The sequence below is a fragment of the Cupressus sempervirens genome, chromosome 9 (assembly GCF_028749045.1).
Source record: "Cupressus sempervirens isolate cs-2001-9-10 chromosome 9, ASM2874904v1, whole genome shotgun sequence".
Classification (NCBI taxonomy): domain Eukaryota; kingdom Viridiplantae; phylum Streptophyta; class Pinopsida; order Cupressales; family Cupressaceae; genus Cupressus; species Cupressus sempervirens.
Window position 1 is genome coordinate 182,943,867 of NC_143126.1, and position 72,089 is coordinate 183,015,955.

Here is a 72,089-nt window from a genome sequence, read left to right on the forward strand (position 1 = left end):
TGGAGCATAAAAGTATTATTTGATAAAAAAGGATCAAGTATGAAGCAAAAAAGAGATCTATAATCAGAAATTTAATTACATCACAATCAAGTCATTTCATTGTTACTTTCTAACCATTTTAGCAGGATCTAAAATTTCTTAACATAGTTGGTTTAATAGCCATTTGTAAATCTTCTAGCAAGGTGGCAATTCCATTGAATTGTCTCAAGACCTTTTGCAAGGCCACTCCTAATAGGGTGATTAAATCCTCTAACAAGGTCACACCTAAAAATGTGTTTTGTAACCTTTAATTGGGTCGTCTCCTAATAGGGCTCACTTCAAAAGAGTGAAAAATAGTAACTAGTTACATTGGTGGTTTTTACCAAATTGGGTTTTCATGTTAAATCTTAGTGTCTCATGTGTTCATGTTATTTATTTCATGCTTGCAAGTAATTACTTATAACATCTTAAGATCAACTAAATTAATTCACACTCTACATTTACCAAGTTACAACAAATTTTTTATGTTTTTATCAAGTAACAACAGTAATTAGTTTTATTAGTCTGAATTTTAATTGACATCTAAGTGATTTGGGAAATATTTTAGTGGTAATTGATTCACCCTTCCCTTCTTAGTTACTCCTCTTATATTTCCAACAACTAAACTCTTCTATTCCTTTTGGATATCTCATTATTCTCTTCACAACCCTTAAGTGGTTTTCCCTAGGATTAGTAGATAATCTTGCAACTATCCTATAGCTAATGCAATATAAGGTCTACTTTGTACTACATACTGCAATTTTCCAATCATAGACCTGTATAGTGTCTGATTCACCTTAGTAAAATCATCATTCTTTGACAACTTATATCTTGTCACCATAGGTGTAGTTACTAGTTTGGAATCCTCTAGTCCAAATGCGTTCAATATCTCTTTGACATACTTTTACTAAGTGATATATTTACCATACTTCATTTGATATACTTACAATCCCACAAAGAATTTGATCTCTCCAAACATAGACATTTAAAATTCTTGCTCCATCTGATTTGCAAAGTCCTTACACAAAGCATCTTGTCCCCAAAATATGATATCATCAACAAATATTTTAGATAACAATATACCTTTTTCCTTTGTTGTCTTTATGTACAAATTACTATTATCATCAATCCTTTCAAATCCAATCTTTAGAAGATAAGTATGAAGTCTCTCATACCCTGCTCTTGGCGCTTGCTTCAATCCATATAAGGCTTTGTGTAGTTTACATACCATGTTCTTATTGTTATCATCAACAAATCCTTTTGGCTTTTCTTTGTAGACTTCTTCTAATATGTCATTCAAAAATGTAGATTTAAAATCCATCTAATAAACTTTGAAACCTTTGTATGCAACATAAGCAAGTAGAGTTCTTAGTCCTTCCATTCTTGCAACAAGGGAAAATGTCTTGTAGTGCCTCTCCCATTTGACTTTTGTAAGTTGTCCTGATGGATGCAACCTTGCTGATCTTTTGTTGTGATGGGATCATGATTGTGACCCTGAGTGGTCTACACCGTCGAGGTGTTCGGATTTATGTTTATGTATCAGTTTCTTTGATTATGCTTTTGACTAAACTTTGAGATTATGATGCGATTTTTGGTTCACTGAGGTTTGTGCCAGTGGTTACCAAGGGCGATGTGGTATCATGAGGTTGTTCTGTGATTACCTTGAGATGTGTGCAGAGATTGCACTATGTTCTTTTACCATGCTACACTGGACTAGGTTCCTATAGCAGTGTTTAGTCATGATTTTTACTGTGTTTTCTTATGTGTTTTAAATGCCTTTTTAATGCAGAGTAATCAATCATTATTAAATGCATTAATGATTAGAAATGGATTGTCCATGTTGATTTCTTTGGTTATGTGCTGCGGACATTTACCTTGTTATATTTCTGATTAGAGAGATATTTGTTACTCATGTGATGTTTTACATTTGAGATGACCTGAGGGTCAAATGTTACTCTTTGATTCTAGTATCATAGATTTTAGACTACTATGCTGTTCAGTTAATCATATTGCATGATGATGCTATTTTGAGATGACAGTGTGTTTTATGATGATATCTGGTTATCTGGTATTTGGACATACCTCTGATTATGTTATGTGATGGATTTAATGCTATGGTTATTTACTTCATTCCTACGTTGTTATGCTTTATGCGAACGTGAGTGATGTAAATAAATTATTTTAAGATAATTAAATAAATGGTTAAATTAGGTGATTTAATGCATTTATTGCTTCGGCTATGTTATTATATGCAATTGCACTTGATCGTGTTGTTTAGTGTGCAGGATTTATATCCTTGGTAGTGCCACATGGAGTTATTGATTCAGCCGTTCATATTTTACCAATGTCATCCTTATATGGTCCACGTATCCTTTATTAAAATGTTTAATTTAATCCTTTTGGTGATTATTAAATCCGAACTCATTTGCATTATGTGATTAGACCAGTAAGCTTGTCTGTGCATTTAGAGGTTTGCATTGTCGCGAAGTTGTTAAAGAGATTTATGTGTTTTTGGATTTTCGGGCTTTTTAATTGATTTATTTTAATTTCTGGCAGCTTTTCCATAGATGAATTCCTATTTATAGGAATAGCCTGTTTTCATTTGGGTCGATTTGGGGTTTAACTAGATTGGTTGGTTAAATGCCCTAATTGATTATTCATCTGAAAAGTGAATAAGTATCCAAAAAGGAATTTAATTTCGGACTTCTCACTTTTGAATTGGAAAGTTGGAGAGTAAAACCCAAAATCCTCTTCATGAGGATTTACTGTTTTGTTCGTTGTGGGAGCTACGGGTGTGGGATCTTCGTGAGGTTGAGCTCGTTGGATCTAGCTCGGGGAAACCTTGGATTGCCATGATTTTCAGCTACTTCTGCGGGATATTTATTTTATGGTTTAGATTCTCATTTTGCCCTTTTGGCTGTGAGGTAGGGCTTTCCCGTTTTATTGTTTCTGCTCCGTTTCAGCTTCTATTTTTGGTAGCCGTTTGTTTGGAGGCTGAGAACTAGTGTTCTCCTCCATTTCTGTATGTTAGTTCTACCCGGTTGGGCGGGTATGAACATTTCCCTATTTTTTGGGATGAGGGTTTGGGATTTTGCACTGTTATGCTGGCTGTTTTTGCAGACGGTGTTCGATTTTCGTTATTTTTGGATTTTTGAGGTTTTTGAACCCAAAGGCCAAATGGGTTTTAATTTTGAAGTTTTTCAAATTTTTGGGGTTTTTACCTCGTTTTGCATGTCACCCTATTTTCTCAGGTTTTCTTGGCACATTGTGAGTCGTGGACTTGGATGATCCATTTGGATATCAATTAGACCACTATTGCACTTTTTTGTTGTATTGGGATGCGTGTTTTATCCGTACTCCCGACGTTGTGTTCGGTTGAGTGATTTTATACTTATTATGGTTTCCTTTAGACCTTTGCTTTTGTTTCATGAACGCTAGGATTCGTGTAGAATCCACACTCTCGGATTGAGGCTGATTGAGTGAGTTCATGATGTTTGGTCTTGTTACATCATTGGGATTCATGTAGAATCCATACTCTCGAATTGAGGCCGATTGAGTGAGTTCATGATGTTTGGTCTTGTTACATCATTGGGATTCGTGTAGAATCCATACTCTCGGATTGATGTCGATTGAGTGATTTTATGATGTATGGTTTTGTTGGCTTTGGGATTCGTGTAGAATCTGTCCTTCCCGTGTTGCTTTCGGTTGGGTGTTTTCTTTGCATTGTGTTCTCATTCCAGTCCTTGTGTTATGATCTTCGTGATGGTGGTGCGCCACACACAAGTACGTATGCGTACATTTGTTGGGTGACTTGTGAGGCCCAATCTTCTGTGGATTTGCCAAAAGTTATGATCATTGGGGTTGGGATGGGAGTATGCATGCCCACGGGCACTTGTCGTAGGATGAGCATGGGTAGGGTAGGGTAGCATATTGAGGGGGCTTCTATCCTGTAACCTAGTGACTACTTCCCAGTTGGCAGAGGAAGTTTTATATAAGTGATAATTAAATTAAAACTTTGGGTGGTCATAAATACAAGATAATTAAAATGTGTGGGTTGTGGGCCTTCCGTCGTGAAGAGTAGCTGCCCTAGGTTGTGTGCCTTCTGTTCAGAAGAGTAGCTGCCTATACTAGCTTGGGCTTGTCGATGCCAAGTGACTCTCCATGATGTCAGTCCCTACATAGCAGCCTTTTGAGTGTCTGACTAGGACCTGTACTCCTTGCATTTTCTTAGGTTCTTGGTTCAGCCATCATACTGTTTGGCATGAGTGTTAGCCTTGGATGTTGTGCTTTATGTGTGTTTGTGGTTGGATTATTATCTCCATCAGCACGGCAGGTGTGGACCTATGGGTGCCACGTGGTTGGGAGGCGTAGCTACCTTCACCACTACTGGGGAGACGATCTTTTTCCTAGTGCGACCATTGCTGGATGTTTTCACTTGGTACTTCGGGTTCCGGAGTATGCTTTCTTGTGATTTATGCTTTCATTGGAATGCTTGGATATCATGTTTAGATGATGTTAGTTTATTTGACGCATTCCCTTATATGATGTTTAGCATATGATTAGATGCTGTGAATTATTGTATTAAGTATATCTGTTGGTTATTGCTGTTTAGCATGTGATAGGTGATGTTATCTACTGTAGGATTATCTTATGCTTTACTACTAGCATGTTAGATTTCCTTATGCTTATATTGTTGCATGTTTTTAGTAGTGACGTCTCTATTACGACAGTACCGACGATTTGGTCAGTGGCTTGGGATGTTACGCGCAGGGGATGGCTAGGACCCACGATGGTCTTATAATGCTATTGACGGTTGGGAGGAACCGCATACTTAGTTTGGTTGTTTTGTTCCTGAGATGTATTTATGTACATTGCGATGTTGCTTTTGTTCTCTGCAATGTTTATATTCAGTGTGTTCTATGCTGTTATAGTTTAGATGGTTGATGTTCTCCATTTTGTGTTGTTCTTGCACTTGAGTGTTCATTCCTCGAGCCTCTGTGGATCCGGTACTCCCTGGTGTGGAGGTTCTTTGCTCTATTTTGGTCCTTTTTGCTTCTAGGAGTGTTTTCGTGTTTCTATGGGCAACATTTGTTCAGCATGGTGCGACACTTTAAAAAAGTATCGCACGCCCATGCAAACTATGTCGTACGACACTGTAAAGTATCACACAGCTTCTTGAGAAATGTCGTACGACATTGGAAGAGTGTCGCACGCCTTCTTAAGAAATGTCATAGGATGCTGAAAAGTGTCGCATTCCTTCTTGAGAAATGTCGTACCACACTGGAAGAGTGTCGCATGCCTTAAGGAGAAGTATCGCCCTCCCTTAGTAAAAAGTGTCGCACGATTTTTGTGAAAAAATTGCGCGTGCCATCAGCAGGCACTTTTCTTCATGATCCGATCTTTTTGAGAGTGGTTTTGGATACCCTTTTGGGCGTTCTTCGAGCCTATGTTGTTGCATTTTGAATTCAGGAGGTTTCTTTTGAAATTAATTTTTTGGGTTTTTGTTGTAGTCCTTTAGGGTTTAAAATATATCGTTTAAGTATAAGTTGACGTATATTTAATTCCTTATATACTTAAGATATATTTTAATAGATGCGACAAATCATTTGAGATAAGTTTCAGACCTCTCAGAGATAAGTTATGGATTCTAGGAAATTTCAGGGCTTCACAAATCCAGACTTAGCCAATTTTCAGGGCTTCAGGATTTCAGGCTTAGCCAAATTTTGGGATTCTGCATTTTACCCCAGCTTGGTGTTTTCTTGATGAGTGGTCATTTCTTGTGCCCTCATCTTGTTGTTGTCATTGTTGGCTTTGTTTGTGTGTGTCAGTTTGGTAGTGGCATTCGGAGATTCGTTGGTTGTCGGGATTGTGTTGAAGTCTTCCATTGTGATTTTTGTGATCCCTTTATGATGTTTTCATGTGCATTCATACTTGTTAAAAAAAAAATATCTAGGCTTGATTTGAATCCTTGTTTCCAAGGATCTCTGGGCAGGGCATTACATGTCTCACCACAGTCAATTCCTTCTTCTTGTGCATATCCTTTGCAAACTAATCTTGCTTTGTGTCTTGTCACTTCACCATTCTCATCTAGCTTTTTTCTAAATACCCACTTGATGCCAATTACATTCTTTTCTTCTAGTCTAGGAACTAGACTCCATGTTTTGTTCTTCTCCATTTGTTGAATCTCTTCTTCCGTGGCCTTGTACCAGTCATCATCTTCCAATGCATCTTTAATTGTTTTGCACTGCTGCATGCTTAACAAACATGATTCAGTTTTCAATCTATTTCTTATCATTGGTGTATCATATTTTTTGCCAATTATTTGATCAGCAAGATGAGTTGTTTTGACATATTTAGACAATCTTGGCTCATCTCTTGTTTCTACATTTTGTCTTTCAACTTTAGAGTCACTGTGTGCATCTTTTTTAGGCATCTCAACATCTCTTTCATGTATACTAGTCTTAGAATCAAAATTTGCATTTTCTTCATTTCACAACTCACCATCTAAATGAAGCTCAATTCCTGAATGCAACTTAACATTCACAAGATGTGACTTGATAGTTATTGAGACTTTTTGTTGCTTTGTAACTTGATTTGTAGCATCTTCCTCAGTAGGAATTTTTTCATAGAAGTATAGAAATGATTTGTATTCTTCTTGTTCTTTCATAGGTTCAGCCTTATGTACTTTTTTAATTCATCAAAATTCACTTTTGCACTCTCCAAAATTTTTTTAGTGTTAGTATTTAAACAGTTGTAGCATTTTCTTCTTGTGGAGTATCCAAGGAATATACCTTCTTTACTTTTTGCATCAAACCTTCCATTCATGATGCTTTTAAGAACATAATACTTACTTCTAAATACCTTAAAGTATTTCACATTAGGTGGTTATCCATACCATAGTTCAAAAGGTGTTGAATGAGTACCTTTTTTTACTTGCACATGGTTCAAGGTATATACAATAGTTCTTACAGCTTCTCTCTGGTATTTCAAAGCAAGATTTTTCTCCATCAGAAGTGTTCCAACACAATCCATTATAGACCTATTTCTTCTTTCAACAATTTCATTTTGTGGAGGGGTCTTGGGTATAGATGTCTATCTTTTGATTCCTCTGTCATTACAGAACATCTGAAACTCATTTGAAGTGAATTCTCCTCCTTTATTTTATTTCAAGTATTTTAGACTCAAACTTGTTTCTTTTTCAACTCCTTCCAAGTACCACTTAAAAATTAGAAAAACACCAAATTTCTATTTTGGAAACATGATTGTCATCATCCTAGAGTAATCATCAACAAATATCATTATGTACTTATCTCCTTTGTAGCTTTTCACTTCAATTTACACAAATCAGTATGAACAATCTCTAGTATTTCTTTAGAGGCATAAGCTTTACTCTTAAAGCTTGACTTTGACATTTTACCTAGCTAAGATTATTTGCATCTTATATTATCAAGTTTCTTCAACTTAGGCAAACCTCTAACTATTTTCATGTTACTGATTCTAACCACATTATCAAAATTAACATGGCATAATCTCTTGTTCCAAAGCCATATATCATCAAGTTTTGCAATAAGACAAGTAGAATCCTCTATATCTAGATAGAATAGATTACTTCTAGTTTGATCACCTCTTCCAATCAGCTTCCCATTTGTGTCATATATCTTGGTAGTTTATTTTCAAATTCAACCTTGCATCCTAAATTATTCAATTGTGACACACATAACAAGTTATAATTTAATCCTTCAACCTAGTAAGAATTGTTACATAAAATTTTGTTTGTGAGTTTGATAGACCCTTTTTCTTTTATCAGACATGGTTAATCAGTACCAAATGTTACACTATTTCCATCATAACATGTTAAGGTAATGAACTTAGTTTGTTCTCTAGTCATGTGATGTGAGTGTCCACTACCAATGATCCATCTATCATTCTTGTTTACACAAGACACAAGTGTAGTTGCCTCATCTTCATTAGATTTGTCCTTCATTGCAACATATGCGACTTCATTATCATGTTCATCAGAGCCAAGTTCATCAACAATGTATCATGACTTCTTGCCTTTGTCTTTGTAATCTCTACTATCATCTTCTCTTCTATTTTTGTACTTGTTTCTTTCTCAGTAGTCCTTCTTCTGTGTATGTCTTACAACAATATGACCAAATTCATTGCAATTAAAACAAATGATGGGTAACTTACCTTAGAACTTTCCTTTATCTCTATGAAATCTCCTTGCCATTAGTGCTTCCAATTTTTCAATGTCTTCCTCATCTATATTACTATCATTGAGTGCATATTTTATCTTTCTTCTTCTTCTTCTTCTTCTTCTTCTGCTTTACTTCCTCAAAATCTTTCAACAACAACTTAGCTTTGAAATTAGATTCAAGCCTCTTTGGTTTGTAATTGTCAAAGTTAGATAGCTCAAAAGCAGTGAGTCTACCTACCAGAACTTTAAGGGTTAAATCATTTCCTGGGATACATCTCAACTCTTGGATTGTTGAAACTCTAATAGCATAGACATGTAATAATATTCTCAAGACTTTACTTAGCACAATATCATCATCTATATGACTAGTAGCAACTCTTATTGCACTAAAAACTTGCTTTATACTAGCAACATATTGAAAAATATTCTCACCTTCTTCTATTCTCATGTCATCAAACTTGCCTCTAATGCTCTTAGACTTGGGTCTTTGAACATTTTTGTCTCCACCATAGATGGTGGTTAGGGCACCTCACATTTTCTTTGCAGTGTTATAGCCTTTGATATCATCAAATTTGGCATAGGTTAGAGCAGAGGAAATCTCTAACATCACCTAATGGTGTTCCCTTTTATTCTTCATATCTTCAATGGTTAGGGCTCCTACTAGATCAACATGTTCCACTATAATGGTAGATTGTGCATGATCTTCAAGTCCTCTAAGGTCTAGCTTCATCAAAATTTTCCATGCAAGAGAGTTATCTATATTGAGCTTGGGTACTTCTCATTTAGACATCTTGATCTTTGTGCTTCTACTACCCTTAAAACTAGTTCTCTTAAGTAGATGGTTGTAATACCAATTTTTGGAATTCTTTTAGAATAACTAGTTTGGGGGAGGGGGGGTGTGTGGGCAGGGGGGGTGGGGTGTAGGGGGGTGAATCAGTTATTCAAGGTCTAGATGTACAAATAAAACTTTTCTTATCTTAGTGAACCCATAAAACATTCATATTCATGCATGCATCCAAATGAATATGTGAATACTTAAAACTTGTAAGTTACTGCATGAAGCATAACACATTCATCAACAAAATTGACAAAATGATTTAAGACGGAAACCCAATTTGGGAAAATCCACCAGTAACATGCTACTCCTTTTCACTCTTTTGAAGGGATGCCCTATGAAAGGCAAACTCTGTTAAAGCTTACAATACACACTATTAAATGTGACCTAGTTAAGGGATTTCAATCACCCTGTTAAAAGTGAGCCTTGTTAGAGGACTTTAGGCTATTCACTTGGAATGCCACCTTGTTAAAGGATTTTCCAATGATTGTTAGGTCAAACTTAATCTAGAGGATTTACCCTAGACTAATACAATTGTTAGAGAGTATTAGTAGAGCTTTGATTTGATACAACTTACAACTTCACTTGCAAATTATAGATCTTTCTTCAGTCCTCAATTTTTCTTGGCTTTCATACTTTGCAACTCTGATAGCTTGTTCACCCTTCAAGAACTCATCTCCTTAAGCCTTCTTTCTTGGTATGCCATGGCAGACACTTCTCTTGGGTCACTTGATGAAGCAAAATCCTTGATTCCTTCTCCTCCTTAGGTTCTCGCACATGACACCAACCTCTCTAACCTCTTTTCTTTATGACTAGAAATTCTTATATAAAGGAAATTAGAATATTTTCCTGATCATTATCCATTATCTAAATTAGTGTTTTGGATGGATTAGGTAGGATATAATGTATCTACCCCATATCTTGTCTTTTCTAGAAACTTCTCTTAGAATCTATTTGAATTCACCTAAAAATGGTTTACATCAAGTTATGTGCCACTAACTCATCAATCTTATCCCCCTCCTAGTTTAAAACTTCCAAGAAAAAAAACTTGTCACCTTATGTTTGGTGAATCTCTGATCTTTGTCATAATGCAGCAGCTCAACATTATCAATTTTCTGATACTCAACACAGACTACATCACTAGGCATCAACTATAAAATCACTCAACATCAACTAGATTTTACTGGGGCTCAATATCAATTGAAAATTTACTCAGCATCAACTATCTTGCTAGACATCTACTAGAATTTCTTTTCACTCGGTTCCAACTAACTTTCTACTTGGCTTGCACTAACTTTTCTCGACACCTACTATCCACATGGTCAAGCTTTGTAGACAAATTTTATTTAACTTATTCTTCTAAACTTTCTAAGTGTAGCCAACCATTTTGTAACCCTATCACTATCTTAATTGATCCTTGTACTTTATTACATAATCATAAGTTAGCCCTTCCTCTAGGTGGTTTTGTTACATCTTATTGATCAAATCTTTCTTATTAATCAACTAAGTGATAGTACTTGAATCTTGTAAGCAATTGTCTTATCAAAAAATAACAGGTTTGACATTAGTGACAAAAAAAGGGATGGAAACACATAATCTTCTTTAACAATCTTCTTCTTAACAATACTCTTTTCAAATGATCTTTTCAATAAAATATCAACAAGTTGATGGGGAAAGGTAGATTGAGGAAAGTGAGGGGTAATTATAAGATGTTATTTTAGTTAATTGATTTTTATCCACCATCAATATAAGTTGTTTCTAATTGGTCTATTTATTTTATACATTTTCTCATGAGTGGGATGCACTTAATTTTTATATTTCAAATAATATTGATTGGATGATGGTATGGATTTAACAATCTCAACAAAATGGTCACTCATTAACACATAAAGGTTCTTTTTAATTGGTTAAAGAAGCTAATCATAATGAAGATCCCAAAGTTATGTCAATGGTAATTGATCTATCAAATGGTTGAAGAGGTGGAAAGGTATGTATAAGTTAATCTATCATGACCCATTTGTTTAATATCAACACATAGATGGATGCATAATTTTGACATGTTTGGAAAATATTAGGTCAAGCACCACAAAGTTATGTACTAAAATGGTGATAAATTTTGCACAAGAAAGCTAGATGACACTAAGAGAACTTGTGATTCTGGGATAATTCTGGTCTTTGGGGTGACCAATATTTCATCTAGAAATGACATGCATCGTCAACAATATGAAAATAGACACTGTGGAATTTTTGATGATATAACTAAGTGCAACTTTAATTCCTTCAAACTAGTTCTATTCATTGTCAAATGGTACAAGTTACAATTGAATCAAAATGATCCTGATAGAATTGTTATTGAACATGATAATGGATATACAATGATTAATACAAGGTAATTTGAGCCAGTTGGAAATAAGCCCTATATTCTTCCAAGCCAATGTGAGCACGTGTTTTACTTTGGCATTCCACATAAATTTGGTTGGTCATTTTTCATTAGACATGATCCAAGAGGAAGACCGGTAAATTATAATGTGATTGAAGGAGAAAATATTGAAAAAGTGGAAGAGGAAGTAGATGATGATGATGGCAAAGATGAAGAAGGTGATGATGAAGATGATGATGATTATTATGATGATGGTGAAGATGTTCATGATGATGGTGGTAGTAGAGATGATGATGATGGTAGTGGTGGTGACAATGATGATGATGGTGATGGTGACGGTGATGACAATCATGAAAGTGACAATCATGATGATGCCAATGGTCATTTTTACAAATTGGATGATGATGGTGATAATGATGATGAGATGGATGAAGAAGATAATAAATGACATGATCAGTGGAAATGTATTAGGTATTGATTAGGTGTAAATATTTATTATGATGCTTAATTCTTGGTACCGATTACTTATAATATAATTTTTTTGTAGAGGTAACCAATTAAAAAGTTTATAATTATTGTGATGTATGCATATTGTTCATTTTATGTTCTATGTAATTTGTACTATAAGTATCATGTAGTTTGTAACTAACTTAAGAAAAATGATTTACATATGGAGGAAACTAAACCCCTTTGATGAGGATCATACATAATGACATGGATTGAGAGGTCTAAATTTATTACATTCTTGCTTTCTCTTTACCGTCAACATGAAATTTTTGAAAAATTCATCAATATTAGCCTCATTTTATAGAATAATATTTTTCTCCTTCAATTATATCTCTCATTTGGTGGGCTGCATGTACCACCAAATAGGTATCTATCAAATTTTTCTTCCTTGAGTGAGGGAAATGTGGGAAGAGAAGAGGATAGCGAGACATGTAGTGGGTCTACAAAAGAGAGACAAACTAGAGGTCTAAAGGTTAGAAGAAAATTCAATAAATGCATAAAAAATTTCCTTGCTCAAGGTGGATCATGTTCTTATGATGATAAGACAAAAAGCAACATCAAGGCTCCCTTGAGGTACAAACATCTTCAAAAAGAATGGGTACCCAAGGAATTACCTCTAACTAATATTGATTTTTGTGTTAACAAGAGGATATATCACATAGCTCCATCATCATTACATGGTTTGGGCCTATCTTCCATGGATGACATAAAGGCCAATTGTAACAAATTTGTTCAATTGATGAAGTATGTAGGACCTTTTTACAATTACAATAATTAGATGTGGATAGTTCAATTAAAAAAAATTATGCGTAGGTATGCACTGTCAACAAATTATCTACAATGGAAAGAAAATGATCAAAGTAAAAGTCTTGTTTTGTACATTGATGGAAGGCTAAAAGAAACAAGGAATATTGTAGGTGTTATAAATAGTACACATCCTAGGTCAACTTATAAGTGAACCAATTGCATTTTCAAGGTGCGTGAGGAAAATAATATTTTTGTATATGCGATAAAATCAATAAGTTATGGTGAAAAGCTACTAATAGATTACAATTTGAATTACATAGGTACAAAGAAAGCTACTATCATGGGACTTGTAAGTACTATTTATGTAATATTAAAACTAATTACTTCCAATTATAACTCTAATATACAATATGTGTTTTTTTATGTTGACTATTCCTTTCATTATGATGATATATATATATATATATATATATATATATATATATATATATATATATAGTTTTTCATAGGGAAACATGGCTGATCCATCAAATCACAAAGGTAGGGATGTCACTCCCACCCCTTCTTCAATGTAGGTAAACCTTTTGTTTAAAAAATTGTGTAATTATAATCTTAAAAAATGTCATTTTATTATGTTATTTTTGTTAAAGTTTTGGACTTTTTTTTAATTGTTCTACTGATGTTTTTATCACAATTTGATGCTTAGGGAAATGGAAAAGCACATATTCCACAAGAGAAATTAGTTGTTGATATGGTGGCCACAATATTAGGTGATGGTGACATCACATATACTAGTGACCCTATAAGAATGTTTAAAAAGAGTCTCAAAAGCATCAATCTACAAATTCTTGTCCTTGTGATGGATTGAAATCCAACTAAAGAGAAAGAGGTGACTAGAAATGGATTGTGTTAGAGAGCATGTTATCTGGAAGTAAGAAATAATAAATATTTTGGTAGGACAATAGTTCAATAAAACATAATGTTTTATACTAATTTATGGATCATGAACCAAAATATGTATGTGTTGTTACAAATTTTTTTGAGACCTTACTGAGTTGTTCCACTTGATGAGGGTACTAGTGTACCTCCTACAGGTATGTGTCTTCAATGTTCAATCATTAGAAGGGAGATTATTTTCTTCAAGATTATTAATGACAGTTTTATATTACTATTGTCATATTTTTGCAATCTATTTTTAAAAAGACAATACATTGTATATATGTGTGTGTGTGTATATATATGATTATTTTTTAGGTCCTAATGATGTGCATACAAATCCTTCCATGAGGCCAGCCAACACTTTGAGATTATGAACTATAGAATTGACAACAACAAGCATGCAAACATCTACACCTGCTACAACCAGAGCTGGTGAATCCTTGTTTTGCTACATTTTTTTATGTGTTAAATATGATATGATTTTTAGTTTTTTGTTCATTTCATCATAGTAGGATATTGATTAACTTTGTGCATTGACAGGTACAACTTCACATGATGATAGAATAGGTAACAATACTTGTGATAATTTACCAGCATTTCCTATATCAGCCCATGTTATTTCTACTGGGTTGTTGGAGGCATCATTGTTGATGGCCGAGAAAGATATGATTCCCTTAAAATTTCCTAAGCTTCTAGGTACTTTAAAATTATAACTATTTAGAGTGTAATTGTAGCTTACTTATTCATAGCTCATTTTTGACTAATGACCCCATGATGATTTTGTGAGAAATGATCCTTTTTATGATTTAACATTGAAGATATTTGGGGCCACATCACATAAAAGGTACATAACTTCATATAATTGGTTGCTACATTTTTTGTTGATCCATTTTTTATAATATATTCAAGGTACATAGCTTGAACTAATTTTTTTATCTAACAATTTTGTTCTTTGTTAAAAGGTGCAATGAGCAAGGCCCTAAATTAAAAGATCAACTCATAAAATCTCTAGAGGATCTCTTTGGTTAAAATATTTTGAATAGAGTCCAAATTGTTAAAAAATATTCCAAACATCTAAAGTCTAAGAGAGACCAATACAAAAGGGCTCTAAAGATCAAACCAAAGGATGAGCATCCTCTTATGGTTCTAGAGCTGGAGTGGAATGAAATCATTGAAGATACAAAAGAAATAAGACTAAGAGATAAAGGAATTAACCCACCACGCGGAAGAAATAGGTATGTAGTAGTATTAATGTAATTATGCACAAATTAGTGAAATTTATATTTAAATAATATATAACATATTTAAAATTTTACATAAATAGGTTGTAGGACACATCAAAGGCTACATAAACTAGGAAAGATAAGGTTGGTCAATACCATCTTGGTTCTGGTAGATATATGAAAAATCACTCATGACTTGTAAGTAGCACTAAATGAAATTTAATATGATTTTTTTACTATATAATTAAAAATAAGCAATACATTCAATATTGAAAATATTATGCAAAAAACTATAGGGCATTGAATTTAATGGTTTCCAACCACTACACAAATTCTAGATGCGAAAGAGATATAGAAGATTCTAGTGCATTGGTTCAAAAATAGGTAAATAGGCCTAATGAATAATAAAAGTGTTGGTGTAGGGTCAATGAACCGACTTGTGGTGCAAAAAAGGTGACAAGTAGTTTTTTTTTCCTATTTTAAATAGCGTGCATGCACTATAGTGCGTGCGCTATAGCGTGTACACACTATTACCAAAACCAAAAAAGTGTATATGATGGGCTGCAAACCCGCAACCCATCATTTTCATCAGTATTTTCTTCTACTCCTACAGTGAGCAGTGCATACGTGAGTTGGAAACATAACATTTTTACCACCATTTGCCAAAATGCCTCGTTGTCGTCGAAATCCAAGACCACAAGCGCACCGACGACAATGCCGTAAGTGATACAAACCTAACTTTGCATTGTTTGATATGTTTTTCATATTGTTTTGTAGGTTTTTTATATTATTTTGTAGGGTTTTTACAAATTTCACTTAGATTTGTTATTTATTTGGATTTCAATTGATTTTTTATTAGGAAATGTCCATAATCAACCGAAAAATCCACAAGAACGTCAAAACCCTCAAGAACCTCAAAACCAAAACCCTCCTCAAGAAGAAGAACAAATTCCACAACCCAAACCAATTGCAAGAACTCTGCCAGGCACACAAGAAAATATAATAAATGAAATAGTGAGAGGCAAAATTGAATTAGAAAGACTCATTGCTTGGTTGAAAGAATCCAGACAAACCAATCCAATGAGGGCTCAATTGGCATCATCCCTCGAATTCATTAATACCCAGATAGCCTTAGTTAGTGGTCAGTTAGATATTTGGCAAGTTAAGAGGGATGAACAAAAAAGATTTTATGCAAATAAATTGTCATATGAAGATGTTAAAAAAAAAAGAAATACCAAAAGGTAGTATATGTGCATTATTTAGAAAACTTGATGAGCAAAATACTGTTAGAGAGGGTACTAACAGTTCCCCATCCATTGGTGCATATTCGATGCTATTAGAAATAATTATTGGGATAGATGGTGGATGGTTTCTGATGCCTCTCCTTGCAACAATCATGAGGTCCCCATGTATTTTTTGAAGAAATTATATTGTGAGTTTATCCTTGGGGAGATCCCCAATTATTTTGATATATTAGACTCCCAGGGTAGAGGTGAGGGGTTATCATTTGAGAGGCCGGGAGCACGTCGTGACCCTAATGTAGTAGGGGCATTGTGGTCAAGCCACAATGCGAGCATGTGACTATTCCTTCAGTTGTGAAGGAAAATGTAGAGGCCAGCACTCTAGGGACCATTAATGCTTTGATGCAGACCCTCATCCATTCCATGAGCCCATTAGTTGAGAGGGAACCTTTTGTGCATCGTGGTCACATGTGCACTTCATGAAGATCCCTATGCACATTTGGCACTCATGATGGAGATGGTGTAGATCATGGGCTTGTCACGTATCAGTTCCTGAACGACACATTTAGCATTGACATAGGTAAATTACAACTATAATTTACTATTTTGATCACATTTCATATGTATAGTGAACGATTAATTAATTAGCATCTATTGACATTGTTCAAAATTCAAGGTCAGAGTGTTGCTGGGCCTAGCAGTGATCCTCCAGGCCCATTTTTGGTCCCTTCCACGAGTCTTGAGGTATGTATCAATTTAATCATTTTAATTAATACATATATTTATTATGTAATCATATTAAGGATTGACAAAAAAAATTATGCATGTGCATTAGTTCTCCATAGGACCCTCAACCTTTACCACAGACTCAGAGCATAGACATCATATGAGCTTCACACAGGTACAATTGTTTGATGTTAATTTAATTCATTTGATTATATTTATTTTATGTTTCATGTTAGATGTAACATGTATTGTATGACATGCAGCTCATGATGTCGGACACACCTCCTTATCTACGGCAGTCTTTTGATAGTGGAGTGGCCACAGCTGTGGTTAGCTCACAACCATTGATAGAGTTATGAAAGAATTTTCTTTGTTTTAGTTGTTGTTTATAATAGTTAATCTCAAAATTTCTAATGTTAACCTTTTTTTATATATTACTATAGCTTTTATGTTTTTTACACAAGCAGTATGTATGTTAGGCCTACTGATACTCTTTTAATTATGGATCGAAACCTTGTTTTTGTTTTACTATGTGGTAAGGGGTATTTTTTTTAATGGTTATCTACTGATAGTAGGTCAGTTTTTTGTTAAAGGGTCAGCCCCCTAGTTTTGGCTACTTTTAATTCAAAAACTAGGAGTGAAGGTAGAAGTGGCAGTGAAAGAATTAGATAAAGAAGAACTAGGAGCACATATTGAAGTTAGAAGTAGAGAAGAAGTAGGAAAATCAAATAAAGGTATGAGGAATAAGAGTAGGAGATAATGAAATTAAAAGTAAAGATAGGAATAGAAGATTAGTTGTATTCCAAGTTGATTGCAACTAGGAGTAGGACCTACAAGATGGAAGTTATATGTTTTCTATAAATAATAGTCAAGTTTAAAGATATAATTGGTGATTAGATATACTCACCTTGGTCTAGTAGAGTCATAAGTGCAGGAGAATTTGTGTTTTAAACTAATATTATTCATAGGCCAAAGTCAAATGTTGAACTTGATAATAGAACTAGGCATATCCTTAGGATTCAAAGAAACTATAATTTTTGGAATCAAAACCATCAACTCTCCTTCACTATTTCTTTGGGATGAATGGAACTAGCATAACAAAATTCTACATTCTTTCATTCTTGTCGTCCTCCTCCTCTCATACAAAATAAACTTGGATAAGATAACTTACTAGACTTTTGGATTCATGGCCCTTCTCTCTTCTTTTCATACTCTTATAGCCATGCTAGTGGGATAAATCATTGATTATTTTCTTATCTTTTATTTTTGCTCTTTCTTTTCTCAAGTGACCACTTGAGCTTTTGCTATAGCTTTTTCAACACAATTCTTGAGATTGAGACATTTTCTTGAGTGAGGTCTCTTCAACTAGTTGACTTGGAATCTTAGTAAGCTTTAAGATTTTGTTGTTATTTTATGTATCCTTTCAAATGAATGTAATAGTTAATATTCTTAGTTTGGGAGCTTTTGTCCTGCAGCCTGGTGATATTTAATCTCCTTGTAGTTTTCCCAAAATCTTTACCTCTTTCTCTTTTTTTCTTCTACTTTAATGTGTGCATGAGGTGGACACATGCTCCAATAAAGTGGGGACTACATGTATCATTTGAAAAAGCAAGAACACTTATTTGGTATTAATTTTAGCCCCATTTTAATATACATTATGGGTTCCTACATTGATTTCACACTCTCCTAACACTCATTGGACCTTCAAACTATTATTTAAGTCCTATATTGATTCATTTTCTTTAAAAACTCAACGCTACCCTTATCTATAAGTGTGCTTCTCTATTTCAACTTCAATCAAATAATTCCTTTCATTTATTGGACCTTATCTTACCATTTATGACATGTATTTTCTCTCTAAACCCAAAAATAAGTTGTTAGATCAAATTTCACATGCTCTAAATATCTTGGACCCATAATCAAAACTTGGGTTGGAATTGGTGGGTATAAGATGACTTTGGTGATATTTACTTGGGTACAATATTTTTGTTGGTGATATGTGTATTTATAAGTGATTATATTTATTGAATTGTTGTAGGGTCTCATCACGCCTAATCGTCCACGAGAATTTGAGGTGAACTTACAGAGTGACTATTTGTTGGTAGTAAGAAAATAATTGATTTTGTGTGAACATATATTTTATTTCAACGTATAATAAATATTTATTCATATCTACTTTCTTTGTATTAGTTGGAGCTAGAGAAGAGCCCCAACAAGAGGTTGAGTGAGTGTGTCAAGAGGGCCCTACCATCTCCACCATCTCCCTCCACATGATGGAAAAGGACATTGAGAGATTTTTTTCCTTCCCCTCATGGGAAGGAAAAGATGTAATTGATCTATACATGTATATATATAGGCATCAGTGGACATATTCGATACACATTTGATGTATATGACATTCTATATTTGATGTATGACATTACTTGACTTATGACATTATTGGTTAATATATGATATGTTTGTTCATGTTTGTTCATGTATGACATTAAATTAGATATGTTCATGTATGACATTAAATTAGATATGTGCATGTATGAAATTAAATTCAATACCTAATCTATTAAAAACTTTGATAGAATATTGATTAACAATAAACTTTATCATTGTTTAAGCATAAATTAATCATTAGCAATATGTCATCGTCATATGATTTATGATCTTGTTCATGTTTAAATTTTTCCTTCTCTATAATTTGTTTATCAAGTTTAATTCAATACCTAATTAGTTTGAATTTTTGATACAATATTGATTGGCAATAGACTTTATCATGCAATATTTGTGGACCTCCTGGAAATTGGTCACCTAAATGAGAACCTTGAGATTTATTAGGGACTCCATTAAAGAAATCAGTAGTTTGAAGTTACTCTATCCAAAAAAATAGTGCTCTACAAATATTAGAGAGATAGACTTAATATTTAACAAGTGGCCATCCAATGCCAAGTGTTGTGGATGTATCTCCATTCAAAGTTCAATAAGATGTTAAATAATAGACATTTTAGGAGTAAGAATAAGTTATCTAACCTTATTAACATTCTTTTGTATGAGTTCCAAGTAAGGTATCAAGAGTGCTTGAAATTCAAGACTTTGTCTTCTCATCTTGTCCATGCCTTTACTTAAATCAACCTAGATTAACTAAGGTACCTTAGTTAACTTAGAAACACTATTCTTTAAATCCTCATCAATATTTTTTTAACTTTCTTTAAAATATATTGTGTCAAATGTAGTACATCACATAACTATTGGAGTAGGTGGATTATCTCCTTAAGAATATTTTCTAGCTCGGTTGTAATACCACAAAGTTCAACTTGTTGAGCAGTAATGGACTCATTTAGTTTCTCCATAATCTTCTTCTCTATTCTTTTCTCTTCTAATTTTATCAAATTTTCATTAACATCAAAATTAGGTGCATTTACCTATTTTACAAGTAAACTTAATTGATCAATCATTGGAGGTTTGTCATTGGCTAGTGAATCTAGAACAATTTGTAATAAGATGTCCTTTACATCTTATAATACTTGTTTGTACTTCATTTCCTATCTTTCTCTTTTGCATCTTTCTCCTTCACAATTCTCCATAATTTATCATAGCATTAGAATCCAATTTTGTATGATCATAGATTGAAAGTATGATAGCTTCATCTTGTTGGAAATATTCAAGATATGACAAGTTACTGAGAGGGGAGGGGTGAATCAGTAACTTCTAAAATTTCAAACAATAAAACTGTATACTGATATATTCATCATTCATCCAAGTAACCTATTGTAAGCATGAAACAAAATCATTTGCAACACTTGAACACACAGATTTGGTGACCCAGAAACCTTCCAAATAGAAAGTAAAACTGGGGTGGGTATGAAACCCACAAGCTTCGTTACTGCAGTATGAAGTTGGCCGATTAAGGCTTACAATGACCACTTTTGGTGATCTGCCCTGTTAGGAGCACAAAGGATTACTAGATCCACCTTGTTAGAGGATTTCCAAACATACAATAAAGTATGCACTCTGTTAGGAGATTTACAAAAGACTGTTAAGTCTACCTTGTTAAAGGATTTACAAAAACTAATTCACCTGTTAGAATGAAACAGTGGATCTGATTACAACTGATTGCTGATAAGATCCGCTATGCTCTGATTCACCTTGATGTGATAGATAAAACTTTTTTGCTTCAAAACTAGACCTGCTGAATATCTTCACAATTCAGCCCACATACTTTCGCATGCATGTATTTCTTTTGCACTTTCACACTTTCACATTTCCATTCATTACCATTTCCATTACAACTGTGTTTGAATGATACAATACATTGTATATATATACCATCCATATAAACAATACATGCAAGGTCGGCTAAAACAACAAGTGCAAATCTCTATAAAAAGTCGGCCCAAGGTAAAAACTCGGGTTCACTGAACTGACTCGGTGTCCACTGCGTTACTCAGCTTCGTCATGCACTCGGTAGAAGTGAAGGCACGGTTCATACTAAACACTTCGAGTAGTTCTAAACTCGGTAACCACTGGAGACTCGGTAGAAGAGATGTCACTCGGTGAATACTTCTATCTGAACTGTTGCTCGGTGATCAAAGGAAACACTTGATAGAACCTTGTGACTCGGTGATAGTTAGTTTCCTTGATATCCGTCTGAGCTCGGTAAAAATTAATTTCCTTGATAACCTTAGGAGCTCGGTTATCATGAAGTTCTCAGTTACATCTTAGTACATCTTTACTCGGTCAAAACTGATTCCTTTCTTTACCTTGAATACTCGGTAAACACTGGTTGCTTTGTTCACCTTGATCACTCGGTAAACACTGACTTCTTTGTTCACCTTGATTACTCGGTAAACACTGAGGACTAGGTAAAGCTTGGCTTCCGATGAGAGCTCGGTAAGCATTTAGAATCCAATAAGTGTTGTAACTAATGACAAAAAATGTATCATAATGCCAACAATCTCCCCCTTTGGCATTAGTGACAAAAACACTTATGAGACAAAATTTATTTGACATGCTGATGACTGATTCTGAATATACATAGCTTCGTTATATACAACTCCCCCATAGAATAGCTTTGTTATATACAACTCCCCCATAGAATGTACATACATTATTTACATGAGCTGTATATCTCTTCCTTTGTAAATTTTTTCTGAAAACACTTATTCACCCATAGTATACATATCCAACAATAATCTCCCCCTTTTTGACAATAATGCCAAAGAATAAAAAATATATATACTTATATAGAAACACCAAAATGAGAGATGAACTCTGAATGTACCTGGAGAATAAGCTGGAGAGTCTTATCCCAATTCTCTTGCAAAATTTTGCAGGTAGAAAGAGCTATTTGAACTTCAGCCGAAAGTTCAATCACATGATCTGCAATGGAGAAGTTATTATCATGGATTAATGTCTTTGAATGTGCAATATGCTTCTGCATTGAATCCATGATGGGAAGGATCATGTTTTGGATATCTATCAATGTAGATCGGATCCTTGCCTCTTCCCTCAATAGCTCTGCCTGCTTCTCTGACAAAAATTTGATTCTGAGGTGATGAGATGAGCTTGAACTGGGGTCAAGCTTCAATTTCTGTGCACTTACCTTCAGATCTTCATCAATTTTATTTAGTTTTTCTCTTATTCCTTTAGTGTATTCAGTAACATCACAAAGTTTAGCAAAAAGAGATGTTACATTATTAAAAGAATTTTCCATATCTGCCAAAACTGAGGTTAATGCAACCTAATTTATTGCAATGTTCTGGGCAATGTGCCCTAATACCTTATTATCAAATTTCTTTTCTGCACGCTCAATTAGCTTCTCTTGTCCTGAGGCATCTTCATTGAATTTATTAATTGCCTCTTCCAGTTGAATCAAAATGTGTTGAGAGGTATCAAAATCAACACCTATAGCCTCAGTGATTATGTTCTGGGCTTCCTCAATTATCCTATATTCCTTATCCCTTTCTGATCTTAACTGCATCTGAGTAGCCTTTTTCTCAATAAGTTGACTAGCATACCTCATTTCTTCAATGGTAGCATTTTCAAAGTCAATCTTTGGAATTACTATCTCTGTGTCCAAGTCAATGTTTTCAAGAATTTCCTTTCCAGTGATCATAAGTCTTAATGGTTGCTTTTGTTTGACTTCTGAGATGACTAGTTTGACCTTTGGAATAGACACAATAGTAGAGACAGAAGGACTAGCAGTAAAAACTGAGATGTTTGAGGTTTGAGTGCCAATAGAAGTATGTACAGGGTCAAAAATGGTGATACACTCGGTAATATAGTATCTGAGCTCACTGTGCCTGAAGTAGATGGCGACAAAATTGTAGAACAAATTTGAGTTGTCAAAATTTGAGAACTTATAGCAATACCAACTGATGATGATGGAGTTGAGGAGGCTAACTCGGTAGATGAAAAGGGGTGCAGCTTGGTAGTCGAAGAGGGATGCAGCTCGGTAGATGAAGTGGTAGTCACTTCTACTGATGATACCTGGAGCTGAGATATGGCAGGTGTAGATGGTAAATCTGGTGTAGATGAACCTGCTGAAGCTGACTCCAACCTTGATGATGTCACAGGTTTGTCTGGGGAGTGAGGAAGGGATGCAATAGCTGCTGCTGCAATTTTTACCGTATCATCCTCCTTATCTTCCTCTTCAGCTTCTTCCTTTTTGTCTTCTTCCTCTTTTTCTTCCATCATTGCATGCAACTCTCCTGGTGTAACTGTGATGGATGGAGTGCTATTTGATTCATCATTGCTGCTGCCGCTATCATCATCCTTTATTTCTACTGGGTCTACACTGGGCTTATGTAGATGATAGATGTTTTTCCACATGTTTGTAGCATCATTTACAACATGCTCTATATTTTTGATCAAAACCAAACAAGTGTGGAATCTAATCATCATTTTACCTTCATAGGTTTTCAATTCAGATTTTACCTCTGCTCTAGTGAGACTAGGCCAAAGATTCTTTAGGGATTGCTCATATATATCTTTTACTGTCTTGGTGGCTAATTCCCATCTTGGCTGTACTCTCTCCAATAGTTCTTTAGAGATATGAGGAGCAATCTGGTCCGGGGAGTATTTCCATTTTCCCATTTTGTTAAGTATCAGTTCCTCAATTTGCATTTTCTCTGCATCAGTCCTTGTCTCAAATCTCAATGCCTTGAAATTTGCAATGCCAGCTCCTTCTTCCAATGTTTTGAGCCTTTGCTCGAATGTAGGTTCAGGTTTGACCAATACAGGTTCCTGAATACCTTTTCTCATTCTTCGAGTGAATACTGCAGTAGGCTGCTTCTTGGGCTTGGTAATGATTACCTTGCCTTTCTTCTTTGCCGGTTGCTCTTTTTCTGATTCTTTTTCTCCTTCTTTCTCTTCTTCACTTTCTTTATCTTCACCTTTTCCCTCGGTGACCATAAGAGAACTCATTTCAGTTTTTAGTTTGGCCATTTTCCTTTTACCTTTGCTGATGGCCTATGGAATTTTGATTTCTAGTTCAATTCTGGCCTTTGCTTCATCATAAGTACCAAAAATTCATTGCCTTGGGTCTACTGGCTCATTTATCAGTGCTTCAATGATATCTGTGGTTTCATCAATATTTACCTCATATGGAAGAGGTTTCACCCATGCAACTCGGGGTCTAACTTCCTGTATGTATACTTTGTCACAGTCAACCATGAAACAGACATCATCCTTATACTCTTCAACAAGTTTTGGAGGTATTCTGAATCTGTTGTTCATCCTTTCCTTGAAATCTTCAAAATAATTGTCCATTACTTTATCAAAATTCATACCCATATCTACTATGAATTCATTTATTTGATACAAAATTGGAGTATCTTTCCTCCATACAACTGTACCTTTGGATGGAAATAATTTCTGTACATAGAAAAATAAACAAACTAGCAAAGAACCAAATTTACAAGGGTTTGTCTTTGCAGTCCTTATGCTTTCCATGTTTTTATTGAATTGTTTTAATAGTACATCAGCTAGGTCAAACTCCATATTTTTCTTTACAATTTTATATGCCAAATCTACAGCCTTGCAAGGTACACTATTCATCCTGCTGGAACTATACAGTTTGTATGCAATAACATAAATACCAAATTTCAGTTCTATATCTGAAACATTGTTGAGTTTTAAACCTCTGCCATCCCATTCAGCTTGGGTTTTCTTCTGTAACTCATCCCGTCCTAGGGTTTTGGTGGTTTTGGCTTTGCTAAGCATTGGGAGACCCGTGATTTTGTGAATCATCTTCTTGGTTATCAAAACTGGTTGTTCCAACCACAACTGACCATTATGTACTCGGCTCAAGATATACCTCACCCATTTCACTTGGAAACTTCTTGGCAGATGCGGGATATGGGTTAAGCCTTTGGTTTCCAAATGTTTGAACTCAGGTTTTAGGGTTCCATCCATGCATAACTCGGCTAGGGTGCTATCCATATCTAGTGTCCCTATTTCTTGTCCCTATTTCTTGCACAGTACACTTGAAATGAGTACGAATATCATTGATTAGAAGTACCTTTGGAGGAATCTGTGATTGAGCTCCATGCGGGTCGAGTGATTCAGCGATGGTAGGAACAAGCTTGAACATCGGTTCCTTCCATTCCGTTCCCTTTACAAGCATTTCGGATCCTTTCTTCGCCTTGCTGCTGCTGGTGCTTGCAGAAGCCATTGCTGCTCGGTGAGTAAGAAGATTTCATAAGAATACTTCGCTGGAAAATTTCTTCAACTCACTTGAATTCACTTGAAAGCCCTCTTTTTGTAAATCTCGAATTCGCGGTGAAAAATGAGGTTGAAATCTGCCCTTTTGATAAAAAAATCGTCATTAATGTTCAGCACGGAGGTAGCTGCGATCGACAGGCTCTCATCCACTAGCTTGGCTCGAACTTTGCAACTCGGTGACCAAAAGAAAATAGGTTAATCCACCCTTAACTCGGTAAGAGAAGAACCAACCATGCTCGGTAAGTGCAACTTGGTGAAAGAAGCCTTATTGCACCCGACTGAGCTCGGTAAGGTCATGTACCGACCATGATCTTGATGTATCTGAAATACTGATTTGATCATATTTTCATTCTAGGACTGCTTAGGATATTGCTTGTAGATACAGTCCTGGTCTTATCCTGATGAGTCTTAATTGGAAATGGGAGAGTCACTCACTTCTTGAGTGACCATTCCATTACTTGAATTATCTTGCTCGGTAGACTTTGGAATCGATTGCTACTTCATTTGTTTCCGAATATTGTCTACTTTGATTTTCTTCTCATCCTCGACTTTCTTTATGTTCATGCAGTTTTTAGATATATGACCAAGTTCTGTACATGTATAACATCTTACAGTGGTATCCCTTTTTCTTAGGTGATGCCTTGCACAGTTTATGCCAGTATGACCATATTCTCCACAATAATGACATCTGCACCAAGTGTTGTAGTCCCAACCAAATATTGCTTTGACAAGTTGTTCAGCTGGATTAAAAGATTTGAATTTGCATTGTGATGCCTTCTGACCTTGCTTTTGGCATTTGTGACATTTACCTTCAAATTTCGGTTTCCTTTTGCATTCATTGGCTTTGTGTCCATGCTGATTGCAATTGTAGCACTTTCCATTAAATTTTCCTTTTTCATTGCTCCAACATCCGTTAGATGTATGACCTAACTTACCACAGTGGCTGCAAGTAGGTTTTTGATTCTTTTGAGTACCCTGTTTGGAGGATTCACCTTCTTCCTTGTATCCAAGGCCTGCTTTACCATTTTGTTTATGAAAGTTTTCTTCATTTTGCAGATTCAATTGATCCATGTCTTTTTGAGATTTTACCATTCTCTCATTGACTTGTTTTTCAGAGATTAGATCACTTTGTAAGCTTGCATTGATTTGTCTTTCAGTAATTAAGTCATTTCTCAAAATCTCATTCTCAGATCTTAGATTCATAATTTCTTCATTTGCATTAGATAATTGAGTTACAAGATTTTCAAGCTGAGAGGTTTGATTATTCCTTACCTCTAAGTCTTCAGCTGCCTTGTTCCTTTGCTCCAAGATTTCGCATAGCCTGATGGACTGGATTCCTTGTTCCCTTTTGAGCTTTCTTACTTCTTCCTGCAGAGATCCATTCTTTTCTAAGAGTTCTTTGATTGCTTTGTCAGCTTTATCTGAAATATTTGATGGTGAGAGATCTTCAATCTTTTCTTCAACATACTGATGGTCATTCATTTGCTTTGCAAGTTCTTTTCTTCTTTTCAAGGATTGTGAAAGATGCTCTTTTGCTTCATTGAGTTGAGCCATGGCCATTTTCAGATCTAGCTTTTCATTCTCAATAAATTTGTCAAGTCTGAATATCTCCATTGCCCTTGATCTTTGCTCAAGCTGTGAAGCTTTTATCTTGAGAACCTTATAGCTCTGATACCAATAGTTGGAAATATTCAAGATATGAAAAGTTACTGAGAGGGGAGGGGTGAATCAGTAACTTCTAAAATTTCAAACAATAAAATTGTATACTGATATATTCATCATTCATCCAAGTAACCTATTGTAAGCATGAACCAAAATCATTTGCAACACTTGAACACACAGATTTGGTGACCCAGAAACCTTCCAAATAGAAAGTAAAACTGGGGTGGGGATGAAACCCACAAGCTTCATTATTGCAGTATGAAGTTGGCCGGTTAAGGCTTACAATGACCACTTCTGGTGATCTGCCCTGTTAGGAGCACAAAGGATTGCTAGATCCACCTTGTTAGAGGATTTCCAAACATACAATAAAGTATGCACTCTGTTAGGAGATTTACAAAAGACTATTAAGTCTACCTTGTTAAAGGATTTACAAAAACTGATTCACCTGTTAGAATGAAACAGTGGATCTGATTACAACTGATTTCTGATAAGATCCGCTATGCTCTGATTCACCTTGATGTGATAGATAAAACTTTTTTGCTTCAAAACTAGACCTGCTGAATATCTTCACAATTCAGCCCACATACTTTCGCATGCATGTATTTCTTTCGCACTTTCACACTTTCACATTTCCATTCATTACCATTGCCATTACAACTGTGTTTGAATGATACAATACATTGTATATATATACCATCCATATAAACAATACATGCAAGGTTGGCTAAACAATACATGCAAGGTCGGCTAAAACAACAAGTGCAAATCTCTATACAAAGTCGGCCCAAGGTAAAAACTCGGGTTCATTGAACTGACTCGGTGTCCTTCTGATACTCGGCGTCCACTGCGTTACTCGGCATTGTCATGCACTCGGTAGAAGTGAAGGCACGGTTCATACTAAACACTTCGAGTAGTTCTAAACTCGGTAACCACTGGAGACTCGGTAGAAGAGATGTCACTCGGTGAATACTTCTATCTGAACTGTTGCTCAGTGATCAAAGGAAACACTTGATAGAACCTTGTGACTCGGTGATAGTTAGTTTCCTTGATATCCGTCTAAGGTCGGTAAAAATTAATTTCCTTGATAACCTTAGGAGCTCGGTTATCATGAAGTTCTCGGTTACATCTTAGTACATCTTTACTCGGTCAAAACTGATTCCTTTCTTTACCTTGAACACTCGGTAAACACTGGTTGCTTTGTTCACCTTGATCACTCGGTAAACACTGACTTCTTTGTTCACCTTGATTACTCGGTAAACACTGACTTCTTTATTCACCTTGATTAGTCGGTAAACACTAAGAACTAGGTAAAGCTTGGCTTCCGGTGAGAGCTCGGTAAGCATTCAGAATCCAATAAGTGTTGTAACTAATGACAAAAAATGTATCATAATGCCAACACATCTAATATTACTTGATCTCTTCTACTCTTATTCATCTTTTTCTTTTCTTGTAATGTGATTGATCTTGTACTTGGTTATATAATTGGTTGCCCTAAAGCCATCTCCTTAGATTTCTTATTTTTCTCATCAATTAAAGGTTTGTCTTACTTTACCCACTTTTTGTTGTGCAAATATTAGGCTATTTAGCTAGTTTCCCTATAACAACATTTGAAACAACAAATTTTGATAGTTACTAATCCATGTAACCCCAATAATGTTTCCTTTTATTCATTACAGTCCTATAATAGTTGATAATTTCTATAAGGATTTAACTAATTCTTCCTTGGTTGTGCATAAGGTGCCTATTAGTAAGTCATATTTTGCGAATAAGGAACCTAAGAAGAATTTTGATCCTTTGCAAAGATATTCTCCACATCAAACTCCCATGCCTGATTCAATTCAAGTGTCTACTTGTAAGAGACAACAAAGAAAACCTAATGCTTAAAAGATTAAGGAGAAAATTGACCTTGGTATTCAAGCTACTCTGGATAAAAATTTGATAGATAGCGAAAGGAAAAGGAGTGCAAAAGGCACTCCTTAGAAGAATGAGGGACCTTTCATGAAATGTTAATCAAAAGATCTGCTCTCTAATCTAACTTGATGCGGGTGGTGTTGATGTAATTTTGCTTGAAAAAACAAAATTGTCTCAATAATCATATTCTTCTATTATTGCAAAGTTAACTAAGTGGAACTCATTTCATGTTCATGTTGCACGTGCTTCGGGTGGTTCATGTATTCTTTCAAACCATAAATCTTGCACTGCTATATATTCAGTCTTTTTCTAACTAGTGGCAAGTAGTTGTTACTAATTTTGGTATGTCATTCATAGTGCTCAATATATATGGCCCTACTTCTACACGTGATGATAAGACATAACTTTTGGATTCCTATGCTTAGGCTATTTCCAGCATTGAAGATGATAAATTTATTATACTTGGGGATTTCAATGGCATTCTATCTCGGGATGAGAAAATTGAAGGTATATTCCCCCTTTGATTGTTTCTAAATAGAAGGAGGTTTATTTTTGGAAGAGAAACTATGGATGGTGCATTAGTTTTTCATGAAGTATTGCATTCCATTAAAAAAAATCCCTTCCCTCATGTGTCATTAACTTGACTATGATGAAATCTTATGAAAGGCTACAAAGGGATTTCTTGCACAAAGTTATGATAAAATTTGGTTTCATTAAGAAATGATGTAAATGGAATATGTCTTTTTTAGAGGGTGCAAGATTTTTTGTAATTATCAATGGTTTAATTGGTGATCATTTTCATGCAACAAAAGACATTCAACAAGTCATTATAGTGATAGACTTAATAGTGGTCTAAAAATATTTGTTTAATAGGTTGAGGATAGAGTTTACCCAGCCACTCGAAGCTAACAAAGTAGATAGTTCGATCCCATGACGAAAGGTGAGAGAGATTTGGCAGTTGGCAACTTTGTACTAGCCAACATTGCAAGTTTCAACATCACCCGAAATGGCATTGTAAAATGAAAATAGAATGTGATCTTCAAAAAGAGAGAGAGGTTATTGTAGGTCTCTACAACAATATCCTGTAGGAACTAGAATCACATCCATACCTCACACGAGATCTGAGGTATGCCCCGTCAAAGATCACAGCTCTATGGGATTTAGTGACCCTTGGGGACATTCCAATTTGATTTGCCCAAGAATTTTTGAGCACTGAAGGGGACATGATGAAGTTGAGGATAGGGTTTACTTGGCCACTCGGAGCTAACAGAGAAAACAGTTCGATTCTAGGATGAAAGGTGAGAGAGATTTGGTAGTTGGTAACTTTGTACTAGCCAACATTGCAAGTTTCAGCATCACCCAAGATGGCATTGTAAAATGAAAATGGAATGTAATCTCAAAAAAGAGAGAGAGGTTATTGTAGGTCTCTACAACATGGTCCTATAGGAACTAGAATCACATCCATACCTCACACGAACTCTGAGATATGCCCCGTCAAAGATTGCAGCCCTATGGGATTCGGCGACCCTTGGGGACATTTTGGTTCGACATGCCTGAGAATATTTGAGCATTCAAGGGGACATGATGAGGTTGAGGATAGGTTTACCCAACCACTCAAAGCTAACAGAGTAGACAGTTCGATCCCATAACGAAAGGTGAGAGAGATTTGGTAGTTGGCAACTTTGTACTAGCAAACACTACAAGTTTTAGCATCACCCGAGATGGCATTGTAAAATGAAAATAGAATTTGATCTCCAAAAAGTGAGAGAGTTTATTGTAGGTCTCTACAACATGGTCTTGTAGGAACTAGAATCACATCCATACCTCACACGTGCTTTGAGATATGCCCTGTCAAAGATCGCAGGTCTGTGGGATTTAGTGATCCTTGGGGACATTCCAGTTCGGCATGCCTAAGAATGTTCAAGAAATAAAGGGGACATGATGAGGTTGAGGATAGGGTTTACTCAGCCACCCAAAGCTAACGGAGTAGACAATTTAATCCCACGATGAAAGGTTAGAGAGATTTGGCAGTTGGCAACTTTGTACTAGCCAACACTACAAGTTTTAGCATCACCCGAGATGGCATTGTAAAATGAAAATGGAATGTGATCTCCAAAAAGAGAGAGATTTTATTGTAGGTCTTTGCAACATAGTTTTGTAGGAACTAGAATCACATCCATACCTCACATGAGCTCCGAGATATTCCCTGTCAAAGATCGCAGCCCTGTGGGATTTAGTGACCCTTGGGGACATTCCGGTTTGGCGTGCTCGAGAATGTTTGAGTGCTGAAGGGGACATGATGACGTTGAGGATAAGGTTTACCTAGCTACTTAGAGCTAATGGGGAAAATATTTTGATCCTACGATGAAAGGTGAGAGAGATTTGGCAGTTGGTAACTTTGTACTAGCCAATACTGCAAGTTTCAGCATCACCCGAGATGGCGTTGTAAAATGAAAAAAAAATGTGATCTCAAAAAAGTGAGCGAGGTTATTGTAGGTCTCTACAATGTGGTCCTATAGGAACTATAATTGCATTCATACCTCACACGAGCTCTGAGATATGCCCCATCAAATATTGCAGCCCTGTGGGATTTAGTGACCCTTGGGGACATTCCAGTTCGGCATGCCCGAGAATGTTTGAGCGCTAAAGAGAACATGATGAGGTTGAGGATAGGGTTTACCCAGCCACCTAGAGCTAATAGAGCAGATAGTTTGATCCCACAATAAAAGGTGAGAGAGATTTGGTAGTTGGCAACTTTGTACTAGCCAACACTGCAAGTTTCAGCATCACCCGAGATGGCATTGTAAAATGAAAACGCAATGTGATCTCCAAAAAGAGAGAGAGGTTATTTTAGGTCTCTAGAACATGGTCTTGTAGGAACTAGAATAATATCCATACCTCACACAAGCTCTGAGATATGCCCCATCAAAGATCACAACCCTACGGGATTTAGTGACCCTTGGGGACATTCTGGTTTGGCGTGCCCGAGAATGTTCGAGCACTAAAGGGGACATGATGAGGTTGAGGATAGGGTTTACTTAGCTACCCAGAGCTAATAGAGTAGACAGTTTAATCCCATGATGAAAGGTGAGAGAGATTTGGCAGTTGGCAACTTTGTACTAGCCAACACTGCAAGTTTTAGCATCACCCAAGATGGTGTTGTAAAATGAAAATGGAATGTGATCTCCAAAAAGTGAGAGAGCTTATTGTAGGTCTCTACAACATGGTCCTATAGGAACTAAAATCACATCCATACCTCACATGAGCTCTAAGATATGCCCCATCAAAGATCGCAACCCTGTGGGATTTAGTGACCCTTGGGGACATTCCAGTTCGGCGTGCTCAAGAATGTTCAAGCGATGAAGGTGACATGATGAGGTTGATGATAGGGTTTACCTAGCCACCCAAAGCTAACAGAGTAGACAGTTTGATCCCACGATGAAAGGTGAGAGAGATTTGGCAGTTGGCAACTTTGTACTAGCCAACACTGCAAGTTTTAGCATCACCCGAGATGGTGTTGTAAAATGAAAATAGAATGTGATCTCCAAAAAGTGAGAGAGGTTATTGTAGGTCTCTGCAACATGGTCTTGTAGGAACTAAAATTGCATCCATTCCTCACACGAGCTCCAAGATATGCCCCGTCAAAGATCATAGCCCTGTGGGATTTAGTGACCCTTGGGGACATTCTGGTTCGGCATGCCCGAGAATGTTTGAGCATTGAAGGGGACATGATGAGGTTGAGGATAGGGTTTACTCAACCATACGGAGCTAACAAAGTAGATAGTTTGATTCCATGACCTTTTTTCCACTAAGTTGTAAATTTGAGCAACTTTTACAACTTTCAACAATGCAACTTTGCACAAAAAGTGCAATTTTTACATTTTTCATTTGATTCCAATTCTATGAATTAGAAAAGGTTCGACAATAGTAAAACCTTAAAGGAATATAGTAATATAGATAGTTTTATGGTTATTTCCTAAAAGTTGCTAAATTGTTGCAAAAGTTGCTAATGCAACTTTACGATTTTTGCATTGACAACATTTGGGTGAATTATGCATTTTGGCTTGGAGGGTATGGAAACTGAAAGGTGTTGATCAGAACATGCTAGATAGGGTAGAACAAACCTATTAAAGCGTAAAAACATGTTAGAGTTGACTATTTGTAGGATTTGCCCATAAGGACCTAGAAGGGTCACTTGGCACATTGTTACAAATTTTCTCATTTTGGGTTGTTACTTGGGTCCATCACCCTATCCTCTGCATCAGGATTGATCCTAGGTTAGGGGTGGATAGAAAAGACCTATAAAGGTATTAAATAATTTAATAAGGCTATCGAAGCCTCTAAAAGATGTAAAAGGCACTAAAAGTGCAATATTTTGTAAAATTGCCAACATTGGCAATATAAGCCAAAATGCACTTAATCAAGTCATGTAAAGGGTCCAAAGGGAGGTTTCATTTGGTTTTGAGAGTCTAAATGAGTTTAAAACCTCATTCCCATGCGTGGGAGACAAGTTTGGGTAGTTGAAATTGATTGCTCCAAAGGTGGATTTAGTGTTTTCTCTAAACAAGAGTTTCATTTTACATTGGAAGTCATCTAATATAACCAAATTGAAGGTGTTTGAACCATTTTGGGATTCTAGAGACGTTGCAAAGTAAGATTTCTTGAAAGCCCTAGGGTAAAGAGGCTAGAAAGGAGGGTTTGTAAAAACCATTGTAAAGTTGATCATGAGACCAAAAAAATAAAAGAATCCTTGCATTTGAGCCATCTCTTAAGATTGTTTTGGATCATCAGAGTTCCAAAAGTCAAGGGATTGTGAGTTGCTTTGTAAATGGCCGTAAACTAGGCATAGTTGGTAGACTGAAATAGCTAGTTTTGAGTCTTTATAATAGTTGGTATGTACTAGGTGCATGGTGCATGGTAATCTAGCCTTCTAGTGTTGTCAGTTTTGATTGTTCTAGAAAATCAGTTTCAGTTTGGTATTGGAAATAGTTTGGAGTTGGAGGACAAATGATCCTGAACAAGGTTCTAGCCTCAACTACTAGAACTCACTCCAGGCTTTCTCCTAGCCTTTTAGGGTATTTCTCATATACCCTATTCCAAGGGAATCTTCTCTCTATTCCCTTATTACACTAATCCTCACCAATCAACTCAAAAATCTATTTCACCATAGGGTCTCCCTAGTGCTCTCATTGCACCGTTGTTCACAACTGGCTTCCAAGAGTGCATTCTTGGCTATATTCTATGCTCCTTTCAAACACTTATTTGCTGATTTCATTGCCTAGCTGGGTATGCAAACTCGCCTAGGGCCTCTTGGAAAAAAATAACAAACCTCTACAAAATAAGACCGAAATACATATTTACATTTTTTATATAGTCTATTACTTGATTCCAAAAGGCCATCATGGTTCCACCATTGGAATTCAAGTTATAGAGGTTTCTTTGCTGATTGCTTTGTACAAACTAGAGAACTGGCAACTTTAAAAAGATTTTTCAAACTAGTAAAGAAACTGATAAAAAAACTCCTAATCTCTACCAAAGCATCTACATTCCATACATTATCAAACCACATGAAAACAACAACCCTATCAATCCATTAAAGGTGTGGATGAATGGTGAAATCAGAAAACTGTCATAAAATGCTTAGTTTGCTCTTTATTCCAATGCCAAAATTCATACAAAAGCATGTGCCAACCCTCAAAATAACTTGGATTGGTCTTAAATACCTCTTACCCACATGAATCAAAAGATCTCATAGGTTTCCAACTAATTCTTGAAGCCCTTATAAAGATTTAGCACTTTTTGTTAATGTTGTCAAGCAACTTTGCAAACTTGCCAAGTGCAACTTTTGCACTATTGTGCATTTAATGGCTCCATGACCTCAAACATGGTTAAATGAACCTATTTCAATGTAATTAAAAATTTTAACATTTTTTCCATTCTCTGCAAAATCTACAACCGAAACAATGGTATCCAATGGAAACGTATCCTTGTACAACTTGAATTGCAAATGCAACCATCGAGCTCTATGGGTATGCCTTGCATACTCGTAAATAATCTTTTCATGAAAAATCTTCATGAACTTAGACACTGGAATGTTTTCAATGACCAGATCACATATTTTACCGTGTTTCCCATCTTTTAGAGCATATGTTACTGTCTTGAATTTTTTGTAATCTACTATTTCATTTCCAATTTCATGCGTACTATCCATATGTTGACAAGTTGATAAAAGTTACAAAGAACCAAAAAATAAGCACATACCATAAAAACATGATGTCTTTTAAAATTGTTGACTGTCCTCTATTTCACATAAAATGTTGGATATGAATTTCCTTGAAGATCTTGGTGGCTCTTTTATGTGACAATTCTGTAAAACAAACTGAGAATGCAAAACTACGCATATATGCCTAAAAACATAAAAATGGTTAGAAAATTCAATATGTATCCTACAACAACAAGTTGTGCATGTGTGATTTATCTTCACATAAAAAGGTTTACCCATCTCAAAAAATCTTTGACTTATTCAAATTTGAGGATACATACCAATAAATTTTGCAAAAAATTGTGTTTGAGTTGAGGCCAAAAAATGTTTCGCATGTGACTCACAATTTCTGATACCAATCCTCCTTCTTACAACATCTCTTTGATTAGGATAAATACGTGTATTATTTTTCAAAAAATATTCAATCAATGATTTCAAGGATTCACTAATTTTTTTATCCTTTTGTAGTAGTGTACTACTAAATGTCCATAACTCATTTTTTGTTGGATCTTCTAATCTCTCACACCTTAGCATGGCTCTCTTTAGGGTACCTCTACAAATTTTTAATGTTTCACTTGTCTTTTTCATGAGTCGAGCTTTCTTCATTTGGCCAATTACTCTTGTCAATGTGAGTACTCATCTTGTGAAATTACTATCTTTGGTGCATGATTTAGAACCCACTTTGTCATAAGCACTCATTAAATTCTTAACAATATTTCTTTCATTTGAATTGTCCATCATTCTTAGCCCAAGAATCTTCATGATAGGCCTAAATTTCATATTTCTCATCATTTCGACAAATAATTGGCAATGACCTATAATATTTATTTCTTCAAAAAATAATCTCCACATACTATTAACTTTTCTTTGACAAGTACGCTTGCTAATCTTGTTAGGCATTGATTTCAAAATTTTAGTATCAATCTCAATCAAATATTTTGGTCTTCTAAAATGAATTCTAGAAGGTGTTCTAATCTCTTCAATTCTCTCAACATTTTGAACATCAATATAAGGTTGAGTGTATTGCATACCTTGAATCGAAGATGATGTGCCTTGGCAATAAGATGTAAAAGATGGAATATCACCTACTTGATGTGTTGATGTTGTGCTTTTAACATGGCATGATGGAGTGTGTATATCGTCGGATTTAAAAATTAGTGTCTCTTCTACATGAGAGGATGATATGCCTTCAACATTGGAAGATGGTGTAGCATACAATATGACTCCAAAATTGGAGGATGGTGTAGCTTCACAATTCAATTGTCTTCTTGAGCATAACAATCTCATTTGTTCTCTTTGTCTCTCTAATTCTTCCTCTTTGTTTCTTTGTACTGGTGGTTCTTGATCCTCTTCAAAAGTCAATTCTTCATTATTGCTTTGTAATTTTCTTTGTTCACCTAGTAATTTCATTTTGTCTCTTTTAATTGCCAAATCTCTCTCCCTACCTTCATTTGTTTTAGTCTTTGGTTTCTTCCTTGGCATGATGATGATTTCTACATGTCAAATTATTCAAACATCCGAATTACTTAAAATGTGTAAATTATAAATTATTCAATTACATATAAAAATTATAATTATTTGAATGAATACACAATATATATCAAATGACTTGTCAAATTTCTAACTATTCCAAAATAACATTTCATTCAAACATACAATTTTCAATGAATTCATTATATATTAAATAACATGTCAAATTATAATCAAATTTGTATCTATATATTGACAAACAATATTTAAAATGGATTGCACTAACCTTTTCTATACAAGGAATATTCAAAAAGTCTTCAAATCATGTATCCAATGATTGAATTTGGTGTTTGCTAACTTCCAAAAGTGTTGAAATGGTGTTTGCTATGTTGAAACCCATCATTTCTATCAGAATAACAGAGTGCATAATAGGCAAAAGCAAGAAATGGATGAAATGGGCCCCAAGGTTGGTTTTTTACTATTTTTAGGTGATTTGAGATAGTACGTACGCACTATAGTGCATATGCACTATGTGAAATCACATCACTACCCATCCTCCCTACTCTCTCTCCCCTCTCCCATTCTTTACTCTCTCTCACTCTCCCTCTCCCATGACCTACTCTCTCACCCTCTCTCCTCTCCCATCCCTGACTCTTTAGATCTCTCACACACACTCTTATCCCTCCTATCTCTCTCCCTCTCCCTCTCCTACTGCCTACTCTCTCTCTACTCTCCCATCCCCTACTTTGTCTTTCTTACACACATTCCCATTCCCCCTATCTCTCTCCCTCTCCCTCTCCCTCTCCTACTACCTACTATCTCTCTCTCTCCCTCTCTACTCTCTCTCTTTCCCCTCTTGTATGAGCTCTCTCTACCACCACCTACTCACTCTCACACTCTTTCCCATTCCCTACTCTATCTCTCTTACACACACACTCCCATTCCCCCTCTCTCTATCCCTCTCCCACCACCTACTTTCTCTCCCCCATCCCCTACTCTCTCTCTCCTCTCCCATCTCCTACTCTCTCACACTCACACTCTCTTCCATCCCCTACTCTCTCTCTCACACACACACTCCATCCCCCCTCTCTCTCTCCCTCTCCCACCATCTACTTTCTCTCCTACATCCCTTGCACTCTCTCTCCTCTCCCATCCCCTACTATCTCACACTCACACTCTCTCCCATCCCCTACTGTGTCTCTCTCACACACACACTCCCATCCCCCCTCTCTCTTTCCCTCTCCCACTGCCTACTTTCTCTCCCCCATCATTGTACTCTCTCTTTGCCACCCCCTACTCTCACACTCTCTCCCATCCCCTACTCTCTCTCTTTTAGAGATACACACACTCTTATCCCCCCACTCTTATTCTCTCCCATCCCATACTCTCTACATTTGTCACACACACTCCCATCCCCCCTATCTCTCTCCCTCTCCCTCTCCTACCGCCTACTATCTCTCTCTCTCTCTCAAGTTCTCTTTCTTCCTCTCTCTCTCTCTCTCTCTCTCTCTCTCTCTCTCTCTTTCTCTCTCTCTCTATCTCCCCCATCCCTTACTATCACTCTCTCTCTCTCCCATTCCCTACTCTCTCTCTCCCATCCTGTACGAGCGCTCTTTGCCACCACCTACTCTCTCTCACACTCTCACACTCTCTCCCATCTCCTAATCTATATCTCTTACATGCACACGCCCATCCTCCCTCCCTCTCTCCTCCCCCATTCCCTACTCTCTAGATTTGTTAGAAACTCCCATCCCCCCTCTCTCTCCCTCTCCCACTCTCTCTTGCATCACCTACTATCTCTCTCTCTCTCCCTCTCTACTTTATCTCTCTAATCCCCTACTCTCACTCTCTCTCTTCCATCCCCTACTCTCTCACACTCTCTCCCATCCCATACTCTCTCTCTCTCTCTCTCTCACCCCCATCCTGTACGAGCTCTCTCTGCCACCTCCTACTTTCTCTCAAACTCTCACGCTCTCTCCCATCCCTTGCTCTATCTCTCTTATAAATAAGTACACATTCCCATTCCCCCCCTCTCTCTCTATCATAGTCCCTATCCCACTACCTACTCTCTCCTGTCCCCTACTTTATCTCTCTTACATGCTTCCATTCCACCTCTCCCTCCCTCCCACTCCCTCACCCACTGCCTACTATCTCTCTCTCTCACTCTCTCGCTCCCTCTCCCATCCCTCTGCCATTGCCTAGTCTCTCTATCTCTCTCTCCCTTCTCTCATTCTCTACTCTCTCTCTCTCTTTCACAAACACACACACCCATCCCCCCTCTCTCCTCTTCCATCCCCTACTTTTTCTCTCACTCACTCTCCCTCTCCCACTCCCTCTCCCACTGCCTACTCTCTCTCTCCCCCCTCTCTACTCTCTCTTACATTTTCACTCTCTCTCCTATCCCCTACTCTCTCTTTTTCTCTCTTACACACATTTCTATCCCCCCTTTCTCTGCCTCTCTCATTGCCTACTCTCTCTTGCATCACCTACTCTCTCTCTCGAGCTACTTTTTCTTCCCCATCTCCCATTCCATACTCTCTCTCTTTCACACACATGCACTCCCATCCTCCTCTCTCTCACTCTTCGTCTCCCACTCCGTCTCCCATTGCCTACTCTCTCTCTCCCCCATCCCCTACTCTTAATCTCTCTCTCCCAACTTGTACTCTCTCTCAAACTTCCTCTCTCTCCCATCCCCTACTTTCAATCTCTTTCCCTCATCCCGCACTCTCTCTTTTCCACCCCTACTCTCTCTCCCATCCTATACTCTCTTTGCCACCCCTACTCTTTCTCACTTTTTGTCTCCCCTCTCCCATCCCCTACTTTCTCTCCATCTCTCTCTCACACACACATGGACATTGCCTTATCCCCCCCCCACCTAGTTCTCTTATGCAATTTAGTTCTTGTGAGCACTATAACGCGTACACACTACTAAGAAATTATGTTTTAGATAGCGCATTTGCACTATAGGGTGCACACGCTATTGAAAGCTTATTTAAACCAAAGCCTAAGGCTTGGTTTTGCCTTTGAGATCCAACCAAAAGGTTTGGAGTTTATGAATAGGTCTGAGACATGTTTTCCAACAAACATACCAAAAATGATTGGTTTTTCTTGTGTGCTCCCCTACAAGATTCCTCGTGGTTGGGTATCGATAAGATCAGGTTACATAACATTATAGGTCTTTGTGTTCGCTATCTAACCATATAATTTATTTTTAATTTGAACTATTTCAAACCTTTCATCTATAATTTCTTTTGAATGTATGTTCATTTTTTGTCAAAAACCACCATGTACTAATTGGGCTATAGATTTAGCTTGTTCATCAAATTTTACAACAACTTAGTTGTTTAGAAACTAGACTCCATTCTACACACTTTGAAAAAAATAAATTTAATTTTAGATTAGTTTTCAATTATTTCTAGGAGGAGCACATAGATATTTCACGTTTTTTGGATGTGCCTAGTTGAAAAATTCATTAGAAAAAAAATACACATTATAAAATTACCGAAAAATTTGGGATAAACTACATAGTGTTAAGTAACTTTTGACCAGAGTGATTAAAGAATTTCAAAAAAAAAGTTAAAATTTTAGGGGGGCCACACTTTGTACTATGTTATGTTTTTTTGGAATAAATAGTACCACTTTTTGTGGCCCCCTTTTTGAGGACTTAAAACAAAACCATTTTGAAATAAAATTAGTAGTTTAGAAACTAGATTTAAAGGACTACAACTTTTGTTTTTTTCATATCTTAAAATTTTGAGCGTAACTATCTTCAAATTCTTGTTGAAGTTTGAAATTTGTAGATTTTAGGAAAAAGGTGTCCACTTATACCCCCTTTTTGGCACCACAACTTTGTGCACTTACCTTGTAAATAAGTATTTACTTATAATACTTTACTTAAGTTTTCTTAGGTCAATGCATTATTTTATTATTGCTTAGGTGAGACACTTAAGAGATTTCATACTCTTATGAGTTGTGATGTTGATAATATTGGAGTAAGCAACTCTAATTTAGCACATGGTGTCTACAATGAAATTTTGCATGCTACACCTTTATAGGTTTATTCTCTCATCATAATACTTACTCTTGTGCTTAATGGAGGATAAACTGTTCCTGGTGGATATGTGCTTAGTTGGGAGTCTTATCATAGGGCTAACTCCTAGACATTCTAGATGCATCTTAGAGGCCTTTATATACAGGCACCTCTAGTGTACTATCATATCAATTCATACCAATTAGATTGAATAAATATCATATTGTCATTCTAATCATAAATTTTTGGTCTACTATTGTGCTTGTGCTTGAGTTCCTTGGTCTTGGGTGAATTTTTCCCTATGAAAAATTCTTACATGGTATCAGAGGTTGGGGAGATTCTCTTCACATAGTTGTTTGAGACCATTCTTGCTTCAACACTTCAACCCAATTTTGAAGTATCTATAGATATTGGGAGTGTTTAGAGTGAAACTAGACCTTTTCATTACGTCTGGAGCATCGATTTGGTGAAAATTGACTATAAATTTGCCTATGCTAGGCCATAGTCAAAATTATGGCAATATTTTTTTTATAAACCAACAATCGAAATACCTGATTTGGGAAATTGGTATGATCTTTTCAGATCTGTACATTTAATTTTCAAATCTACATTTTTTCATCTACATCTCTACAGCTTTTTACGGATTTACATTATTTTTCAAGAAATTTTTGGCCATCAGGCTAGTAGGAGAGATTTTTGTAGGTGAAGATTGAAGCTTGCTGTTGCGAATTAGATATTTGCATCACATATGGAAGGTCAAAAAATCCCCATATTGACTTTTGTTTCACCAAAATTAGACATCTGAGGTGAAATCTAGAGTCAATTAATTTTTGGAGGCACGATGGCAGTGATTCAAAAAATAATAATAATAGAGGTGATTTTCAAACAACGATATCTCCCTCATACGAACTCCTTTTTGCTAGATTTTTTTTTTGGGGGTAGAATTTCTTGATCTACACATTAGTGTAGTAAGTTTGAGATCTTTATTCCTAAATTTTTTTGCAACTCAAAATTTCCAATTTTTGCCACTTCAAATGGTTAGTATAGGCTCATCTGGACACATAATCAGGTTCCATTTTTTTTGAAAGTGCATAATTTTTTGTCTACTTCCTAGATCTACAATCAGATTATAGGCTTTTGTAAATAAAAATACTACTTTGAGAAATAAACCCTGTATTGGAAAATGGCTATAAAGTGCTTGAATCATCCATTATGGGGCGGGGGGTGTGTTTTCTTTGATTCTCTCTTGCATTTTGGGGGGTACATACGGTCATTGATCTCATGGAGTCCTATCACATATCTCAGTCTAGTATAAGACCAAAATTGACACTGAGGAACTATAAAAAATGGAGTGCCTTAATCATTGATCATTTAAGAGAACATCATGAAGTGTTTCCTTATGTCTTCTTGAAGATATTGCCACCTAATCCTAATTGGGTAGATCATCTTCATCTTCTTATTTGCTTTATTTATAACAACATGAGTAAGGAATATTTTTCTCTTCACATGGAAAGTTTTCCTCATGATGTTTGGATGGCTCTTTGGGAAGCATATGGAGATCCATGAGTCCCTCCATTTCTTAAGGACATTCTATCTTTTGTCACTTTCACTATGATTCCTTCAACTCTAGATGAGATCACACTTCCTGATGCTCTTGTTGCTACTACTGATCTAGTTCTGGCCATAGATGCTTCTTATTCAATACAACATAAAACACTATGTCTTGCTACTTTTTCTTCATGTGATGAATTCCTTTTAGATATTGTGGGTCTATTCGTGGAGTCTCATATTGAAGATGTGGGAGACATCATTGATGATATTGCTCTTCTCTTTGTTGAGGTGAATACTTCATCCATAGCCATAGTGACAAGTCTAGTGCAGTAGGGTACACCTAGTCTTGTAGCTCCAATATCAGTGGATGACTTCTTGATAGATATTTTTGGTTTGTTCATGGAGTCACACATAGCAGATTTGGGAGACATCATTGATGATATATATCTTCTCTTTGTTGATGAAGATCCTTCTCCAATTGTGAGGGCTCACTCTGACCCTCTTGTCCATTCTCTACATGCTCAATCTTCACAGGTTGATATGATTATGGATCCCTATGTACAACACTTGTATGAAGTCTCTTTACCATTTGAGGAGATAGTTGGTTCTTCAGCACATGTTCTACATCCATCCTTGCTCGATTTGCCCATTTTTTTTCTAGAGTATTGGAAGGGACAACAATTAGCATTGACATAGTGATAGTTGAGTAGGTTTTATAGACACCATTTATCATCGAGATTCTTTCTACACATAGGGGAAGCATCTCATTTGTATCTCTTCCATTATTTCTTCCAAAGGGGAGGAAAATCATTCAACATTGGACCAGCTTCTACATTGGAGGAGCTATCACTGATTGACACTCTACATTTGGGGCGGGGGGGCTACCTTGTGTCCTTCTTCTTCACTTTTATTGGGGGGGACATTTTCCTCTTATGGGGATTTTTCCTTCTCCTCATTCTCTATTGTATTAACTTGATGTCTGTCATAATGGCGGGGGGGTGGGGTTCTTGATTACTCCATCCATCCATGCATCTTGTTTTTTCATCTCTTTCTCGGGGAGGGTTTTTCCCATGACATTTTCCCTCTTTCTCTACTTTATAAGAGATTGCATTTCATTATGTACATAGGTACCTAACATGTCCTAGTAGCTGGGACCCATCTTGCATTTTATCCTAGCTTTTGTAAACTTAAGTGCATTCCCCTAAGTTGCACTTAAGGGGGGTTATTAGTGTAAATAAGTATTTACTTATTACGCTTTACTTAAGTTTACTTAGGTCAATGTATTATTTTATTATTTCTTAGATGAGACACTTAAGATTTTTCATACTCTTATGAGTTGTCATGTTGACAACACTAGAGTAAGGAACTCTAATTCAACACATGGTGTCTATAACATAATTTTTCATGATACACCTTTGTAGGCTTATCCTCTCATCATCCCACTTACTCATGTGCTTAATGGAGAATAACCCACTCTTGGTGGACATGTGCTTAGTTGTGAGCCTTATCATATGGCTAACTCCTAGATGTTCTAGATGTATCTTATAGCTCTTTATATACAGGCACCTCTAGTGCACTATCATATCTATTCATATCAATTGCGTTGATTGAATATCATATTGTCATTCTGATCATACTCTTTTGGTCTACTGTGGTGCTTGTTCTTGAGTTCCTTGGTCTTGGGTAAATTTTTCCCTAAGGAAAATTCTTACATGGTATTAGAGCTATACGAAATTCTTACAAAAAGAAATTGAGAACTTCATTAGAAATAATCTATTTGATGTTAATTTTGAAGAATGATAACAATTCACATGAGATTTCACTACAACCTTCTACTCCTGATAGAGATCCTACCCAAGATGATAAAGGCATTGGTCCTACACATGACAGAGGCCTTTATGTGCATTGCAATGATAAAGGTACATTTTTAATTTCTATTGAAAATTATTTATGTGATTATTATTAAAATTTAGCATCTTAAATTGCAATGGGTGGAATCATTATGTGATAATTTTTGAGTATGCATAACATCATAGTGATAGAGTCGAGGATGATGTTAGTGTTGAGCATGTTGAGGTTGGAGCCGAACAAAATGTGATAGTAGATGATGTGGCACTATTAGGTAAGATAAAATATTGTTACATTCTTTAGATTAATGAAATACTTATAACATGAAAAAATGGTTAGAATTAAACCCATTATTTCTTATTATAAGGGTGCATCAACCTTGTCCTTGAAGAAAAAGAGAGGAAGCCTCATGTCATAAGATTAGAACCAAAAAAGCCAAAGGAGAATGTTGAACATAGTCATGATGTGTCTATTAGCCTTTATCTTTAACAAAAGAAGAAACAAAGGAAGAAACGAATGTTAAAATCCTTATTTGATGATGAATGTGTTGATGATTTTTTTATGAATGCTTCTTATAAATGAATTTTATATCATGTTATTGAATATTTTTATGTGATTATAATGATTGATGTGTTCATGAATTATTGATGAATATTTATGTTAGTAAACAATTTTTTTTCAAGATTTTAAAATTTTTGAATAGGAAAATACTTGTAGACTAACAAATTGAAGTCCTAATTATAGATAGGGAATTCTCTGCTTGAGATTTGCTTTGTGTTATATATGGTGTAGCTAATCTTTTATGAAAAGATAATCGTTAAGTCCTCCATTGAGGGGAAATCTTCCCAATGAGTATTTTACTAAAAATATTGCAAAGCTTTAAGTCAACTAATGAATACAAGATAAATGTGAATACTGAAAAATCATTTGATTTTAACAATTAGTATCATCCACATGATTAAATGTTAAAATAAGGATACATAGTGAAATAATATAGATTCCACCTCCCACAACCTTCAAGATTTAAAACAAATAATTCCAGAGTATGCAACAAATGTAACTTCACTTTCACATATAACATACACCCTTAATTATGTAAATTATCATAAAGCAAAAAATAGTATGTGTATGCATGAATATGCGGCCTATGCTAACACACACACTTCAACACGGTCATTCTATGCAGATTCATCCCAGAATGAACATTGAATTGTTCATCCGAAAATCAACCTGCAAAGTGACCTGGTGCTTTCTATCTAAAGGGAATTGCTTGTCAGATATCCTCAGATTCGAGGTGTTTAAGCAACCAGACCCTGTAAGAACGAAAGATTTGAATGCAATTTAAGCTATATGAATGTGCAAGTAATCTAGATGAAGTACAAGAAATTAATCTAAGAAATAAAAGACATTAAACTAAAAACGTATGCATTATTAAGCTAGATGAATCTAAACTAAGAATGCAAGATGTATGTAAAAATATGAGCAAATGTGAGTATGAATTCCAGCAGCAATTCGATGCAAATTCTCCAAATTCATCCTCTTAAAATGAAGAGATGAGGGTCTCTTAAATAGACTTTCCTAGAATCCATCAGCGGTTGAGATCAATTTCAATCAACGGTCAGGATTAAAGGTGAAGTTCAGTTATAAAGGGAGATTCCCAAATTAAAGGGAGTTAACAGATTTAATTTGAGTAAAATAAGGAGTTAACTGATTCAATTTGAGTAGAAAAAAGAGTTAACTAATTTCATTCATTTTTTATCAATAGTGAACTAGAAATTTCCCTTTTTGAACTGAAGAGAGATTTTGCTGAAATATTTAATTTAATAAAATGAGATATGCTCTCAAAATTACCTTTTCTATTTAATTAAATAATATTTTAATCAATTTAGAGGCACTTTTCTTATTTAATTAAATAACTTCATTTAATTAATTAGGAATAGCTTCCCATTAATTAAATAACTTTTGTTTAATTAATTAGAAGTAAGTACTCCATTTAATTAAATAATTTCATTTAATTAATCAAGATAGGCGTATTTATTAAATTAAATAAATTTAATTCCATAATACATTAGCCTTAGGATATAATTTAATTTAATTAAAGTATAAATACTTTAAATTAAATTATAATTAAATCAAGTAGGTTTAATGCGACTAACATGAGTACGTACTATAGGAATTAAATAAGAAATATGATGAATGTAGATTAGGGTCTTCTGCATCTGACAATTAAGTCAAGTAGTGAATAGCACAATGAGAATTGCCTATTAGAATAGGACTTAGAAATTATTAGAAATAGACCAGAATTGGTATAATGGCAATGAGCCAATTTTGGGGTATTACATTTTGTCCCTCTTTGAATGAATGTGCGAGAAACACATTCAATTCAAAGATAATAAAAAAGCATGAGGCGAACATGAGATTAGTTCTGAAGGTGATGATACAGAGACCAATTGATAAGCTTTTAAGGACTATCTGTAGAATAGAACTTAATCCTAAGGGATCCAAGCAGAGCACTTAGATACCTAAGATTGATAGCATTTAAAAGATTATCTCCAGAATAGAGTGTAATCTTCAAGGATCTAGATAGAACGTCTAGATACCTAAAATTGATAGCATTTAGAAGATTATCTCCAGAACAGAGTTTAATCTTCAAGGATCCAGATAGAACACCTAGATACCTAAGATTGATAGCATTTAGAAGATTATCTCCAAAATGGAGCTTAACCTTCAAGGATCTAGATAGAACACCTCGATACCTAAGATTGATAAAAGATAACAAGGTCCAATCATGAGTCATAGAATCATCCCCAGAACGAGGCTTGATCTTCAAGAGTCAACGTTTAGTCTGTCCCAATACCTATCTATTGAACTCTGAGAAGAGTTGTTATAAGGTTCATCAATTGATGAAAAGATAAGATAGATGGCAAAGATGCCAAATAGAAGGGAACAAAATGCCCCGAGTGATGAGATGCCCTAAGTGATGAGGACATGAGATGGAAACGAGATGCCCCAAGGAATAAGTATTCAATGATGTAATCATCCTGCCCCATCGGGAGTGAAATCGAAAGATGACACACCAGAAATAGATGTGAAGCAATATAGCTATAGATACAGAAGAAATTTGAGATTCAACAGAATGTAGAAGAGATCAAAATGATCTAAAAAATAAAGAAGAGATCAGAACGATCAAAAGAAATATGAAGAGATCAGAATGATCTAAAGAAATATGAAGAGATCAGAATGATCAGAAGAAATATGAAGAGACCCAAACAATTTGAAGAAATATGAAGAGATCAGAATGATCTGAAGAAATATGAAGAGATCAAAATGAGCTGAAGAAATATAAAGAGATTAGAATGATTAGAAGAAATTTGGAGAGATCAAAGTGATCTGAAGAAATGTAAAAGTTGATCCGAAGTGATTTCGAGATCCAAAAGACCAAGTTTGAGTTGAAAAGATTCCAAGAATCACAAAGTATCAAAAAAATTTGGACTGCACAAGCGTTTGATCACATTGGTCCAAAAATTGTAAAATGTATTTTTGAGTGACTTAAGTGTGTCAGATTTGGAATTTGATCCCAAAAATGCATTCAGAACAACCAAAGTAGCCAAAAGAGTGATTAATCAATCTTTTGTGTAGTCATTGAGGAATCTGATGCATGTGGAGTATGAATAGAATGACCATCGAATTGTGCAGTTATGCAAATGAAGTATGTAATGCAAGACTATATTAAATGCAACCCTAGGTCTGGTTACCAAGCCTCGACGATTTATCATCACTGGATATAAAATAAAGCTAGTATATTATACAATTCCCACTAACATTGCAATCATGAAAATATGAATATAACATACGTTATTGGGTTGTCAGGATTAAATGTAAGCATTTGAGGCACAAGAAGCTAGAATGACCAGAACATTTGTCCCTTTTAATGTAGCAAGTTAACATAAGCATTAGAGCATAATTGCTAGGATGACCTGAATTTTGCTTGCATGACAGGCACACCAAACACACGGGAGATCCCTCTTACACTAAGTATTCAGTATTCATTCTATCTACAATGACCCTTCTGTTCGTAACCTAAGATAGAAGTGTGCTAGATATACTCGCAGTGACCTGTACGTTCACTTAGCAAGACGAGTATCAATATTTACTATAGCATGAAGAGTTTACTCCAACAAACAAGGATTAGAACCAACGTTATTGACATATTTGTATAAAAGAAGTCAAGGTACACACGGCCATCCAATACGAGATAGAGGCTCTTATAGTGGACACCCCTCTTATAGGAATATATCAACTTATTGGAACTAAATCGCAAATAGAAAGAAAAGAAAAAGATCATGCCCCCAGTCATTACTTCTCTAGTTGAAGATGACATCATCGAGTTTCTCGAAGGGATATGATAAAGAAAAATAAAGAAAAAAAAGAAAAATGCTCAGCATATCCAAACAAGTATATCATTTTTGAGTTCAATTCTTTTGGGATTGATGTCAAGTGCTAATTTCCAAAATACATTTGAAAGAAATCTCTTCAGTAGGGTGACAATAGTAGGCAAATGCAGTTAGAACAACTGATGACTGAGGTCAAAGAGGAATCTTCATGATGAAGAACCTAAGAAGGACTAAGCAATAGTAGATAGACACAACCAGGATAACTGGTGACTGACACAAAAGAGATCTTCCATAAAGGAATCTTGAGACATGACCTGAGAAATGGTAGGAAAACATAATTGAAACAACTGGTGACCATCATGAAAGAGATTCTGTGAGGAGAATCTCGAAAAGAGTGACACTAGCGATAGTAGGCAGACACAGTGAGGACCACTGGTGACTGTCGTGAAGGAGATTCTATGAGGAGAATCTCAAAAAGAGTGACACTAGCGACAGTAGGAAGAGACAGTTGAGGACCGCTGGTGACTGTCACGAAGGAGATTCTATGAAGAGAATCTCAAAAAGAGTGACACTAGCGACAGTAGGTAGACATAGTGAGGACCACTGATGACTGTCGCAAAGGAGATTCTATGGGAATCTCAAAAGTAGTGACACTAAGGGGGAATGCCCCCGAGCTATGACAAGACTCAATCCATGGATACATGAATAGAAAGAAGGAAAGTGAAAGTGACTGTATAGAATAACCAGAAGATATGCTGCAAGATGAGTCATTGGGAACAAGAGGCGCCTGTTTACCAGGTTTTCACCTTCTTGGCAAGTTTTTTTTTTTTTTTTTTTTTTCTAGGACTTTTTCTACTTTTTAGATTTTTTTCAAGACATTTAGATATGTACAGAGAGCTTGCTGAGATTAAATCAACTATAAAACCACTTCAGGTGGAAAGTGTTCATAGGCTCTTTAAGCACTTCTCCTCCTTCGGTTGTGGAAAGCTGATAGGCACCAGATCCATATACTGCAGTAATGATGTAAGGACCTAGCCAGTTTGGTTCAAACTTTCCCTTTTGCATTTGTTGTTGTTGATTCTTAGGGTTCTCTCTCAGGACGAGGTCACCCAGTTGGAGGTCACATGGCCTGATCTTTCTATTGTAGCTTCGTGCCATTCTTTGTTGATATGCTCGTAGATGATTACAAGCCACTTGTCTTCGTTCATCCAGTAACACAAGCTCTTGAAGCCAAGCTATCTTGTAGTCATCATCAGTGATAAGGCCTTTCATGGAGATTCTCAAGGTAGGAATCTCAACCTCTATTGGAAGCACAGTATCCACCCCATACACCAACACAAAATAAGTCATGCTCGTTGGAGTTCTAATGCTTGTCCTATATGCCCACAGGGCTGCATTGATCTAGAGATGCCAGTCTCTCCCTGACTTATTGACTGTGTGATGAAGAATTTTGAGGATCACCTTATTGGATGCCTCAACTTGGCCATTACCCTGAGGGTAATAAATAGAAGACTAATGTTGTGTAATCTTAAATTTCTTGCATAGTTCCTTGAGGTCTTTATTTTTGAACTGTCCTCCATTGTCAATAATGATTGAGGATAGTATACCATATCTACAGATGATGTAGTTTGTGATAAAAAGTGCTATAGTTTTGCCATCAGCAATCGTGAGAGGGACTGCCTCTACCCATTTTGTGAAATAATTTGTAGTGGTGATAATGAACTTATGTCCATTGGAAGAGGTTGGGTGAATCTGCCCCACCAAGTCAAAGGCCCATTGTTGAAATGGCCATGTTGTAGTAGAGGGAATTAGCTCTCTGGCTGGCGCGTGAATGAGATTCTCATGTAGCTGACACTACTTGTAGGACCTAGCATATTTAATAGCTTCTTGCTCCATTTTAGGCCAGTAGTAACCAGCACAAAGGAGTTTGTGAGCTAGTGTGAGGCCATTGGAATGAGATCTGCAAATGCCTTTGTGAACGTCAATTAGTGCGGATTTGGACTGTTGAGTTCTAAACACTAAAGGAGTGTTCTGTTGAGACCTCTCCTATACAGATCGTCAAAAATAATGACATAATGTGAAGCATTACAGATTAGGTAACATTTCTCATTCTGGGTCAGACCTTCTAGAATGGTTTGATTACGAAGGTAGGAATAGATGTGATGGTAGTGGGATGATTCTTGTCCTATAATAGAATAGATCATCCTATAATTAGGTGTGTCATAGGCTGGGTAGTGTAACACTTCCACCAAGAACTCGTGTCATAGATCATTTTATGGCATTTGTAGAAGGGAGGCTGGAGTGGCCATGGCGTCAACCGCTTTATTATCTATGTATGAAACTTTTTGGAAGGTGATGTGTGCAAAATATTTCGTCAAGTCATCAACCATGCATTTGTAAGGAATTAGTTTTTCATCCTTTGTTTGATACACATCATTTACTTGGTTGATGACAAGATGAGAGTCACCGAAGATATCCAACTAATCTACTCTCCATTCAGCTGCAATTTTCACACCATTGATCAAAGCTTCATATTTAGCAATTTTATTTGTACAAAGAAATAGAATCTTGTACACTTTGGGCAATGAGTATCTCTGTGGTGTGATGAAAAGTAATCTAGCACCTGATCATTGTTGTGTGAAGGACCCATCGAAGAACATAACCCATGTATGGTGAGTGAGTGTTAGAATTGACTCGTCTAGAAAATCAATGTTTATTGGTAGAAGACTCTGTATGGGTGCCTCGGCCAGCTGGTCTGCAATTTCCTATCCCTTTATAGCTTTGCATTCAACATATTGGATGTCAAACTCACTTAGTATCATGACCCATTTAGCCAATCTTCCTGTGAGAGCTACCTTATTGAGCAAGTACTTTAATGGATCTATTTTAGCCACAAGTCATGTAGTGTGGGAAAGCATGTAGTGTCTCAACTTTTGGGAAGCAAAGACAACTACCAAGCAAGATTTCTCAATAAGCTGTACTTTATCTCATAAGAGACCAATGTTTGGCTCTAGTAATAAATAGCTCTTTCTTTGTTGTCATTGTCTTCTTGAGCCAATAGGATTCCCAAAGATTTTTCAGTGGCTAAAATGTATAAAAGCAAAGGCTTCCCATGCATAGGAGGCATCAGGATCAGTGGATTGACAAGATATTGTTTAATCTGTGTTAAGCTTTGCTCACAATCCTGGCTCCAATTGAATTTCACACCCTTATGTAAGGTCTTTGTGAAGGGTTGTGATTTATCCGCCAATTGTGAAATAAACCTACGAATAGATTGAAGCCTTCCCTATAGTCCTCTCATCTGACTGATGTTTCAAGGTGGTGGCATGTCCATTATTTCTTGTACTTTTTTTGGATCTACTTCAATTCCCTTTGCAGAAACAATATATCCTAACAATTTTCTTGATGTGACACCAAATGTGCATTTCTTAAGATTGAGCCGAAGACTAAATTTTTCCATACGATCTAGGATGGGTCCTAAATCATGCAAATGAGTATTGCGTTTAGCACTTTTGACCAAGGTATCATCAACATAGTCCTCCATGGTTCTATGCATCATGTCATAGAAAATTGTAGTAACAGCCCGCTGATATGTAGCTCCAGCATTCTTTAAACCAAATGGCATCACATTCCAACAAAAGGTTCCCCATGCACATGTGAAAGCTGTTTTCTCTTGATCTTCTTGCACAATTTTTATCTGATTGTATCCAGAAAAACCATCCATAAGTGAGTACATCTCATAGCTAGCTGTCATTTCCATGATCATATCAATATTAGGGAGTGAAAAGTCATCTTTAGGACATGCTAAGTTAAGATCACGGAAGTCTGTACAAACTGTGATAGAAATATCATGCTTGGACATAGAGACAATATTGGATATCCATTTAGCATAATCAATTGCATGAATGAAACTAGCCTTTAGAAGTTTCTCCAGTTCGGCTTTGACGAGCAATGCAACATGAGGATGCATTTTTTGAAGCTTCTGTTTAACTGGTTTTATGCCTAGTGCTATGGACAATTGATGCGTGATAAGATCAGGATCCAATCCTGGCATGTCAGAATATGTCTAGGCAAAATTTATTTTCTTTCCTTTGAAAAAGGAAATGAATTGTTCCTTCTCTTTAGGCGACAATGACTATGCTAGATTTATCACATGAGGATGTTCTTCTGTGCCCAAGTTAATTGGCTGTGTCAGCTCTATTAACATTGATGATCTCTCCTAAAAGTGACTAGGATGGACATCAAATATCTCATCCGCGAGTGCCTCAGAGAGGTTTTCACCCTTGGATACGTCTTTTGTTTTTACTTTTTTGGGATCCGAAACTGTCACAATGTGGTTTTCACCATCAAACCTCTTGCATTTTTTCTTTTTAATTATCTGACTAAGATATTTGATGTTGGCCTTAGTCATGTTAATGCTCTGCTTATTGGTGGAAGATGTTACAAGTTTGATAGCATTTAGGTAACAAGCAAGAGCATAGTCATTCTAGAACATGGGGACTTTGTTAAATGCATTGGGTTTCCAGTCTACAAGCTCAGGATGTGTGAGTGAGAGAGTAGTGGTTGGTTCAATTGCGTTCACAATATAGTCATTAAATGCATGGACCAGCAATTCAAGACCTACGGCAACCTCACCAACAGGTGTATTCAAATGCCTCAAAATACTAACGTCAGGAATTGATGACTCTAGGACACTAGTTGGATCAGACCCCCATGACCTAACCCTAGACGTTTCACTCACTTCGATTTTATTTTCATAGACATGCACTTGGTCAATGTCTTTATCAGTAGTCACTTCCAACAGATTGTCAAATTCATATTCATGAGAATTGATGCAACATGGTGAGAGACTATAGAACTCCCCAACAGAGATAGGGACATACTCTCCTACAGCCTCTGGATTCTTACACAAATACTCAATATGGCATGACTGACTAGATTCTCCCTTTTCTGAATGGTATTTGAGTTGCTTAGCATTGTCCTCAGAAGAATCACTAGTATCATCCATAGTGCTAACACGTGGCACAAAGTCATCTAGCTTAGCAAATAATTTAGCAAGATCATAAGGAATAGGATGAGGGTAAGAATCCTCATCATCAGATTCTTCCTCTCGAGTACATGACTCAGATTGTGACTCATTTTCAGATGAACTCTCAGTTATGGGTATGAATTTATTGGATCCCAAATGGAAAGGGACTTTCCCAAACCCTAGGCCAGTTGTGTCACTGTTGCTTCAAGTTTTTGTTTTGATAGGATATATTAAACCATTATTATTGCACCCAATAGGGCCAGTTCCCTTGTAACCAAAATGCTTCATAAGCTTAAGACTAGGTCCATACTTCTTAGGAGTGATTTCTCGAGCTTGTTCTATTAGGTCTACTAGAGCCTCTTGTTTGTAAAGCCATGCAACAATGGCTCTGTTTTCACTTTCATCTTCTAAGGGAACTGTAGCTTTGACAAAAGAGCCATTAAACTTGGTCTGAGGTGTCAGCATGAATGGCTTCTTTTGTTCTGAGGGTCTCCCAAAATGTTGAGGGGACTCTGGAATAGATGTTAATGACAGCATTGGTTCCATGTGGTACTCTCCCATACTAGTTTCTTTCAATTTAAATGTCTGCTCAATTTTTTTCAGCTTATTGTTGTGACAATCAGTAGACTCACGGTTAGCAGGGACAAAAGAATCAACAGCTTTGAGCATGTTGCAGGTGTAGATAGTAGTGGTAGGAATAGTAACTTTGAAGCCATGAAATTGGAATTTAATGCATTGGTGGTATGTGGATGACATAGTGTGAATCTCATGTATCCATGGCCATCCCAACAGAATGTTGTAGGCTAAGGGAATGTCAAGCACCTGACAGGTGACATCCCTTTCGACAGGACTGACATGAATTGGTAAAGTCACAAGACCTAGGGACTTTCATTCTACTTCATTGTACGCTTTAATAGTGATCTTTCATCAAGGATCAACAAAGTCCTCAGAATAATCCAATTGTCTAAGCAAAGCAGTAGAAACAATATTTAGGCCAGCACCACTATCAATGAGTACCCGACGAACACGTGTCTGGTGGATCATAACCTCAATGTGTAGAGGCTGATTGTGTGGGTGATTCAGTGAGTTTTCATCCTCCTCAGAGAAGGTCATAAGATGAGGTGAGGTTAGGTGACCTACCATGGATTGAAATCACTCAAGATTAAGATCTTGAGGAACATTTTCCTCAGTGAGGGCTTTGTCCAAAATTTGCCTATGGGCAGGCAAGATTTTAAGCAGCTCAAATATGGAAATGTGAGCATTGGTTCATTTCAACTGATCTAGACCACTATAACTGGTTGTAGTCAAGTTTGTTGTGTGTTTTGCACCTTTACCAGATGGACTAGCAAGGGTTTTGTCCTTGTGTTGTTCAAGATTTGAAATAGGAGGTGTAGGGCCTTTGAGCACCAACTTCGCATGAGAGTGAGTAACAACATTAGTACAATGTTGCAAAGATGCATTATCCATGTTATTGGAAGTAGGGCCTCTTAAGACAAATGGTGTCTTGGGTTTTTCATTATCTTGCCTCCCCTTTATGGTAATAACATCACAGTATTTAGAATCTACAGGTTCAACCATGTGAATGACATTGTCATCATTGGAATACGTATAGTTAACCTTATTGTAGGGTTCTGGTTTCAAAGTCTCTCCTTTTTCATAAGCTGGGAAAGGCTCTTTGAATGCCTTGTGGTCTGAGTTTTTGTTATGTCCATCTACCACAAGTTCACCAGCATCAATCATGTCCTGGACTTTATGACACAAGTTTATACAGTTGCTGGTTTTGTGTCCCTTGTTTTGGTGATACTCACAAAATGAGGTCTCATTCCACCGTGGTGGACGTGGTGTTGGATCATAGGGATGAGGGTTATCCATTGGTGAGATAAGCTTGTGTTGTAACAATGTTTTGTAAACCACATCCAAAGGTTCTTCCAAAGGTGTATACTCTTGTTTGGGTCATGTTTCCCATGAGTTTCTCGATTTTTTCCCAGACACCTTATTGTCAGGAGGAGTCTTCTCAGCATTTTTGGTCACTTTGAGGCAATCTGTGAGATTAAATGTTGCTTTAGTAGGTTTGGATGTGACATTATCAACAACCCCATCATGTACAATTTCTCGATTCTTGTTGATATGTTTGTTTTTATCCCTGTTGGAAGTGGAACCTTGTTTTGTGTCCCTCTGAAGAGTGAGCTCACCTTTCTTGACCATAAATTCTTCGATAGGGATAGCCTGTGTAATCATGTTTTCAAAGGTACGTGGACCTTGTAGTTGGACTCTATACCTGAAATCAGGTAAGAGGTTATCAGTGAAAATGTCAAGCTTCTCCATTTCTAGGATTTTATGAGAATACTTAGTGTATATTTGTCTCCACCGTTGGAGGAAAGCGAGAAAAGGCTCACCAACCTTTTGTTTAAGGTTGCATAGATCTCGAATATTTACAGGATGTTGAATGTTATGATAATATTGTTGAACAAATGAATTAGCAATTTTGTCAAACGTCTTGATACTAGGAGGTAAGTGTGAGAACCACTCCAAAGTCTGACTAGCTAGGCTTCTAGGGAATAAATGCATGAGGTACGTTTGATTGTGTATAAACTCCATAGAAAAAGCACCAAATTCTTGCAAGTGATCTTGGGGATCAGTAGTACCAAAGTACTTGTCATATCTGGGTAGTTCTACGCCTTGTGGGAAAGGCGGCATGTTTATACTTTTTTCAAATGGGAATGAACAAAGAGCATCCAATGTGTATGTCTTTGTGGGTTTCTCTTTCTCATGCATCATCTGAGCCAATTGGTCTTGCATAATTTTTAGTTATTTTTGGAGTTTAGCGACCTTAGTTTCTTCTTCACGTGTGATAATGGTCTTCACATTGAAATGTGTGGGCAGTTTAGCTCCCTCTTGGGCAAGTTTGAGAAAGTACTTTTCTTTCTCTTTGTTGAGTAGGATTCCCATGACCTTCTAAAAGCTTTTGTCTCTTCGACATTTTTCTATGTGTTCAGGAAGGATTTCCACCTCTTCCTATTCCTCATTAGTGTCATATTCTTTCTCTTTCTCCTTGTCATCCTTAGGTTGTTCTTGATATCGACTATGACTACCTTGTTCAGGTTCACGATTAGTCATTATAGGAATGTGTTCAGTTTTTGTACGTTGTGTTTCAAAAGGGTCTGTGGAGAAAGGATCATACATTGTATTTGGGAATGTAGGACCTCTACCTATTTCAGTATCCTCTTGGTAAAAATGATTCCTAATTTTTTGCAAATTAGAAAATGTTCGTTGAACTTGAGATGACCTTGTAGGTGAGGAAGACCGTGAAGATGCCTTACTAGCCAAATTGGATACAGATTGCATAACGAAAGGTAAGCTAACTCTGTCACGATTACAACCCCTAGCATGACCACGTCTAAGGTTATCGGGATAAAACACATTGCCACTTCTAGTTGCGACATTCATAAGCAAGGACAAGAAGCTATAACCTGGACAAGGACTACACTAAGACTGAGTCTCAAAAAAGGAGGGTATGTGCAGGATCATGGTGTGCCAAAAAGTGGCAATGTGAAAAAAAAGAGTTTGAAGACGCCTAAAAGCGCTTCAAAATCCGCTCTGACTTTTTTTACCTATCCAGGAAACAAACCTGGAAGGTTAAGCCGAGCCTTATCGGATATCCGATATCATATTGGATATCCGATTTTAAATCCAATATCCGACTAATAATTAAAATCATATAATAGTATGATATATTATTTAATATTATTATTATTGATATAAAATAATAATAATAATATTAAATAAAATATCATACTATTATATTATAATAATATTATTATAATTATTATTATACTATAATATAATAATAATATTATAATAATAATTATTATACTATAATATTATACTATAATAATAATATTATAGTAACATATTATATTATAAATTATAATAATATAGTATAATAATAATATTTTATATTATAATATATAGTAAATTAATATAATAAATATAAAATATAATATAAAAATATATAAAATGTAATATATATGTTATATTACATATATTATAATATCGGATATCTAATATAATATCGGATATCCGATATAATATCAGATATCCGATACCTGTGCAAGGATTAAACACAAAATCACAAACCCACGGCCCTTATTTTCACGCGAATTTGGGCCAGCCAGATCGGATATCAGATAGCAAATCGGATATCAGATATCAGGTATGTTTGCCCCCCCCCCCCTGACTCATTTTAAACCTAAATTTAATAGATTTTAACAAGATTTTGTTTGTTTTAGTTGAATCTAGGGTTTTTTTGAAAAAAATGGTTAAAATTTAGATTTTTTTTAATATATATTACGTTTTGCAATTCAATAGGAATGGCTGATCAAAATGATGACACTGAGGCAGGGAATAATATTCCTCGCAACCCACCACCAAACGATCCAGTATCCCCACAAAACTGTCCACCAAATGATCCTCTACCTCCTCAAAACCCTCCTTGAATCGAGGATTTGATAACTAAAAATCTCACTGAGTTGAGAGGTTTGCATAGAACATACAATAATGTACCTACACTGGCTCCTATGTTATCCACGTTAAACACCATAGTGGATAACATTGAAACTCTTACAAACCAACAAAATACTTCTCTTTATTGGCGTGATGAAATGCACCAGATGTTTGATGATGGTTTGGATTATGATGAGGTCGCGGTCCTCAACATAACCAAAGATGATTTGGCAAGCCTTTTTGCTAACCCAAAAACGGGTATACTAGTTGACCCAAAAAAAACCAAACTATCGATTAAATGGTGCACAAATGACGCCATACGTGCAAATTTTTGGGACCGTTGGTGGATGGTCTTTGATATCCCTCCACATGGCAATTTAGACATACCATTTTATTTCCTTAAAAAATTATATGCAGAATTTGTGTTGAAACTTAAAGTGAACTATTGGAGCATGAAGCCCAACATGGGCTTAGGACTAGGAGCTCCTCAGGATAGACCCTCTTCCCAGCGGAAGAAACTTGGCACCCCCCCTGATATCTCCCCCCCTCCTCGAGTGCAGCATCTAGATATTATGGCAGAGGCTAGCTCTCAGACCATCAGAGCCATTCATAGGCTGAGTAGCCTAATGATATCTCAGGCTAGGTCAGTCTTGCCTTCTCGTGTTGATGATGTTGGTTCCAGTTCATCATCGGCTAGCTCATCACACGTTTGTGTGCCTCACACTTGCATTACATGCAGGAATATTTGCCTGGGTCCCATATGTGATCTTCCTGAGTATCATTTTGTATTAAACGAGGATACACCAGACGCACGTGCAGAGGCTACAGACCCTGATGCGAGAGAGGAGGGGAATATAGAGGCATGGACTCCTTCGGTGTCAGTACGTGTATACATTTTTTTGTTATGACATATGTGATTTAAAGTTAATTTTTATAATAGAGTAATTTTAATTTTTAAGCCATACTGACTTTTACATGTATGTGATCTTCATTCATGTTTAGTTGATGACCGAGGAGGAGCTCAGATAGATAGATGATGCTACACTCTCGGCCATTTCATTTGGCCTTGAGACATCTATGGTACATTATGTTGTGTTCGCATTTCTTTTTTCTATTTGATATTGTAGAATATATGGTTGCTACTCTTTCTTTTATCTTGCAGATACCACCTACCCCGGGGGGACAAAGTGCGGGGGGTGAGCCAACATGCATTGACAAAGGAAAGGTAATTAGATGTTTTCTAATTGATTAAATATTGATGCATTCTTGTAAAATGTTTGTGGTAATCTCATTTAATTACATTATTTATTGTATATAGGGTGTGGCTACTAGCGATGAGCCTGTACAGATTCAGCGTCCTAGATCATCAGGGATTTTCATTCGCATAGAGAGCCCCATTGTATGTATAAGTATCATTTATTTTTATTTTTTTTAATTGATGCAGAGGAAAGTATGATTGTTGTTCTATACAATTTCTATGATTTTTTTCGTACCAATAATGATTCATGTCTTGCATATGTTCATTACAACTTAAATAGGCTTATATGCACCTGTCCAACCGACCAAGTTGGTTACAAAGGTTTATTTAATCAAACAAATACCAAATTACTACTTTCCCTCCAAAACTAATATGACCATTTGAATTTGAAATTCAAATTTCAAACTATAGTTTTTATGCATTCCCTAACTTTCTAAACTATTCCATTGACTCAAAATTGGTCATATGGATTTATTAAATGCAACTAAGTAAATTTCCAGAAAATTGAAGTTTTTATTATTTTTTCTCACCATACACTCTGATCTCCCCCTTTCAACTGAGATCACATATGACATATATAAAGGTCTACATGACCGTTGGAACAGCCATATAGGCATTCCCAACCATAAAACAAACAAACAACCACTTTTTGCTAATACTATTTAGACTCTAAATACCCTATTCTAAGGCCTTTTGGTCCCATGGAGTCACTTGGTTTATAACCACACCAAAATTCTCTTGGGCCTTACATGTGCCTTTATTACAAAACATAGACCAACTTGTAAAATATGGACCAAACCTTTATTCCAACTTCCTAATCTACTTGAATCCTCGCTTTCATGGAGTGGCAAGGTGTCCGGCAATAGAGATACTTGTTCCCCCCTGCCACATAGGTTAGGTGCCCTACACCACCTTTCCTCTCTCTCATTTTGAACACTAGTCCGCCAAGTGAGTGATGTTCCTCTCAGTCTTGTTGTTGCTACTTTTACCTTCTTATCTGCCTCTATGTCTTCAAGATCAAAGTAGTTCTCAAGGGCCTCTATCCACTCTAGCACTTCTTCACTATCCATTTTACCCTGGTATATTGGAAAATCAATATGGTTCTTCCCACCATTACCTTGTACTGCCTTAATGATTCTCATAAATCTCCTTTCTTCAGGATCATCTATTGTCTCATGCTCTTGACTTGCATTACCAACCTCTTCTTCTTCATGGTTCTCTCCATGATTTCTTCCTCTAACCTCTTCTCCTCTAGGTTCTTGCCTTTCCTTTTCTAAGGATTCTATCCTTGCAATAAGCTTCAGCCTCTCTCTTCTCATCTGTCTTTCTTCCCTCACTCTAGATGCTTCAAGTTCTCTCCTCTCTCTTTTCTCTTTTGCCAACTCTTCTCTCAATTCTTCAAGTTCTCTAGCCATTTGATTTTTAGGAGGCATTTTTACAACAAGTTTTCTTCCTTCCCAAGGGCCAACTCACTGATTCTCTTTCTTTCCTCACTAAGAAATCTCTGGACACCACTTATGTACCTTTCAACTTTGGGACACACAAGGAGGAATTAGACACACCAAGGCTTCAACAAAGGGACCAACACACTAAGGATTTTCAAGATTATAGGTCTTGGTCACACACCTAAACACCCAAACTTCAAAACCCTCCTTAAAATGGCTTAAAAACCAGGGCCTGCTTGTTCAAACCCCAAAACTCAATTCTAGATCATTTTGACATGTCTAATGACAAGATATGATCATGACAACCTACATGAACCTATCAAATGACACATCTACCATATGAAATCCTAAAATCCTATCTCATGCCCAATTAAAACTTTCTTCCACATATGAGTCCAACATTATAACTTTGTATGCTTCCATGAGCCATAATTGGTGCAAGGATTTCCCAATTGACTTCAAGAGATGTTCCATGACCTTTGTAATGCCTTGGATCTTCAATGTTCCCCTGATGAGCATGGGATGCTCTTGCATCACTTATCTTCATAAATAAATTCAAAACTAATTTCCGTGATATTAACAACTACTATTTTGTATCTCATAGGAGACTCCTAGTGCACATGAGGTTCGACGGGACAGTTATGTAGATTTGATGACGCGGCCACTCACTCCTGAGGAGGAGCCTACAATAGTAAGTTGTAGTTTGAATTCATGATTAAATATGTTATAAATTTAGCATGCTATGAATTATAATGTTATAGTTTAAATTGTAGATTCATCTGACAAAGGTATTTGAACATATACAACCCACAATCACAGAGGTACCAGCATTGCCGAGGGCATACGAGAGGACTCCTGACCGGCACAGGAGGTCCACAAGAGAGGTATTTATTATGAAATTTTGATATTATTAATCTCTAATACGGAAAAGATCATTATGCATTTGATTAATTCAATGTTAGATACGTAGAATCATATAAATTTAGTAGTCTAACTTTGGGTTTTCCTTTTTTCTTTATGTAGGAGGCATCCGATCCACCTAGTGCAGCGAAGAGGCTGCATTTTGATCATCCACTAGCACCCTAGGATAGTATAGTTTTCGTAGGATGCATCATGAGAAATTTTGAGATGGCATATGCCACATTGTATATAGAAACATTGATATTATACACATTCTGATGGCAGGATCAACCACATTTTGTATATGGATCTATGTATTTTGATATATATATATTTGAGTACTTTGTCTATGGATACATGATCTTTGATATATATTTGTGTGAAATTTTTTCTATGGATACATGTATTTTGATATATATTTTTATCATTTACGTGCACAATGATATACATATTAATTTAGTATCTAGTATTGTTCAATTTATCGTGGATCATGTGTCATGCCCTAAATTTTACTAGTAAAAACACAACAATTTTTTTATTTTTTTTAGCTTATGAAGTCACATAAGAAATTACATATTGTAAAACAAGGTTATCATTGAATAGGAGTTCAAGACTCATGTGAATAGTGTGAAGGTGTTAACATTTTAGTCACAGGTGGTTTTCAAATGGATTGGATGACAGTCTAGTTCAAGTTAGCGTCACGAGTCAAATGAGAAAGTTCAAGATACAACACTCATAAATTAGTGAGGTAATTCATATCCTAACAAGCCTTTGATACTAATATTCTATTAGGGTCTGTCAGTTGTATCATATGGACTAGGTCGTGATTCTAGCATGTAAGGAAAGGGGATCAGAATTACTTATTATCCTCATTACCAATGTATACACACTCATTAATCATTACAATATATATTAATGTGACAATTAGTATACTACTATATCCTCATTATCTATCAAAATTGCTTCCACACCAAATTATTGAGTGCACAATAAGATTGTAAGCAATCTACTAAGTTTTAAATTTATATAATCAATGGCATCACATAACATCTATGTATTGTTATTATCAACTAGTCATTTACAATACCACAAGGAGAAAACTTTCTTTCACATTTTCAAATGATAACAATGATGTCAAAGCAAATATGTGACTCGTACCAATGCTTCCATAATAATATAAACTCCAAATGAAACATGCATATACAACCTTATCAATATTTTCTTCTACACGTACATTAGGTAACAATGATACAATCTCCTTCCATCACAATGGGGCAACATAAGGGACTTTTCAAAATCATAAGGAACATGGACATTGAAAGATATGGACAATGAGTAGCATGAACATTGTCCAACATGATCATTGAGAACATGAACAAGCTGGTGAATCCTCCTTCACAAATGAGGGCACAATGTCAAGTTTTCTCATCCAACATCAATCTTCAAGATGATCATTCCAAGCCATTTCCATTGCTCCCTTGGACACAAATCTGCATATGCAACACAACAAAATAACAAGGACCATGGGTGCTTTCCACCCAACCATAGGCCTCAAAGAGACCACCCCCGCGCTAGGGAACAAGGCTCAAACTGGGATACACATACAATCTTTCAATGCATAAAAATTACATTTCAAACTTGAACAATTTCCCCCCAAGACTATTTCACAATGGCTTCACAGATGGAACCATAAACATAGGGTGAAGGTGTGTTCTAAAATGGAGACTTGCCATACCAAACCATATTTGCAATAAACAATTTTCATGCCCTCTCGGGGCTATCATAATTCACCAAATTTCATGCCCTCTCGAGGCTATCATAAATGAACCATTTAATGCCCTCTCAGGGCCTCCACATTTCCTCCTCCAAACCCACTACCATTAGCTGTAACTCCTCAAACTTCCTTTCTACACCATACTTTCCTTATCACCCCCAGCAAGATATGAAATGTTATGGCATACAATGGAGCCCATACTCCAAGGTTCTCAATACATTTTTTGAACCCAACTTAAGCCCTTCACCTTGGACTTCTCTTCCCTTCCCACAAGGGTGAGTGTAATTCCCAATCCCATAACAATACTCAAGCACAAAACAAGAAAACAAAACCAAGTAGAAATAAAACAAGAAATTTTGGCAAACACCCACTAGTTTGGCTAAGACCCTCTAATAAAGCCTTCCCACTAACTTATTTTAGAAAAAAAACTAAGCCACTCCATCCTTACAAACTTGTCTCCTCTAACAGTTCATTGATAGCCCTCACGAGCTTTGAGTTATGATCCTCGAAGGATCGACCTCAAAATGCACTTAGAGCACCTTGAAGACTCCTCGGTACGGGGTGGCCGCAAATGATGGATGGTCTTTGTGTCCAAAACAAAGGTGTGACTAGGGTTCACCCGCTCATCTGGAGCTAATGGGACTGACGATTTGATGCCAAGATCAGCGGTTTCAAAGTTACGCTGTGGTGCACCTATGAACTGAGGCACACTACGAGTTTTGGCATCAAGCGAGATCGTTGTGCTGAATCCAAACGGAATGTGATCTCTCAAAAATGAGATAGGTTATTTTAGGCCTCAGGATCACCGTCTTGTAGCATTTGACAGTTCATCGATAGCCCTCACGAGCTCTGAGTTATGACCCTCGAAGGATCGACCTCAAAATGCACTTAGAACACCTTGAAGACTCCTCGGTATGGGGTGGCCGCAAATGATGGATGGTCTTCGTGGCCAGAACAAGGGTGTAACTAAGGTTTAACCGCCCATCCAGAGCTAATGGCACTGACGATTCGATGCCAAGATCATTGATTTCAAAGTTACGCTGTGGTGCACCTATGAACTGAGGCACACTGCGAGTTTTGGCATCGAGCAAGATCGCTGTGCTAAATCCAAATGGAATGTGATCTCTCAAAAATGAGATAGGTTATTTTAGGCCTCAGGATCACTGTCCTGTAGCATTTGACAGTTCATTGAGAGCCCTCACGAGCTCTGAGTTATGACCCTCGAAAGATTGACCTCAAAATGCACTTAGAGCACCTTGGAGACTCCTTGGTACGGGGTGGCTGCAAATGATGGATGGTCTTCGTGGCTAGAAAAAGGCTGTGACTAGGGTTCACCCGCCCATCCGGAGCTAATGGTACTGACGATTCGATGCCAAGATCAGCAGTTTCAAAGTTACGCTGTGGTGCACCTGTGAACTGAGGCACACTACGAGTTTTGGCATCGAGCGAGATCACTGTGCTGAATCCAAAAAAAATGTGATCTCTCAAAAATGAGATAGGTTATTTTAAGCCTCAGGATCATCATCCTGTAACATTTGATAGTTCATCAATAGCCCTCACGAGCTCTGAGTTATGACCCTCGAAAGATCAACCTCCAAATGCACTTAGAGCACCTTGGAGACTCCTTGGTACGGGGTGGCCGCAAATGATGGATGATTGTTTGAAGACTACTCCATGTGTCACTATCTTTCTTGGAAAAAAAATTGCTTTTGAACATCAAGCTTGCAATATTATCAATTATTGTCAAACTTTTTCAACCAAGTCAAAATGTCAAATGCAAATATTTGTTTGCATTTTTTGCTAAGGGGAGTTTCATAAATTGACTTTGATTTTCTATGTCTCTAGTGCTTGAACATACTTAAAATGGCTCTTTTGTCTTAGAGCTATTGGTATTTTCTAACTTCATGGTCTATGATATGCATACTAAGATTTTCTTTCACTAAGTGGTTTCCTTGATCTATTGACTACACTTAAATTTGTTCACTTGTCATCTCTCTTTCTATATGTTCAATACAAAGAGCTAGAAGAGACAAATAATCTTTCTTACCTTCATCTCTCTAAGCACATGATAGAAATCAATTCTAAACTTGAGAAAAGGTTAGAGGAGAATATTGTATTCTTAAATTAATCTCCCTTAAGACCTTTACATAGACACGGGACATTCTTAAATTAATCTCCATGGAAGAAAATTTCATAAAACTAAAGATTCCATAGTGTTGAAACATAAAATCCAAGATCTCATTTATGATGGGATTGTTGATTCCTCTAATGACTCATCCACTCATAGCCTTCATATCCAACTTCATATCATGTTAGTATGCATGTGCTATCTTGCTTATTGGCTTTAATTGCTTATCCTACATGCTATCTTCTTTCATGGATTTTATGGCTTATCCCAAATGTGCTTCATACAACTTTTCAATATGAAAGTCTTTTAAAACATTATACAATATTATGACTCTTTATGCTTTCAAATGCTATGATTGGTTGTAAAATGAAAGAAATCAAGTATTCTAATTGTTCATCCGTACTTTATGGATTTTTCTTATTTGATTAGTTTGATAAAAATAGTTTTAATAATCATAATGTCAGGTTTATGTCAAATAAGGAAAAAACCAAATTTGTAATAAGATATCCGCATGCAATTATCTTTCATATAGTTATAAATGCTCTTAAAATTGTCGTTATAGCCTTGTATCACATGCAAATATGATTTGGAAGAACTTGTTCAATATCTTCCTCTTATAATTCCTTACAAAGAACCTACCAAAATACAAAAACCATATACAAAAAACTACACATTTTACATCATAATACATCATAAATTTTATAAATTCTCCCCAATACCACCCCCCTCCAACTCTTCATGATGTACCTACATTCCAATATCATACAAAAATTAGTAACTTATTGTATTAAACAAGATAATCATCAATTCATTAAATCATTATGAAGAAAATAACATAAGAAATATATATATACCTAGTCAAGTATTCCAATAGGGTCCTCTCTCTGTTTTAGGGTCTCCAACAAGGCTTCATAATCAGCATTAGCAATAGTAAAAAGTTCTTTTACTTTTGGTCTTTCTTGATGCTTCAATAACTTTACATTTGTTGCTATAATAAGATGCGAATATATGTGAATTACTTTGTGCTTCTGATAGTCTTCGAATGCAGGAATTTCGTTCCTTCTAATCATGTATGTCCGCAGCCATGTTCCAGCAACAACCACTGAACCAGTAGGATACATGAATCCATCATCATCTGTGATCGGTTGTGCAAGTTTTTGTTTTCCTCTTACACAACGTGCTAACCAATAATCAGATTTCTCATCATTCCCCTGTGGTGCAACCAATGCAAAGACATGTCCTGGCTGAAGTAGATCTGATAGATGATTATGCTCAAGTGAACTTTCCATGTCATCATTTTTGATAGAGGGTATGATATAAAATGGAGTAAGATAATGTGGAGCCCATGTGTCCACCCACTCACTTGACTCACAGTGATCCCAATCACACTGAAAACAAGTACGACAAAAACAAGCTAGTTGTTGTGTCCAAATGGTCCATGTACTAGAATTAGAGCTCCGAAATGAATGCATTTTTGATGAGTCTGTCACTGTAGCACAATCTGATCTATCACCTATGGACCCTTCCTCAACCAACCAAAAGAACTTGCGTACCACTGAATTAAGAGTCCCCCCCTGTGATAATGCTAAACTACACCAATCAACAATGCTACGAGCATCAAGAAGCTCTGTTGTTGAAATCTTCAGTTGCTCCTTAACTAGAGCTCTCTTCACACATGCCCCTGCTCCATCATGTTCCCCTTTTCCATGGCCGGACTCAAAAAAACTCTAAATATGAGACACCCCTCTCTCTACGTGCATCCTACACAACCAATAAAACATGCGAGTATTCTTGAATTGACCTGTACAGTTATCTGACCAAATGATATGTCTATTCATAGCAATTGCATGCTCGTGTAAGAAATTAAAAAAATTCTCGAAACAATGTTGCACAAACTCGTGAGAGTGAGATCTATCATCACTCATATAAAAATGATACTCTCTAATAATCTTTCGATTATCTTCCACACTATCAGGGGTATGTCTATATGTTATGTGAACAAAAATTGCAATCTGAATAGAGTTGTAATACTAAGATTGTGTCTCATTTTGAGGTTGCAATGTGTAGTTTTCAGCAAAATCAACAACTGATATAATAGTGCCAATGGGAAAAGTCTCCTTACACGTTCTAAATTGTTGATCCAACCACTGAGACCTGTGACTATGTCTTGCATACTTGTAAAAAAGATTTGCCTTGAAATCTAAAATAAAATTAGCCACATTGATATCTTTTCCAACCAATTCACATCTAGAGCTCTCACTCCCACTCTTCAATGTGTATTTCACCATTTCATAGACCCTTTTTTTCACTATTGTCTTTCCAAGATCTTGTTCACACCCCTCATGGAAACATGTGCCAAACTTGGATAAGCCACCACATTCTGAACACTTCTCATTTAAGCAAGCATTTTTATAAAAGGAACAACCATCAACTCTATGACATAAGAGTTGATCTAACAAGTCTCTTGATGATTTTGGAAGCCCACTAGCCCCACAATCCTCCAACATTTCTTTACTATGCAAAGTAGAATGGATGGAGCATAATAGTTCATGGTGCATAGAAAACTCAACATGATATTTGCAACAAAATGTATTTCAAATTTTGAGTGGCACACAATAAAATGGCTTCAAAGATTCAAAAGCCCTTTGTGATATATGAACACTTGGATGACTCTCTCTAAATTGTTTGAACAACATAGTTTGACTTACCTCCAAATAGTGTTTAGGATGTGGCGTGCGGTCTCTGATGCCAATTCTCAACTTTAAGACATCTTTAGCATTGGGTGATACTCGTGAGTTAGAGTGCCAAAATTGTATAATTTCTTCCTTCACATCGTCGGATAGCTTCTTATCAAAACATGGAAGTCTCCCACCAAATGCCCATGTTTCATTTTGAAGAGGATCATCAATTTTCTCTCGTCGACTAAGTGCTCTTCTCAAAGTAGTACGATTTAGATTCAAATCAATACAAGTTTGTCTCATATATCTACCCTTTCTCAAATGATGACTTACCAAACAGGTTGTAATAACCCTTCGAGCAGCTCTATTATCCTTCTCTCTGCTATTTTTCTCAACGCTATTGAGAGCACTGAAAAGATTCTTCACAATAATGGAATTTCTTTCCAACTTTTTATTGACATGAATTTTCAATTTGGAAAGCATAGGCCTCATCTTTTGCATCTTTAATAAGTGGATGAAAAGTTGACATTGCTCTACCATTGTCTTGTTGCCGAAAAACATCTGATATAGTCTTGAAGCCCATAACCAAATGGTTCTTTCTAATTTTTTTCCTTCCAAACTAGTCATAATCGTTTCATCAATTTCAATTATCCATTTTGGTGTTTTAGAACCTTCATGTCAATTATAATTAGGAGATATGTAAGGTTCTTGTGCATTAAGTTCTTGTGCATTATCATCTTCGACATGGTCAATTATGCAATTTGGATTATGACTTGGTGGCATTTCTTCTTCAAAATTTTCAATCTCTACATTTTCAATTTCTGCATTATCATTTTCAATAGGTACATTTTCATTCCCCAACTATACATTTTCATTATCTGACTCTATGATTTCATCTTCTATTAATTCATCGTCAACTTGATTGATATTTAGCATACCTTGTCTTTTTTTTTCGCTGTTTCATTTTGTCCTTTTCCCTATATGTTGCAATGTCTTCATTGGATATCTTCTTTTTACGTTTATTCTTTCGACGACTGCTGCTCCCCATTCAGATGACAAAATCGAACACCTAAGGTTATATTTTTGAATTCTTTTCGATTGGTTAGGCCCCAAAACACGACTTTTTACAAATTTCATGAAAAAAGAGGTAAAAAAGTAATGTTGTTGGGTCTGTAGGGACAGTCAAATATTTGAAATTGATGCCAGTATAATCGGATATCCGATATAGGAAAAGGACTTTTGGGGGGGAAACTTGCTAAGGTTTCCCTCCTTTGCCACAATAATATTAATATTATGAAAATATTTGGAGGCAAATGACTTTAATTTATAACTAAGTTAATAGTATATTAGTATTAGTATAAAATATCAATAATATTAATATAAAATAGTATTAATATACCTATAGTATCAATATTATTATTATACCTATAATAGTATTAATATTATTAATATAGATATAATACTGTAAATATATAGTTTTTATTTATATTAAGCTACAATATATAATATTAATATATATTATTATTATAGCTATAATAGTATTATTATTATTACTATACATATAATAATATTAATATTTAGTGTTTATTTATATTATAATTATTATCCTAAAATAGTATAAATAGTATATCCTAAAATATTACGTTATTATATAGATATATTAATAACAAATATATTAATATAATAATATTTATAATATATATTATATTTAATAAAAATATTACGTTGTTATATATATATTATATTATTATACATATTAATATAATAATATATAATACAAAGAGGGTCATCATTTAATGGGTCAAAGGGGGTCATAGGTCACCCTATGACCCCCTTTGACCCATATGAATGACTCGACTATGTCCGTAGGGGTAGGGACATACGTCGTAGTTTAAAGGATCAAAGGGGGTCATAGGTCACCCTATGACCCCCTTTGACTCATATGAATGATTCAAATATGTCCTAGGGGTCCTAGGACCCCTAGGGACATATGTCATCATTTAATGTGTCAAAGAGGGTCATAGGTCACCCTATGACCCCCTTTGACCCATATTACCCATTCGAATATGTCGCTTGGGGTCCAAGGACCCCTAGGGACATATGTCATCGTTTAATGGGTCAAAGAGGGTCATAGGTCACCCTATGACCCCCTTTGACCCATAATACCCATTCGAATATGTCCCTAGGGGTCCTAGGACCCCTAGAGACATATGTCATCGTTTAATGGGTCCTTTGACCCATATTACCCATTTGAATATGTCCCTAGGGGTCCTAGGACCCCTAGCAACATATCTCGTTGTTTAATGGGTCAGAGAGGGTCATAGGTCACCCTATGACCCCCTTTGACCCATATTACACTTTCGAATATGTCCGTAGGGGTCCTAGGACCCCTAGAGACATATATCATCGTTTAATGGGTCAAAGAGGGTCATAGGTCACCCTATGACCCCCTTTGACCCATATTACCCATTCAAATATGTCCCTAGGGGTCCTAGGACCCCTAGAGACATATATCGTCGTTTAATGGGTCACGAGGGTCATAGCGTGACCTATGACCCCCTTTAACCCATATGTATGATTTGAATATGTCCCTAGGGGTCCTAAGACCCCTAGAGACATATGTCATCATTTAAAGGCTCAAAGAGGGTCATAGGTTACCCTATGACCCCATTTGACTCATATTACCCATTCGAATATGTCCCTAGGGGCCCTAGGACCCCTAGGAAATTATGTCGTCATTTAATGCATCAAAGGGGGTCATAGGTCGCCCTATGACCCCCTTTGACTCATATGAACGATTCAAATATGTCCCTAGGGGTCCTAAGACCCCTAGGGACATATGTTGTCATTTAATGGGTCAAAGGGGGTCATAGGTCACCCTATGACCCCCTTTGACCCATATGAATGATTGGACTATGTCACTAGGATCCTAGGACCCCTAGGGACATATGTCATCGTATAATGGGTCAAAAAGGGTCATAGGTCACCTTATGACCCCATTTGACACATATTACCCATTCGAATATGTCCCTTGGGGTCCGAGGACCCCTAGTGAGATATGTCATCATTTAGTGGGTCAAAGAGGGTCATAGGTCACCCTATGACCCCCTTTGACCCATAATACCCATTCGAATATGTCCCTAGGGGTCCTAGGACCCCTAGAGACATATGTCATTGTTTAATGGGTCAAAGGGGTTCATAGGGTTTTGACCCATACTACCCATTCGAATATGTCCCTAGGGGTCCTAGGACCCCTAGCGACATATCTCGTCGTTTAATGGGTCAGAGAGGGTCATAGGTCACCCTATGACCCCCTTTGACCCATATTACCCATTCGAATATGTCCCTAGGGGTCCTAGGACCCCTAGAGACATATATCATCATTTGATGAGTCAAATAGGGTCATAGGTCACCCTATGACACCCTTTGACCCATATGTACGATTCAAATATGTCCCTAGGGATCTTAGGACCCCTAGAGACATATGTCATCATTTAAAGGGTCAAATAGGGTCATAGGTTACCCTATGACCCCATTTGACCCATATTACCCATTCGAATATGTCCCTAGGGGTCCTAGGACCCCTAGAGACATATGTCGTCGTTTAATGCATCAAAGGGGGTCATAGGTCACCCTATGACCCCCTTTGACTCATATGAACGATTCAAATATGTCCCTAGGGGTCCTAGGACCCCTAGGGACATATGTTGTCGTT